The following is a 72,089-nucleotide window of genomic DNA, read 5'->3' as shown; positions in this document are numbered from 1 at the left end:
AATGAGTTTCACTCAGTTTCATAGTAGTGTGTGTGTGCATTTGTATATACTTGCACATATGTATGTATGTATGTTTGCATATGTGCATGGCAAATGGGTGTTGGAGCTTAAATAGCTATGTTTTTTCTTTCCTTATATAATCATATTAAAAAAAATCAAAAGGATAATTTAGAGAGTGGGTATCAGTTGTACATGGGCTTCCCTGGTAGCTCAGCTGGCAAAGAATCCGCCTGCAGTGCAGGAGAGGCCACTTCTATATTCCTGAGTTGGGAAGAAGGGCTAGTCTACCCACTCTAGTATTCTTGGGCTTTCCGGGTGGCTCAACTGGTAAAGAATCCTCCTGCAATGTGGGAGACCTGGGCTTGATCCCTGGGTTGGAAAGATCCCCTGGAGAAAGAAATGGCTACCCACCCCAGTATTCTGACCTGGAGAATCCCATGGCCACAAAAAGTTGGACACAACTGAGTGACTTTCACTTTATCATTATACATTTCTTTTTAAAATTAATTTTCATGGAGTGTAGTTGATTTACAATGTTGTGTTAGTTTCAGCTATACAGCAGGGTCAATTACACACACATACACATATCTACTCTTTTTTTAGATTCTATTCCCATATAGGTCATCACACTGTATTGAAAAGAGTTCCCTGTGCTATTCAGTAGGTTCTTATTAGCTATGTGTGTGTGTTAGTCAGACACATATGTCCAATTCTTTGTGACCGCATGGACTGTAACCTGCCAGGTTCCTCTCCCATGGAATTCTCCAGATAAGAGTACTAGAGTGGGCTGCCATTTCCTTCTCCAGGGCATCTTCCCAGCCCAGGGATTGAACCCAGATCTCCTGCATTGTGGGCAGATTCTTTACTATCTGATCCGCCAGGGAAGCAGTGTGTATATGTCAATGTCCATCACACAATTTATCCCCCTCTTTCCTCCAAATAACCACGAGTTTCTTTTCTACATCTGTGACTCAACTTCTGTTTTGTAAATAGGTTCATTTGTGCCATTTCTTTAGATTCCACATGTAAGCAATGTTGTATGATATTTGTCTTTTTCTGACTTACTTCACTCAGTATGACAATCACTAGGCCCATTCATGTCACTAAAAATGGCATTATTTTGTTCTTTTGTATGACTGAGTATACATATCTATTTTAAGATGCACTTGTAGCTTTTTGTGATAATCTGAAAATCCTATCAGTTATTTTCTATTTTATAATACTTTAAAATAATTCTTACTAATATGATACTATCTCTAAAATATCCATATTTTTCCCTCTATAACACATAGTGTAAAATGTCTTATACTCTGTGCTAATACAGCTTGTTGCCTGCACTGATTTTTCATATTGAAAATCCAGTCATTGGATTATAAGAAAAACTAAAGTCAATGCAGAAAATTACTAATATAATTTAAAAGTTTCAGATGCATTATCATTTATAATAAGTATTCCAAAACGTTAGCAAAAAATATCATAAATGTATGCATGTAGTTATCTTACTTGTCAGTGAAATCATAATAAATCAAAGTATGTGGAACTAGTTAAATGTTTTTTTGGTTTATCTAAAATTGTAAAGTGTTTATTAGTTATGAACTGCATTTTACATACTTATTCCCAGTAGCAGCAAGGTGAAGTATCAATTTTACTGCCATAAACAGGAACAATGTCTTTGTTATCTCCAAGTTCTTCAAAGTTCTTAGAATAGTGTCTTACACATTGTAGGCTCTTAATGACTATTTGTCGTATTTGAAGCATAGTTTGCAAAAGAGTTATAATGAAAACTTTACTATTTTTTTTCCATTTATTTTTATTAGTTGGAGGCTAATTACTTTACAGTATTGTAGTGGTTTTTGCCATACATTGACATGAATCAGCCATGGAGTTACATGTATTCCCCATCCCGATCCCTGCTCCCACCTCCTTCTCCATCCCATCCCTCTGGGTCTTCCCAGTGCACCAGGCCTGAGCACTTGTCTCAGGCATCCAACCTGGGCTAGTGATCTGTTTCACCCTTGATAGTATACTTGTTTCAATGCTATTCTCTCAGAACATCCCACCCTCACCTTCTCAAACAGAGTCTAAAAGTCTGTTCAAGACAAATGAGATCTTCACTTCCTATAAGTTACTGACGCCCCATGATAATAACCATATTACTAACCTCTTTATAATGCTGATGTCTGAAGATATGTAATTATCCATGTAGAAATTATAATCACATGATAAAATTGTTTTATACTATACCATGAACAACTTAATAAAACTTTGGTAATTCTGGTAAAAAAAAAAAGTCAAAGTATGCAAAAACTTAGTCAATTTTACTTTAGTATTTAGAATCACCACATACATATGCTAGCTAGTGGTACATTAAAATTAGAATCACAAGATGAATGTGACTTGTATTGTTTTTATTTTACTTTGTTAACCACCAGTCATTTCATATCACCCTGATGTTTTCAGACTCATTCTCTCTTCTGGTCCCTTTAAAGCTAAAATTTTAATTTGTTAGGTTTTTGACTTGCTGATGTCTGTCCCATCATTGTTTCTCCGGATAGTTGTCTTCCAAAATATTTTGAAACATAATGCATCTTAAAGAGAAGAATCCCACATCTATCTACCATGTTCTATTACCCTTAACTTCTATTAATCTACCATGAACATAAATATTTCTTCTAGAAACTCTGGAGGCAAACAGCTATTCTTTTCATGCTCCCTTTCCTACATAAGATGATATGAAATAACATGAAACCAAATAATTTCCTGGGCTTTGGTTCTCATTCAAATCATAATGCTTTAATTGCTGGACTTTTGTAACATTTTGGCACTACTTTAATAGTCACCATGTTCTTCTACTTTAAAAAGTATACAAAATGAGTAAGACAAATAAAAGAAAAATAAAAGATAGTTTTTGCATGAATATACACATATCTTGATAAATTTTTTCCCTAAAGGGCTTTACTCGCAGAATAGGGAGTTTAATGAAATTAAACCTAAGTTTCTTCTCTATTTGAGCTTAAGAATATGTTCTTTGAATACAGAAATGAGATAATGCGTGTTTCTGTATAGAAAACTCATGGGTATCCATTACTGTATTTTATAAAGTGAGTGATACAAGTATGACCATTTCCCTGAGAAACTGAAATAAAGAAAGAATTAACACATAAAACAAAAATTCCTAAATAATCATATATGATTAATTTCTAGTATGGCCATGAAGATGAGTACTACAAACTCATAGAACAGGAAAAAAAATACAAAATGAAATGTGTCGGGAAGAGATAATTGAAGTTTTTCTCTTCTGTCCCTAAAGGAGAAAGGATGCTTCTACAGGATAGGCTGATAACATTGATGGTAAGAACATTCAGTTAAATATGTTTGGGAATCACATATCCTGGCAGATTTTTACAGTGTGAAGAGACATATCGGTTCTCCATTTTATAATATAATTATTACACAAAAATTTATTTTCCCTTTAAGATCAGAATTTCTAAAATGTGCTTCTATTTGATGGTGAGCTCATATTTCTCTGTATGAAAGTTTGTGCGAACGCCTATCTCCATTCTATACCATTGTATGGGGCTGTACTTGCTAAGCAACCTCTATAATCAAGTGGCTCCAGAACTCATTTCCATTAAAATAATTTGCTTATCTTTATATATTTTTCTAGTTTGATTAAGATGGAAGTATAGAATGTCATAATGGCTCTTACATTTCTATGTGCAATATATTTTTCTACAATGCATTTTATTGTTAGTCTCTGATAGAATATTATTAATCAGATACATATATATCAAGTTTTTAATTCTTTGTTATTAGGTGCTATCTTGCTTAAATTTAAAATAAAATATCCTGTTTTATTTTTGCTTTCTTATTTTCCCCAAACTTTATTATGGACTTCATTTTTAAAAGTCATGGCACATTTTGACATAGTATATTAAAATCATAATTCTATATATTGTATAAAAAATAGTATGCATATTCAATTGAATATGATTATGTTAATTAATATGGGATTAAGTACTGAACAAAGTTTCATGAATAAAAGTAAATGAATTATTGATATTTGAAGAATATATTGAGCAAGAAATAATACTTTACTTCATTTAAACATCATAGTACTTCTCTGTAAAATTAAAATAAAAGGAGAATTCTTACTTATAGATCCTCAGAGTACAATTCTTTAAAATTTCATACTCTGTAACCAGCATAAAGCCACCACCATGAGACAGTATTATATTTTGTTGGTTGTGTTTGAGTGGAATTGTGAACAAAATAAACTATTTTCTTTTAAATAAAGCACTCTAAGCAGTCAATCAGTATAAAAAACCTAATTCATTCCCTTTATATAATATTATGATTCCTTAGATGTACAGGAATTATAACAGTGAAGCAGTTGTTCTTGTCAACATTATGAAACCATATGGTATTCAAGTGCTCACTAAAGTGGTCTACCTCGCTGAAAGCTCAACAAAACAAAAATCAACAGCTGCCTGTATCCAACAGATAAATACTTTGGTAAATTGGTCACAATTGTATAGGCAGGCAGTAGGATATTGCCTCTGTTCACTTTCTCAATAACTGAAGAAATATATCCATTACTGAACTCATCGAGGGTTAGATTAGCATCACCTTATGTACTTCAAAACTCAGGATATATTATGGAACACGAGTCTTTAATTTTCCCTAAACTATAAAATAAAAAGCCGCCCATATTTTGACTTAAGCAATATATGTAGACATTTTTCTCAAGTTTCATACTAATCTGGTTTTTAATTATTAGCTAATTCTCTTCCTTCTGCCTATAAATCAACTAAGCTTCATCAGTTTTTAACAAACAAAAATCCATTCTCTTTACACACACAAAGACACACACCATATCATCCTTTAGCTACAAAGATGTCCTTGACTTTTCCTTCAGAGGCATTCTCCTAAATGTTCTTGCCATGTCTCCTCTTCAATGCAACATTCAGTCCTCGAATCATACCAATATTCCATCTAAGAACCCAAAACAATTTCTCTGCTACAGATCTCTAAGAACTGCCTTGATCAACTGAGTAAATGCATTGCTATTAATTTATTTGAATTTGCTATAATATTTAACCTATTGGCATTTACTTCCTTATGACATTTTCCATTCCTTATTTCAAAAAATGTTTTTGTTTCTCCTGTATTAATGACAAATCCCATTAAATCCCATAAAATCCTGAGTATAAATTGCCTTGGGTTTTTAGTTTTCTCACATTTTTCTTCATTTTATTACTCATGTGGTAGTAATTCCTTAGTTTCTATCTCTTCATTAGTTCAAATTGATACCTGTAGAATTGGTCTTAAGTCAACTACTCATTCCCTCTTTTAGCTAATTAGTTTCTCAAATTCTGTTAGTTCTGTATTTACTCTCTTAGTGTGTCCGTGCCTTTTCTTGGCAGTGGCAAAAAAGTGACAGGCTGGTCCAATTTGGAAAAAGTAGAGTTGGGGACATAGAGAATTTTATATTTCTGCAAGGCCAGAACTTCCTGAGACAAGATGTGGCTTATGAAATGACAAGTCTAAAATGTTACCAGATTATTACATTTTGAGAGACCTGAGAGTTTTGCCTCACCTTAGGTAGTAGCTATTTTTTTGTATTTTAAAGGGGATAAAACCCTGGTTAGTAAATTCTGTTGATGGAGACATTTATTTATATTCCAATGAACAGGAATGCAGGGTTCTTCTGTTTTCTACCCCAGGAGAGTGTGATAATGTTAAGATTAGGTCTCCCTTTCTCAGGAGGGAGGGGACAATGCATATGCAAACTCCTTTTCTATATTATAGACAGAGTACATATAGGATAACTCTCTGTGATTCTATGGACTGATAGTCCACCATGGATGTTTCTCTATCTGTGGAATTCTCCAGGCAAGAATACTGGAGTGAGTAGCCATTCCCTTCTCCAGGGGATCTTCCCATCCCAGGGAGTGAACACAAGTCTCCTGCATTGCAGGTAGATTCTTTATCATCTGAACCACCAGGGAAACTCCATATAGGATGATGTCTGGTGTCTTTGTATCACCAAATGGGGGAATAACTAGGATAAAAAGGAACCAATGTATTATTGTTGTAAACTCTGATATTTGCTCCAGAAAATGCTTACTGGCATTCAAGATTAAAAGTACAGATTTTAAAATATATCTCATAGGAAAGAGAGGGCTAGAATCTCTTCAAATTATATATTATTGAAATACAATGTTCATATTCATGTAGCTTTCCAAATCATCTATCCCAAGTCATTTGGATAGAAGTTGATGCATAGATTTGGGGAAAAGATTTCACCTCATAATATACATGGCACTGAAAAAGATGAGTTTCAAGGATGGAACTATAAAAAAAGAAAGTAACTTGAGCAAAGGGCGTAGTTAGTGATACCCCTTCACTTCTAGAAAGATGCTACAACTAAATCCACTTTATCTTAAGATTGAAAAATTATGGTAAAGGAGATAGATATATCTTAGTGATTATCATGTGCTAAGTGCTTCAGTTCAGTGCAGTCACTTGGTCGTGTCCGACTCTTTGCGACCCCATGAACCGCAGCGCTCCAGGCCTCCCTGTCCATCACAAACTCCTGGAGTCCACCCAAACCCATGTCCATTGAGTCGGTGATGCCATCCAACCATCTCATCCTGTCGTCCCCTTCTCCTCCTGCCCTCAATCTTTCCCAGCATCAGGGTCTTTTCCAGTGAGTCCGCTCTTCAAATCAGGTGGCCAAAGTATTGAAGTTTCAGCTCCAGCATCAGTCCTTCCAATGAACACCCAGGACTGATCTCCTTCAGGATGGACTGGTTGGATCTCCTTGCAGTCAAAGAGACTCTCAAGAGTCTTCTCCAACACCACAGTTCAAAAGCATCAAATCTTTGGCATTCAGCTTTCTTTATAGTACAATTCTCACATCCACACATGACCACTGGAAAAACCATAGCCTTGACTAGACAAAGTAATGTCTCTGCTTTGTAATATGCTGTCTAGGTTGGTCATAACTTTCCTTCCAAGGAGTAAGTGTCTCTTAATTTCATGGCAGCAATCACCATCTGCAGTGATTTTGGAGCCCCCAAAATAAAGTCTCTCACTTTTTCCACTGTTCCCCCATCTATTTGCCATGAAGTGGTAGGACTGGATGCCATGATCTCAGTTTTCTGAATGTTGAGCTTTAAGCCAACTTTTTCACTCTCCTCTTTCACTTTCATCAAGAGGCTCTTTAGTTCTTCACTTTCTGCCGTAAAGGTGGTATCATCTGCATATCTGAGGTTATTGATATTTCTGCTGGCAATCTTGATTTCAACTTGTGCTAAGTGCTTACATTGTCTTAATTATCACACTAAAAGTAAAATGTAAGTAAAATGTAGTTACTATATTGTAGGTATAAAAGGAAACAGCATAAAAGAAATCAATAAATCCACTTCACCAGTGTGATCTAAGTAGTAATTGTATTCTGTTTCACATTTGAATTTGACTTTAAAAGAAAACATTTTATAAATGAGCGTTGCATATCTTTTGAACACTACTTTTTCTCCTTTATGAAAATATATCATTTGGGAAATTATATTGTTGTAATTACAAGAATCTCTTGAAGCATCTGTACAGCATCTACTAATTGTTGACTTCATCTAAGTTTGTAGAATTAGAAGGGAAAGGACAATATGACAATTTATTTACAAAGAGTTCATTGTTTTTAATTTTCTCATTCCAGTTTGAAAATATGAATGCTTTATTAGAGTTACCTCTATTTGCAATGCAGCAGCATATAGCATCACATGGCATTTTTGATGCCAAACAAAATGTTCTTGTAAAACCAATTGTTAATTGCATTAAAATAATGATAGTAACAAAAATTCCTTCAAAGCATACAACAATAATGAAAAATAGGCAATTCCCTAATGTGACCATCTAGTAAAATAGATTCTATGGTGCCATGGACTGAAAATGCTATTGCTTCTATAATCCACTTATATCTATGTTGACACTTCATTCCTAAAATTTAGGATATTCTTGCCATTTCCCTGGATTCCTACCCTTTTTATCTCACTGGGTACAATTTATAACCTATGATATCAAGAAGCAAACAGTAGATGCTGTAATTTTATGCATTAACCATCTAAGTTAAAAGAATTAGCTCAATAATCTAATAAAACTTCAAAATTCCTAACATGGTTAATAAACACACACACACACACACAATAAAAGTGAGATGGTCACTCCTTATGTCCAGCCCCAGAGTGATTGTTCTCTTTCTTTGATGCAATTAGGACTGAGATTTTATTGAGGTATTCTGAAGAGTCCCTTTGGTCTCAGAAATTTCAGACCTTATAAAAGGAATCTGACTTTGATCCAGGTTTTGCCAATAATATATAAAGTAGATATCTATTAGGAGCTTTTGAGAAATCTTTTACTTTCTGAAAAGCATACAGGATGTCACACAGAGTTCTTCCACTTTTGCTGAGACCCCTCTCTCTGTGTTAAAAATGAAGTAAATACATAACATTTAAAGATGTTATGACCATGAGGGAGAAGCCAAGAGACCCACATCACAGTCCATGGAGTCTTCACTTGCCTGACTTTCTAGAATAGTGATAACAAAGGTCTACTGTTATCTTCTTGCCATCTAACATAAGTAAAACCTGTTGGATAAAATCTGTTAAAATTTCTGTTACCTGCAAATCATGCTCTTCTTACATATTTAGATATCCACTAAGCAATGTCTCTCTCTGTGTTAATAATAACAGTGGTTCTCAATTGGCCAGTAATTTTGCTTCCCTAACATTAATAGTTAGTTCTCTGTGGAAAATACCAATAAATAATTTTGTTAAGGAATTTTGCATGTATACCTTAATCAGTAAGTCTGAAACAATTAAGGTCAAGAGTGGTAAATAAATGTTATGTAATGTTTAATGGCAACTGTTAGAAAAAACAAATTAATGTAGAGTTGTTGTTGTTCAGTCACTCAGTTGTGTCTTACTCTTTACAACCCATGGGCTGTAGATGCCAGGCTTCCCTGTCCACTATCTCCCCGGATTTGCTCAGATTCACGTCCACTGAGTCGATGGTGTCATCCAAGCATCTCATCCTCTGTCTCCCCCTTTTCCTCCTGCCCTCAATCTTTCCCAGCATCAGGATCTTTTCAAGTAGTCAGCTCTTAAAATCATGTAGCTAAAGTATTGGAGCTTCAGCTTCAGCATCATTACTTCCAGTGGTTATTAAGGGTCGATTTCTTTTTGGATTGACTGGTTTGATCTCCTTGCTGTTTAAGGGACTCTCAAAGGTCTTCTCCATCAACGTAATTTGAAAGCTTCAATTCTGGGGTACTCAGCCTTTTTTATGGTCCAACTCTCACATCCATACTTGACTGTTGGAAGAATCATAGTTTTAACTATATGGACCTTGGCTGACAAAGTGATATATCTGCTTTTTAATACACTGTCTAGGTTTGTTATGCTTTTTCCCACAGAGCAAGCATCTTTTAATTTCATGGCTGCAATCACCATCCACAGTGCTTTTGGAGCCCAAGAAAAAAAATCTGTTGCTAATTCCAATTTTTCCCTAGTATTTGCCATGAAGTGATGGTTCTAGATGCCATGATCTTAGTTTCCTGAATGTTGAATTTTAAGCCAGCTTTTTTACACTCTTTCACTTTCATCAAGAGTTTCTTTCATTCATTTTCACTTTTTGCCATTAGGGTGATGTCATCTGCATATCTGAGGTTATTGACATTTCTCCTGCTTATTTTGATTCTAGCTTGAGCTTCATCCAGCCCCACATTTCACATGATGTACTCTGCATATAAGCTAAAAAAGCAGGGTGACAATATACAGCTGGGATGCACTCCTTTCCCAATTTGGAACCAGTCCATTGTTCCATGTCTGATTCTAACTCCTGCTTCTTGACAAGCATACAAGTTTCTTAGGAGGCAGGTAAGGTGGTCCGGTATTCCCATCTTTCTAAGAATTTTCCACAGTTAGTTGTGGTCCATACAGTCAGAGGCTTTAGCATAGTAACTGAAGTAGAAATAAATGTTTTTTTTCTGGAATTCCTTTGCTTTTTCAAGGAGTCAGCAGATGTTAGCAATTTGATGTCTGGTTCCTCTGCCTTTTTTTAAATCCAACTTGTACAACTGAAAGTTCTATGTTCGTGTACTATTGAAGCATAGATTGAAGGATTGTGAGCATTACCTTGCAAGCATGTGAAATGAGTGCAATTGTTGTGTAGTTTGAACATTTTTTGGAGAAGGCAATGGCACCCCACTCCAGTACTCTTGCCTGGAAAATCCCATGGATGGAGGAGCCTGGTAGGCTGCAGTCCATGGGGTAGCGAAGAGTTGGACATGACTGAGCGACTTCACTTTCACTTTTCACTTTTATGCATTGGAGAAGGAAATGGCAACCCACTCCAGTGTTCTGCCTGGAGAATCCCAGGGATGGGGTCGCACAGAGTCAGACATGACTGAAGTGACTTAGCAGTAGCAGTTGAACTTTTTTTGGCATTGCCCTTCTTTGAGTTTGAGATGAAAATTGACCTTTTCAAGTCCTGTACTAGCCTGAGTTTTCCAAATTTGCTGGTACATTGAGTGTAGCACTTTCACAGCATCATCTTTCAGGATTTGAAATAGCTCAGCTGGAATTCCATCACCTCCACTAGCTTTGTTCTTAGTGATGCTTCCAAAGGCCCACCTGACTTCACACTCCAGGATGTTTGGCTCTAGGTGAGTGACCACACCATCCTGGTTATCCAGGTCATTAAGACCTTTTTTGTACAGTTCTGTGTATTCTTACCGCCTCTTCTTAATATATTCTGCTTTTGTTAGGTCCTTACTGTTTCTGTACTTTACTGTGCCAATCTTGGCATGAAATGTTGTCTTATTGTCTCTAATTTTCTTGAAGAGATCTCTAGTCTTTCCCATTCTAGATTTCCCCTCCATTTCTTTGCATTGTTCACTTAAGAAGGCTTTTTTATCTCTCCTTGCTATTCTTTGGAACTGCGCATTCAGATGGGTTTATCTTTCTTTTTCTTCTTTGCTTATTGCTTTTCTTCTTTTCTCAGCTATTTGTTAGGCTTCCTCAGACAAGCATTTTCCTTGTTGCATTTCTTTTTCTTGGGAATGGCTTTGATCACCACCTCCTGTACAATGTTACGAGCCTCCATCCATCATTCTTCAGGTACTCAATCAGATCTAATCCCTTGAATCTATTTGTCACTTCCACTGTATAATGATAAGGGATTTGATTTAGGTTGTACCTGAATTGCCTAGTGGTTTTCCCTACTTGCTTCAATTTAAGTTTGAATTTTGCAATAAAGAGTTCATGATCTGAGCCACAGTCAGCTCCTGGTCTTGTGTTCAGTGACTGTATAGAGCTTCTCCATCTTTGGCTGCAAAGAATATAATCCATCTGATGTTGGTATTGACCATCTGGTGATGTCCTTTTACAAAGTCATCTCTGGTGTTGTTGGAAGAGGGTGTTTGCTGTGACCAATGCACTCTCTTGTTAAAACTCTGTTAATCTTTACCTCACTTTATTTTGTACTACAAGGTCAAACTTGCCGATTTCTCTAGGTGTCTTGACTTCCTACTTTTGCATTCCAGTCCCCTATGATGGAAAGGACATCTTTTTTTGATGTTATTTCTGAAAGGTCTTTAGGTCTTCATGAAAGAAAGAAAGTGAAGTCGCTCAGCCATGTCCAACTCTTTGCGACCCCATGGACTGTAACTTACCAGGTTCCTCCACCCATGGGATTTTCCAGGCAAGAATACTTCATAGAACTGTTCAAATTCATTTTCTTCAGCTTTAGTGATTGGAGCATGGACTTGGATTACTGTGGTATTGAATGGCTTGCCTTGGAAATGAACCAAAATCATTGTCACTTTTGAGACTGCACCCAAGTACTGCATTTTGGACTCTTCAGTTGACTATTTGGCCTACTCCATTTCTTCTAAGGAATTCTTGCCCACAGTAGTAGATATAAAGGTCCTCTGAATTAAAGTTTCCCCTTCCAGTACATTTTGGTTCAATGATTCTTAAAATGTCAGTGTTCACTCTTGCTATCTCCTGTTTGACCACGTCCGACTTACGCTGATTCATGGCCCTAACATTCCCGGTTCCTATGCAATATTGCTCTTTACAGCATCAGACTTTACTTTCACCACCAGATACATTCACAGCCGGTGTCATTTCTGCTTTGGCTCAGCCTTTTCTTTCCTTCTGGAGCTATTTCTCTGTCTTTCTGCAGTAACATGTTGGACAGTTACTGATCTGAGGGGTTCATCTTTCAGCTTCATATCTTTTTAACTTTTCATACTGTTCATGGGGTTCCCAAGAATGTTGAACTGGTTTGCAGTTTACAATTTTATCCACAACTGATATTCACAGAGCATGACAAGAGCATGTCCTTTCAGTGGTGTTTCACCTGTTAGCTAAACTGAGGTGGGAAAGACTAGATCCATTTAACAGGAGATACAATGAGTCAAAGTATTAATAAGCATTTTTTTTTTTTACATAAAGGACACAGCCCTGAAAATGATGGTCTCTTAATTGGTCTTAAAGCCATTGGAATTAATTATATATATATATATATATATATATATATATATATATTTTTTTTTTTACCTATTATAAAAGCTGCACTTAGGTAGAGATAGCCATACCAAAAATAAATAAATAAGACACCAATATCCTAGTATCTTAAATAATGATATCACTATTTTTTAAATTAATTGAATCAGTTGCTTTGCTAAGTTTGGCCACATTCCTAGGTTAATAACTAATTTCATTTTCCCAAATAAATTCATTATTCTCTTAGGATACTAACATTTTACAGTCTTTAACTTATATGAATATATTTTAATGTCTTCTTGATACATAACACCACAAAGAGGGTTTGTTGCTAGACATTTCATGTGTTGAGAAAAAAAATTAACAAACTACAGCTAATATCCTTTCATAAAGAGAACACGCACCATAAAAGTCCCATTGCCTGAAGTGAGATCTCATAGTCATATCATACATGTCTTCTATCAACAAGGAATAGAGAGGAAGTTTCAGTAGCACCCAGAATACTGTGCTCAATTGGAAATGATTATAATATTATACAGCAATTTAAACCTTCTCTTAGTAGATGTGAAGGCAAAAATTATATATATTTGCCAAATGTTCTGTATTTAAGAGAATTCTGTTTGCTCTGAGAGAAATTGCATATAGAAAATGAAAGCACCAAATATATAGACTTTTTTCTTTTAGATTTATATCAAAAATTATCAAAATGCACACAGGAATTTTAGATATAGAAGATGTATAGATCCTTTCTCATTTGTATTTTATAGAAGACATTAAATCATGATTTAAAAGCATTTTTATTGTTGTTTTTGTCACTTTTTACTTATTATTTGAAAAGCAGTGTACACTATGGAGAGGAAACTATTGAGTTCAGTCAATACTTCTTTTTTAATTCAGTGTGATTCTGGGAAGATAGCAAATCTTCTTGGGATGATTGTGCAGCCCTGTGTGACCAACACCCAAGAAACAGAGCCAGTTTTCCTATGCTTATTATTCTGGGCAGAATTCCTAGCACACAGAGAAAAGCTGTGGAGATCAAGGTTAGTGGGCAATTCCTATCTACTAATTAAATTTTTTAAAGAAAAGGAGATAGATCTTGATAAATTAATCATACATTAGAGTTAAATATTGCCAGTGGAATTTCCCCTGGCGTATAAATCTAAAAATAAAAACCCTTTTATCATCAAGCTACTTTATGAAAATAATAAAATATTGGAGCAATTTTTCTTGACATCTCTGCAATAAGAACTTGAAAGTGTTCAGAAACATAATACTGCAGTACTGTCAGAATTGATTTGTACACTCAAACCCAGCATAGAACTTGATTCTTCCAAGGAAAGTATTCCATGGTAATAATTGAAAACCTGTGTTTGCTGACTTATTTGACTCAGGGTCATGAAAGATTTTTGATAGAACATTCCTATAAATTCACATTCGAGGACAGTCCTCCTGCAATTCTGTTTTGACATGATGAGAGCAAAACATTTGTCCTACCCTCCTCAGCCAAAATACTGTGAACAAAGTAAAACAATGCTTATGGTAGAACTTTGCCTCTAAAACCTTCATGCAATACTGCTCTAGGTGTGGGGCTACATTAATGGGAAACTCAAATTGATTTTCAGAACTATCAAGAATGGCACTCATGGAAAAATTCAGTTCATATTTTAGTGTCAAGGGAATACTAAAAATATGTATCCCCTTTTTGATTCTAAAAATGTGTCACTGAAAATTCAAATTTTAAACTCCCAGCTATAATCTGAATTCTTAGTAACAAATGAAAAAATTTTTTTGCATCTGAAAGATTGGAATCCTTAAGTTCTTCTTTTGGAAGCTTTTATAATTCTTATTTTGCAATTCTTAATGGAAAATGATAAATAAACAAAATAATTCCACATGACAAGTGTAGCTATGCTATTTCTGTCCATTTTAAAATTTGCTGTAGAAATACCTATCAAAAGAAAATCTAACTGATTTCTTGAATCACACTTCTGAGGGTTTCACAAGGTCCCACTAGCTTCCCAATGGGACAAGCTTCTTCATTAACATTTTTTAATACATTGCCTAAAATAGGTCACTAGCAAAGCACACAGTTCTTAGCAATGCAGAGAAACATGTAGTGTGTTTGTAGAATCACATAACAAATGTATTATGACTTGATTTAATATAACGGATACTTGGTGCGTTCCAAAACAGACTAGACATTAAAAATGGTATCTAAATAATGAACAGATGAATAAGAAGTAAAAAGAGAAAAGTAAAGAGAATATTTTATGAGACAAATATGGCAAATATCTTTGTCTCTGTAGTAAAAATGTCCATTTTTATGTCATGCTTCTACAAAAATGGCTCCAACTATAAATGTATACTTAACATTATTGAAAGCTCCAATCAGAAGTTGTGAATTCATTTCTCTCATACTTTTTCAACCAATCTTTGAGGATCCATTTATCTCATAGTTTTTCAATTGGTTCTCTGATCCAGAACCAGCATTGAAATCAAAACTGACCATATGAAAATATCATATCACTGCCTTCAATTTTAGAATCTGTGTCCATACTCATTATGTTTTACTTTATTACATTCTTATATTCTTATATCATTGATATAGTTTGAATAATAAAAATGAAAGCCATTTTTATAGCACTGAGTATTCTCCTTATACAAAATCACATGCAGAAAATATAATAAAACACTTTTAAGTATTTTTAGCTGAGACATTGTGATAAAATTCAGCACAGTAAGTGCATACTTTTGTTATTTTTACAAAACTATCTTGGAAAATCATTGAAAGAGGGATGAATTTGAATTCTAATAATCATTGATGGCTTTTTACCATTCTCTGTCAATATTTTTGCAATAATTTATATTAATTTTATTTTTATGAAAATAAAGCTCTACAAAATTCAGTTAAAACCTTTAAATATAATCAGTCAGATAAAATAATTTGGGGACATATTGCTCCACCTTATCTAGAACAAAATTATTGGAATATTTTTTTCTCAAATGAAAAGAAATTTAAGTAAATATGATTAATGTTTTGACCTATTTCATCAGCTAACAGGCCAGTCCTTTAGGCATTATATTACACTACTTATAGCAGCGTGCAAATTTCAAGCAGTATTTGAAGTCTTATTTTGAGATGTTTGCAAGTGTCAAGAGTGCATACAAATGCTTTAATTAAAATGTTTTCTCTGCTATAAACTTTAGTGTGAAAAGAAAGTGAAGTCGTTCAGTCATGTCTAACTCATTGCGACCCCATGGACTGTAGCCTACCAGGCTCCTCCATCCATGGGACTTTCCAGGCAAGAATACTGGAATGGGTTGCATTTCCTTCTCCAGGAGATCTTCCTGACCCAGGGGATGAACCCAGGTCTCCCACATTGTAGGTAGATGCTTTAGTGTCTGAGCCACCAGGGAAATCCTGGTGAAAACCTTGTAAAATCTTTCAACTCCTTCATCTGGCCAATTATTCAGAATATATTGAGCAAAGTGTGTATGTAAATATTTTTTGAGAACAACTCTAATAATGACAGAAAACCATTCATTTTAATGGAAGTGCATCAGCCAAAATTGAAAATCATTAATATATGGTCTCAGATCTGTTTTCTTTCTTACATCTTCTTTAATCTTTTACTTCTTCAGAGTCATTCAGTAATATAATTTGTAAAAAAAACATTGTATATACATTATTTTAAGATTAAGGCATTATAAGATGAAAGACTTTGGCTATGAAAATGGATGAAATTAGCTCGTCTTTAAGACACAGTAAATATCATCTGAGTTAAATTCACCCATTCCTGTCCATTTTAGTTCACAGATACCTAAGATGCAGATAGTCAGTCTTGCCATCTCCTGCTTGACTGCATCCAATTTACCTTGATTCATGGGCCTAACATTCCAGGTTCCTATGCATCACTGTTCTTTACAGCATGAGATTTTACTTTCAACACCAGACACGTCCACAACTGAGAGTCATTTCCTCTTTGGCCGAGCTGTTTCATTCTTTCTGGAGCTATTAGTAGCTGTCCTCCGTACTTCTCCAGTAGCATATCGGACACCTCCCAACCTGGGGGCTTATCTTTCAGTGTCATATCTCTCTGCCTTTTTATACAGCTCATGGGGTCCTCACGGCAAGTGTATACGGGTGGTTTGTCCTTCCCTCCTCCAGTGGATTATGTTTTGTCAGAACTCTCCACTTTGACCTATCCATCTTGGGTGGCCCTGCGTGGCATGGCTCATAATAAGGCTGTGACCCATTGTTACATAAGCTAATGTAAAAGATCTGCTGTAATTTCCTCATATTTACAGTTCCTATATAAAATAAAATGTATAGGCTGTGTAGAATCCTATAAAACATGTATATGCAAAACAAGTATACTAATTTAAGTGAAAGTTTAAGGATTACTCCATGAAATAAAAGAGATTTATTTTATATGCAGTGTGTATTTTAAATTGTGACATTATCTCGATTGGGTCAATACTTTTTTCTTGTGATACAATCCAGTATAAGAGTTCTACAAGAATATATTTTATTTCTTCAATGTATCTTTTATATATTTCCCCCATTGTCTCTGTTGCTAAATGTATAAGAACAGTAATTCCTAGCCATTTTCCTCTTCTAAAGGTTATTTGTAATCCACTCAATTATTGACTGTACTATTTCTGCTTCATGGAAAAAACTCAAGATTTATACTGTGTTTTTCTCTCCTACACTAGGAAGTTTTGTAATATTATACAATATAAAGCTTTATTCCAGTGAGCCAAGAATGGAAGGTGTTGTTCTGGCTTTTGTTTGCTGGTATGCCCATCATAGCATATTCACAAATGCCATTTGATTTAGTATAAGCATTTCCCTGATTAGAGAAGAAACTGGTACAATTTTAATTCCAGGACTGAAAATATAAGGAAAACTTATCAAATGATGTGAGGGGACAAAAGAAGTTTAAATCATGCAAGATCTCAATGTCTTTTGTAAAACTTGGACGCTACCATTTGCATAATAACGAAACCAAATAAGGAACATGGAATTTTATGCACAGCTAACTTTATTATGATTTTTGTTACATTTTCCCACTACTTACACATCAGTGTTAAAACAATAGTGCCAGTGAGATTAAGGGAATAAGCCTTTCTTAACTAATATGACGGAACTCAAAAGGAACTACAAACTCCATGAAAATAAAGTAGGAAGTGTTAGTCTCTCATTCATGTATGATTCTTGGCAACCCCATGGACTGTAGCCCACCAGGCTCCTCTGTCCATGGAATTCTCCACTTAAGAATACTGGAGTGGATTGCCATTCCTGTCTCCAGGTAATCTTCTGAACCCAGGGATTGAAGACGGGTCCCCTGCCTTGCAGGCAGATTCTTTACCATCTGAACCACCAACTCTCAAAATAAGGAAACTATGATCAAGTTTTGCACTTAAGTAAAATTATTTCTGTTCTTGAAAGATCGATGTCTACACATGAATAAGTGCATGTGGTATGAATATAGGAGATGTGCTAATTACATAGAGATATATTAGGTGGCATGAACACAAAAGGGAATTACTCATGATTCATATTTTAAAAGTTTCACTGTTTTATGGAAGATGTACATAAATTAGTGTGCAATAACTTTGTTTTATTTTCTACTCTATTCCACAAAGAATTTACAGCAAGGAAAACCCACTAGTCTGCTTTGAAAAGGGGAAGGTTTAGTATGATTTTTTTTTTTTCTCCTGTGCAGGTACAGGTGTGGTGGATATATGCCAAGAAATAGGACATATACATCTTTAGATCAGAAAGCTTAAAAAAGGGTTAGAAGGATATAGTCAGAAGAGTTTGATGAGGATAATATGAGATAAAATTGTATTCATTTTAAAGTATAGGAAAAAATACCCCCCAAATAACCTGTGGCACATGATTCAGTTCAGTCACTCAGTTGTGTCCAACTTTTTGCAACACCAGACCTCCCTGTCCATCACCAACTCCCGGGGTTTACCCAAACTCATGTCCATTGAGTCAGTGATGCCATCCAACCATCTCATCGTCTGTTGTCCCCTTCTCCTCCCATCTTCAATCTTTCCCAGCATCAGGGTCTTTTCAAATGAGTCAGCTCTTCGCATCAGGTGGCCAAAGTATTGGAGTTTCAGCTTCAGCATCAGTCCTTCCAATGAATATCCAAGACTGATCTCCTTTTGGATGGACTGGTTGCATCTCCTTGCTGTCTAAGGGATTCTCAAGAGTCTTTTCCAACACGGCAGTTCAAAAGCATCAATTCTTCGGTGCTCAGCTTTCATTATAGATCAACTCTCACATCCATACATGACCACTGGAAAAACCATAGCCTTGACAAGATGGACCTTTGTTGACAAATAATGTCTCTGCTTTTTAATATGCTTGTCTAGGTTGGTCATAACTTTCCTTCCAAGGAGTAAGCATCTTTTAATTTCATGGCTGCTGTCACCATCTGCAGTGATTTTGGAGCCCAGAAAAATAAAGTCAGGCACTGTTTCCACTGTTAGTGGCATATATATATATATATATATATATATATACACACACACACACACACACACACACACACACATATGATGGTGGTTTAGTAGCTAAGTCATGTACAACTCTTGGCAATCCCATCCCATAGACTGTAGCTCACCAGGCTCCTCTGTCCATGGGATTCTCCAGCCAAGAATATTGGAGTGGGTTGCCATTTCCTTATCCAGGGGATCTTCCCAAACCAAGAATCGAACTTGGGTCTCCTGCAATGCAGGGAGATGATTTACCAACTGAGCTATGAGGGAAGCCCAGGTATATATATAATATCTAATCTGTATAATTGCTCAGGGATCTATTACTGAGAACTAGGTCAGAATGATTTTTGGGAAATGCAAATAAAGTATTTCTTACAACATTTAATGAGAAGTAAAGGGGAATAAAAGATAATTTGTCTTACTAGATATTAAAGTTTCTTGTGTTTTTCATAAGTTAAAATGTGCAGTATTTGTGTAAATATTAAGTGTGTAAAAGAGATTTACCTGGTGGTCTAGTGGCTAAGATTATTTGCTTTCATTGCAGGGGGCACAGGTTTGATCCCTGATGAGGAAAATAAGATCCAGCATGTTGCACAGCAAAAACGAAAAGAAAAAAAAAAAAAATAGATGAGTCAGTGGAAGAAGATGTCTTTGAAAGTCAATATTTTCTTTAAGGAGGAAAATCAGTAAGTTCTATCAGGCAATGAAAGTTTTTGCTTAGAGCTGAGTAGGTTATCTCAGCTCCACGGATAACAACTGTAAAGTCTTGACCAGATACTGAAGCAGTTATCTAACTACTTTAAATCTCAGGAAGTGAACAAAGAAAGATTTTGAAAGGAAGCTAAAATTTGGGAGAATGGACAAGCATGGAATAAATTTTCTGTGCTTGAAATACTGACATAAATGCAAGCTGTGGCACAGCAAGGATGACATGACCAAAATGTCAGTAGGAAATGTTCTGTGTTTCTGGCCTAAGATGCACAGAGCATTGGGGTGGCAGCAGATCCTGGGAATGAGGGGAACATCCCAGAAGAAGACTAGCCGAGAAGGGGAGGATTAGTACTCTTTATGAACTCTGCACATTGCTGGCTGATGTGCAGACAGCTCAGGAGAAACAGAAAAATAAAAAGAACTGAACTGCTATCTATGGTTCTGTCTTCTGCCAAAAAGACCCATTTGTTCTCAGCTATATCTGGATGTACCGACTGCTTAATGTGTTGTTGCTCAAATGGCAAATTGTGTCCAACTTGATGCAACCCCATGACTTAGTGTTAATACCACTCAATGGGGGCAAGTACGAGAATCCAGACTCCATTTCATAATATACTGGTGCAATGGTAAAGAATCTGCCTGCATTGCAGGAGATGTGAGAGACACAAATTCAGTCCCTGGCTTGGGAAGATCCCCTGGAGTAGGAAATGGCAACCCACTCCAGTATTCTTGCTTGGAAGATTCCATGGACAGAGGAACCTGGAGGGCTCCAGTCCATGGGATTGCAAAGAGTTGGACACAACTGAGCATGCACTAGATAAAATTTAAAAATTGCAAGAACAAAGACCTTAGAATAAAAAGAAAGCTAACTTGGGTGCAACCTCAAAACGGACAGATTGATCTTGGTTACTCTCAAGACAAACCATTCAGCATTACAGTAATCTAAATCCATGCCCCAGCCTCTGATGCTGAAACTGAAATAGATGGGTTCTATGAAGACCTACAACCCTTTCTAGAATTTGACGTCAAAAAAAGGTGTCCTTTTCATCATGGGGATTGGAATACAAAAGTAGGAAATTGAGAAATACCTGGAGTAAGAGGCAAGTTTGGCCTTTGAGTACAAAATGATGCAGGGCAAAGGCTAACAGAGTTTTGTAAAGAGAACACAATGATCATAGCAAAACCCTTTTCCAACAACCCACGAGACACCTCTACACATGGGCATGACCAGAATGTCATTACAAAAATCAGATTGATTTTGTTCTTTGCAGCCAAAGATGGAGAAGCTCTATACAGTCAGCAGAAAAAAAAACTGAGAGCTGACTATGGCTCAGATCATGAGTTCCTTATTGCAAAATCGATCCTTCCTTTGACGAAAGTAGGGCAAAACACTAGGCAGTTCAGGTAAGACCTAAGTCAAATCCTTTACAATTATATGGTGAAAATAAATAGATTCAAGGGATTAGATCTGGAAGACAGAGTGCCTGAAGAACTGTGGACAGAGGTCCCTAACATTGTGCAGGAGATGGTGACCAAAACAATCTCCAAGAAAAAGAAATGCAAGAAGGTAAAGTGTTTATCTGAAGAGGCGTTACTAATTGCTGAGGAGAGAAGAAAAGCAAAAAGCAAGAGTAAAAGGGAAAGATACACCCAACTGAATGCAAAGTTCCAGAGAATAGCAAGGAGATATAAGAAGACCTTCTTAAGTGAACAGTGGGGAACAGAGGAAAACAATAGAATGGGAAAGACTAGAAATCTCTTCAAGAAAATTGGAGAGATCTAGGGAACATTTCATGCAAGGATGGACACAATAAAGGACAGAAACGGTAAGGACCTAACAGAAGCAGAAGAGATTAAGGAAAGGTGGCAAGAATCCACCGAAGAACTATAGAAAAAAGGTCCTGATGACCTGGATAACCACAGTGGCATGATCAGCCACCTAGTGCTGGACATCCTGGAGTGTGAAGTCAAGTAGGCCTTAGGAAGCATTAAAAAGTAAAATAAAAGTGAAATTGCTCAGTCGTGTCTGACTCTTTGCATCCCCATGGACTGTAGCCTACCAGACTCCTCCGTCCATGGGATTTTCCAGGCAAGAGTACTGGAGTGGGTTGCCATTTCCTCCTCCAGAGGATCTTCCCAACCCAGGGATCGAACCCAGGTCTCCCACATTGTAGGCAGAAACTTTACCATCTGAGCCACCAGGGAAGTCCTTTAGGAAGTATTACTAAAAACAAAACTAGTGGAAGTGATAGAATTCCAGCTCAACAATTTCAAATTCTGAAAGATGATGCTGTTAAAGTGCTGCATTCAATATGCTAACAATTTTGGAAAGCTCAGACCTGGCCACATGACTGGAAAAGGTCATTTTTCATTCCAGTCTCAAAGTACAATGCCAAAGAATGTTCAAACTACCCTATAGCTGTGCTCATTTCACATGCTACTAAGGTTTTACTCAAAATTCTTCAAGCTAGTCTTTAGCAGTACATGAAATGAAAAATTCCAGATGTGCAAGCTGGGTTTTAAAGAGGCAGAGGAATCAGATCAAATTTCCAACATTTGTTGGATCACACAGAAGGCAAGGGAATTCCAGAAAAAACATCTCCATTGGCTTCATTGACTATGCTAAAGCCTTTGACTATGCATGTCACAACAAACTGGAAAGCTCTTAAATAGATTCCAGTACCAGAATACCTTGCCTGTCTCCTGAGAAGCCTCTATGTGAGTCAAGACACAACAGTTAGAACCAGACAGGGAACAATGGACTGGTTCCACTTTGGGAAAGGACTAATGAGCCTCTTGATGAGGGTGAAAGAAGAGAGTAAACAAGTTGGCTTGAAAGTCAACATGAAAAAACAAAAAACAAAAAACTTAAGATCATGGCATCTGGTTCCATCACTTCATGGCAAATGGAAGTGGAAAAATTGGAAACAGAGACAGATTTTATTTTCTTAGGCAGCAAAATCACTGCTGACAGTGACTGCAGCCATGGAAATAAAAGACACTTGCTCCTTTGAAGGAAACTTATGACAAACCTAGACACATAGTAAAATACAGAAACATCAGTTTGTTGACAAAGGTCCATATAGTCAAAGGCATGGTTTTTGCCAGTGGTCATGTATGGATGTGAGAGTTGGACCACAAAGAAGGCTGAACTCAGAAGAATTGATTGATGCTTTAGAACTGCGGTGTTGAAGAAGACTCTTGAGAGTCCCTTGGACAGCAAGGAAATCAAACCAATCAATCCTAATCAACCCTGAATATTCATTAGAAGGGCTGACGCTGAAGCTGATGCTCTAGGACTTTGGCCACCTGCTGTGAAGAGCCAACTCATTGAAAAGGCCCTAAATGCTGGCAATCATTGAAGGCAAAAGAAGAAGAGGGTGACAGAGGATTTGATGGTTCAGAAACATCACTGAATCGATGGACATGAATCTGAGTGAATTCACTGAGCCTTCAGTGATTCACAATAGTAACATCAAAGATTACTGATCAGAGATCACTGTAACATAAATAAAAACAATGAAAAACTTTGAAATACTGTGAGAATTACTAAAATGTGACATAGAGCTGTGAAGTGAGAAAATGTTATTGGGAAAATTGTGCCAATATACTGGATGCAAAGTTGCCACAAACCTTCAAAACACAGTATCAGTGAAGTGCAATTATTCTTAATAATACAAGTGTGCATGCATGCTCAGTCGCTTCATAATTTTCAGCTCTTTGGGATCCCGTGACTATAGCTTTCCAGGCTTCTCTGTCCATGAGATTCTCCAGGCAAAAATACTGGAGTTGGTTTCCATGCCCTTCTCCAGGGGATATTCCAGATTAGGGTTTTTCCTGAGTCTCCTGCATTGCCGGCATATTCCTTACCACTGAGCTTCCAGAGAAGTCCAATAAAATGACATATTCCTGTGTTCTACAAGGTCCTGTAGTCTACATTCTGGGCTCTTCTACCTTTTTAATAATCATTTTCTTTGTTATGAAATAGTGTCTGTCTGAAGCTAGGAAATTTTATCAGGCTTCTTTCTAAAAGTAAATTCCAGAACTCAATGTCCTTTTAAAATTTTGTACTGCCTCGATCACTTTCACTCTAAGTAATCAATCTATTTAGTGATACCAGTCTTTCATAAACCTTATAGTCCATCAGTGAATATCACTGAAGTTGACTTTATAAAAGGGAAGAGACAGACCCACCAGTATCTGAGATCGGCCCTCCTCTACCTTGGGCTGCTACTGAAATGGCTGAAGGACAAACCATTAAGCATATTAGAGGCTCTGTTATTTGATTAAGAGGATCTTGGAGGCACACTCTTAATCTTTTTAAATGTCTCTTTAAACTGAATGTTAGACAGAAGTAAAGTCTTTGATGTTTCTGAGAAATGAACAAAAAGTTATATGGAAACACTCATGGCTTATATTTAAAACTCTTTCTCCTGAGAGTACCCTAGCTTTGAACTTTACTAAGAAGCAATCTGTTAATATTAGCATCTTTTGCCTATTGGAAAATCTGAAATATTTCAAACCCACAAAGTCCAAGTTCTCTTTTTAAAGTTGTTTCCTCAATTTATCTACCTATTCCCAAATTTTACTGTAAGCAATAAGAAGAAATCAAATGACGCCTTCAACACTTAACCTACAGCTCTCCTTAGGTAGATAAATCAGTTCATTAAGCACATATATTTCTTTCGCTGCTATCAAAAATAAAAGCAATAGTATTGCTAAACTCTCTGTCACTCCATAACATAATCTCTTCCTCCATTTTTCAATAACATTCCTTTTCAACTGTCACTGCCAGGGTCTTCAAAATCTCCATTTTAACTAGTAGTATTTATTAGCAATTTAGGATTTACCCTCATTGTCTCTGTCCCAATGCCACTCACAAATTTTAAGTTATTATTTGAAATTGCAAAGGCAATTAAAAGAAAGGAAGAAACATTTGCAATATATATCTGTTTCAAGACTCTTATCCTAAATTAATAAAAACTCTTTCAAATCAATAATAAAACAAATGCCTGATTAAAAATTGGCTAAAAGCTTGACTGGATATGTCACCAAAAAAGAATTAAATGGCCTACCAGCACATGATTATGTATTCTAGACCATTAGACATACTTATATCTTCACATTAAATAACTATATAAAATCACTAGTTAAAATGTTAATTAGTTTTAAATTGAGATAATCTGCCTAAACACAGTAAAAAAAAAAAAAAGGAATAAAATAATAAAGGAAACATAACCACGTATGTGGAAAAAGCAGACAAAAGTTATGCCCCCCAAAAAACAAAAGTAGACTATTGAACCAGTAATCATGAAAACACACATTTCAAAAATAATTAAAATTAAACTTTGCCTTCTTAACAATTATGTACTCTTTATATCAAAAAGACAGATTTCTGATAATCTTAAATATTAATTTGATATCTGACTACTCAGTTGCACAAAAATTTATCTTAAACTTACTTTTTAAGACTTAAAATAATGAATGTTTACTTAGCATAGAAAAAATAAATATATATTTCTTATTCCTCATGTTAAAGTGATTTGCAGATAATTGCTTATTTGTAGCACTTTATTCTTAAAATTCGGAGAAGGCAATGGCATCCCACTCTAGTACTCTTGCCTGGAAAATCCCATGGACAGAGGAGCCTGGTGGGCTGTAGTCCATGATGTCACTAAGAGTCGGACACGACTGAGCGACTTCATTTTCACTTTTCACTTTCATGCATTGGAGAAGGAAATGGCAACCCACTCCAGTGTTCTTGCCTGGAGAATCCCAGGGACGGCAGAGCCTGGTGGGCTGCCGTCTATGGGGTCGCACAGAGTCTGACACGACTGAGGCAACTTAGCAGCAGGAGCAGCAGCATTCTTAAAATTGATTGTAAATAAATTAGGAAAACAACCTTTTAGCTAAACGACTTATATTTTTAATTTTTTAATTGATCATAATTTTAAAGTTAAAAATTTTGCATTGCGGTTCAAAATTCTGAAGCCTCAGAGACCACTAGGATAAAAAGTCGTTGAATACACAAATGTATAACTACACTAATTGTTTGTAGCCTGCATTATTAGCTCAGATGGGTCAATTATGATGCTCATAAAATCCTAATTTATCATTTTTATCACCCTAGAGACTATTTCTGGGCTTCCTTACTGGCTCAGACAGTGAAGGATTTCCCTGCAATGCAGAAGACCCAGGTTCAATCCCTGGGTCAGGAAGATCTCTTGAAGAAGGGAATGGATACCCATTCCAGTATTCTTGCCTGGGGAATTCCATGGACAGAAGAGCCTGGTGGGCTGCAGTCTATGGGGTCCCAGAATTGGACACGGCTGAGCAACTAACACTTTCACTGTATCTACAGAGTATACTTATAGTGACTGTTACAGATGACTATAATAGCATCTCTACTGCTGCTGCTGCTAAGTCACTTCAGTTGTGTCCGACTCTGCGCGATCCCATAGACAGCAGCCCACCAGGCTCCGCCATCCCTGGGATTCTCCAGGCAAGAACACTGGAGTGGGTTGCCATTCCCTTCTCCAATGTGAGAAAGTGAAGTCGCTCAGTCGTGTCCGACTCTCAACAACCCCATGGACTGCAGCCTACCAGGCTCCTCTGTCCATGGGATTTTCCAGGCAAGAGTACTGGAGTGGGTTGCCATTGGCTTCTCCAATAGCATCTCTACCTCCCCCCAAATTATTTATTCTCTGATCTGACAGTGGGATTCCAAAATATAAATATGTTATTAAATATTACAACACTATTAAATTCTCCAAGCCAGGCTTCAACAGTATATGAACTGTGTACTTCCAGATGTTCAAGCTGCATTTAGAAAAGGGAGAGGAACCAGAGATCAAATTGCCAAAATCCATTGGATCATCAAAAAAGCAAGAAAGTTCCCAAAAAACCACATCTACTTCTGCTTTATTGACTGTGCCAAAGCCTTTGACTCTGTGGATCACAAAAAACTGTGGAAAATTCTTAAAGAGATGGGAATGCCAGACCACCTGACCTGCCTCCTGAGAAATCTGTATGTATGTCAAGAAGCAACAGTTAGAACCAGACATAGAACAACAGATTAGTTCCAAATTGGGAAAGGAAAACGTTAAGGCTGGATATTGTCACCCTGCTTAATTAACATATATGCAGAGTACAACACTAGAACACTGGGCTGAATGAAGCACAAGCAGGAAACAAGATTGCCGGGAGAAATACCAGTAACCTCAGACATGCAGATGACACCACCCTTATGGCAGAAAGCGAAGAAGGACTAAGGAGCTTCTTGTTGAAAGTGAAAGAAGAGAGTGAAAAAGTTGGCTTAAAACTCAACATTCAGCAAACTAAGATCCTTGCATCTGGTCCCATCACTTCATGGCAAATAGATGGGGAAACAATGGACACAGTGACAGACTTTATTTTGGGGGCCTCCAAAATCACTGCAGATGGTGACTGCAGCCATGAAATTAAAAGATGCTTGCTCCTTGGAAGGAAAGTTATGACCAGCCTAGACAGCATATTAAAAAGCAGAGATGTTATTTTGCCAACAAAAGTCCATCTAGTCAGAGCTATGGTTTTTCCCAGCAGTCATATATGGATGTGAGAGTTGAACTATATAGAAAGCTGAGCACTGAAGAATTGATGCTTTTGAACTGTGGTGTTAGAGAAGACTCTTGGAGTCCCTTGGACTGCAAGGAGATCCAACCAGTCCATCCTAAAGGAAATCAGTCCTGAATATTCATTGGACTGATGCTGAAGCTGAAGCTCCAACACTTTGGCCACCTGATGTAAAGAAGTGACTCATTGGAAAAACCCCTGATGCTGGGAAAGATTGAAGGTGGGAGAAAAAGGGGACGACAGAGAATGAGAAGGTTGGATGGCATCACCGACTCTATGGACGTGAGTTTGAGTAAGCTCTGGGAGTTGGTGGTAGATGTGGAAGCCTGGCGTGCTGCAGTCCATGAGGTCACAAGGAGTCGAACACGACTGAGTGACTGAACTGAACTGATTGACTTTCTCTCTGTATCTCAATGTGTTAGAGAGGAGAGACAGAAGCATGTTCTCGCTTGTCTCTTCTAAGGTTGTTAATTTCATTCCCAGGCGCTCCACCCTCATGTCTTAACCATCTCCCAACAGTTTCGTCTTCAAATACTATTATATTGGGAATTAAGCTTCAACATTTGGATCTGAGGGGATACAGTCAATCTAGTCCTAACCTATCTGAAAGAAATAGTAAAGACTATATTGAATTCATTCATACAACCTCTGTACATTAAGTACCTCAGTGTTATAAGTATTCAGGTAGGTTCTGTGGATTCACAAGCATCCTGCTGTTATGGAAGAGTTTCTTGAGGAAGTCTGTGTCTTTATAATATTATTTTTAAAAAAAAGGTCTTTATTTATTTATTTGACTGTGTTGGGTCTTAATTGTGGCACATTGTATCTAGTATCCTGACCAGGGATTGAACCCAGGCCCCCTGTGGAATCATGGAGTCTTAGCCACTGGGCCATCGGGGAAGTCACTTTTTATATTTCTGTGACTCAATTCTAGAACAAAACAATAAGATAAATATTTCATTTAATATATTCAGAAGAATTTCTGTATGTTTATATTCACAGTACATACATATATATCAGTTCAGTTCAGTTCAGTCACTCAGTCGTGTCCGACTCTTTGCCACATTGCTAAATTCAGTCATAAATGTAGGTTTCTAAGATAATCATATTGGAAGTAATGAATTAAGATACCCGGGAAAAATTAGATATACATTTATAAAAATTCACTGTATGAAAATAGCATTTGAAAAATGTTGGGAATAAATTCTACTTAATGATTCTTAAATTGACAAGTAAAAATATGTCTTAAAATGCTCGAAAAATTGATGTAGTTTGTCTCTTACAATTGGCATCAGCTTCTACTTTATTTCAGTAATCTGGCAGTCAGAGTAACTTTAATATATATAATGTTAAACACTTAAAAGCTAAAGGTCAATCAGTTATGTTAGTTTTGAAGTAAATATTCAAATAAATGTTTGAATATTTTATATATTCTTAAAAAGTTAAAAAGAAAACAAGTAGATATTTTTATACTTTTAAACTTAAGAAATAAAATAGGCCAGGCTATCTTCCCCTATGAATGTATATCTCTCTTATTTTTCACTTCCCCTTTACTTTTAAGTAAAATATCTGTAACTAAACTTCTAATTTCTAGCTTCAATGTATAAAACAGTTATCAAGAATAACCACCTTTATTTTTTAAAACTATATAATAGAAAAATATATTTTATTTACATAGACATTTTCACATAATTAAGATATAAATAAGCATTTAGAGACAATGAATAACTGCTTTCTCAATGTGGGTCAATATTAAGTCAGGATTTAACACTCGCCTGACATTGTATAGGTTTGCAAATCTGGTGTTATCTGACTTTATAGATCAAACCAGGACTTGTTGTAACTGACAAAGCTTTAATTAGGTTTAGTTTCATGGCCATGTGCCTATTACTCAAATATGTTAACTTTTAAAAATTATACCAGTAAGATACTGGCACAACTTCATTTCCCTGCAGTCATTGGAGAGACATAACCCAGAAACAACCAGAGTGCTGTCTCCAGTAAAAGTGCATAATACTGTGGATTGAATATCTACATGAAAATAATAATTTAAGTTTTATTTTGCATGGTAAATGTAAATCAGGAAAATTGCACATTCAGCAAATGCCAAAGAGCTTTGACTTCAGCAAATATTAAAAGAAACAATAAAAATCTATGAAGTTACTAAAAGTTATAAGTACTGGTAAGGAAATATCTAGTTATTTGAATGCAAGCTACTATATTAACATTTATTTCTCAATGTGATAGTCATTATTATTGTCATGCTATAACATTTAAAATTAGTAAAAGAGAGAACCTGAATATCTAGAAATATATGATTGAATCAAATATATATTTGGTCTTCATAGACCAAAGCACTGAAGTAGTTCTGTCTGTGATAAATGCTCCAAAGCAGAGTAAAAAAGGCAGTTAGTTAAAAATAGGTCTACAAAAGGCAAGTTACTTGTCTTTTGTTTTGTTTTGTTTTATTACTTCTTGGTGTCAGCAGACATTTTAGAGATTAACTGATGTTAACTTACTTTTGAGGTAAAACCATGCTCTGAAATATCTGTGAAAGGTATCTTTCCAGCCTACTTGAGTTTTCCTTCCCTGTTTCATTATCACACCCATCATTACTCCTCTGGGGGATGTTTAACTTTACATATGTCATCAAGTCTCATACTACTCTTTGACATCAATACCATGTGGCATTTCCCTACACAGCTTTATGAGAAACAATGACTAACATTCATTTACTGGTGTGTACTACTAAACACCTTATTTGGTGGCTTTCTATATCATTACTTTAATTCTTATAACAGTTGCTTGGGAATGTAATATTATAATTCCCATTTTGATAGGAAAAGAAATCTAGGCACAGAGGTGAGACTTGACCAAGGCACAGAACTAGTAAATAGTTGACCTGACTCCAAGCCCAGGCAGACCGTCTCCAATATTTGTGTTCTCATAATTTAGATACAGTGTATTTTTATTTAGGTATAACTTACTATGACCTTAATAAATACTGAATTTTATGAATAATGAGCTATAATAATATTGATTCTGATACAGAAATACAAAATAAAAGGCTTATTATTAATTTTATTATTATATGATATTTCTTAAAACAGTGACTATAAAAAAGATTAATTCTATAGATATAAGTAATCTCTTTTTTCCTGATATTAGATCATTTAAACTCAATATCCCTAGGTTATATAAAGTTAAAAAATTATGAAATTCACAACATAAAAAATACATTTGCATATAGAATATAGTTTATTTGGTCTATGAGTCTTTCAACCTCCACTATGTTAGGGTCAATGGAATATATATATATATATATGAATATATATGTGTATATTTTTAAAAATTTTGATGAATCATTTTTCAAATAAGCTAAATGCAAAAATATAAGCAGATTTGTATGAGAAAATATCAGCAAATATCCTAATCAATATAAAAATTGGATGAACCACATGCTGAAAAAAAAAAATACTGAGGAGTGAATCTATAGAAGGATAGTAATATGCACAGATGGCAGGGGTGGACCTGATTGCTTTCCAGCCAGTACCTGTTCTGGAATGTATGAAGCCACATCTCCAGAATACCTGTACTATATTAAGTGCTTGCTGCTGTCTGAAAAAATCTATGGATTTCTCTTTTAAAAGAAAGTATTACCAGGTACCACTAGGTTAGAGGTTATAGTTGAACAATACAAAGAAAAGTACAGAGACCTTATTTTTGTAAGCTAAACTGTATTAATATCTGTTAAAAAAAAAAAAGCTAGAAGCTCTGAATTTAGAATAAGCTGAAGAGGAAGACGGTCCTTTAGGTTGATGGCCAATAGCCGAGATAGGGAGCAGTGTGGGAACACGAACTTCTCTCCTGACTGTTAATTATAATCTATGAACTGGTCCCCTTTGGTTCAAGGTACAAAAACTCAGTCAGGACTGTGCTGGGCACAGATGGTTGAATGATTGACTGGCTACCATTTTTCTGCCAGTTTGGTGCATCATCCTACTTTTTTGTCCAGGTCCCTCTGAACTGAAAGATTGTATATGAGGGAAAAAACTGTATCACAACATGAAAAATAAAATATTTTTAATACATAGAGTCACACTGAAAAAAATTGGAAACAGTTTTTAAACTAAATAATGTAATATATTTTCTTTCTCACATTCTTTGTTTTCAATCATTAGAGATTATGAAAAAAAACAAAATGTTTATATTCCAAGCTAAATTTTAATGATTAATCTGTATAGTAACAAACTGCATCTACTTCTGTAATTTTAAAGTTCTGTATTTAAACAAATTCAGGGACATGTAATACCTTTTTTAAAATATATAGTATCCCTTACCAGAAGCAACAGAAATTATGTTTAAAAAGTTAAATATTTTATAAATGGTTAAATGTATATGTATTTGAATTGATTAAATTTATTCTAGTATATTCCTTAATGATAGTTTTCCACATAACATCATAAACCTGAACACAGTATTCTAAGAATATTACTATGAAATTATTATTCTAATAGTGATTTATTATTTAGAGTAGAATATTGTAATGCTTTATAACAAATTAACTTCTATTTATTCAGATGATCAATCAGAATTGAAATTCACTGGCATAGTCTGAATCCTGTGATAAATAGACCATTTAAATACAAGTCAAAATCTTGGTTTTGACTGATTTAATTCATCCATGTGGTTGAGAAGAAACTATTGTTAAAAAAGATAATGCTTATAAAAGCATGTTGAATTTCATGAATGGACAGTGGAATATTATTTTCCAATAAGGATACTGTAGCAGTGAGTTGGTATCCAAAGGTATTTCTCTTTCTTGACTGAAATTTATTAGAAAAACATTGAGTGTTGTGAAGTTATTTCACATGTGTGAGCTTTGGCTTACTTTAAATATTTAAATGCAGCTAACAAGTTGGTTTTTATTTTATCTATATGTTATTTTATAGGGTATCATAGTTATGCATTATCTATATTTAATTTCACCCCCTTTTTATTTATAGACACATTGCAGACTACGAGTTGGCCTTTTAACTCATTGATCTATGTATCCAGCCTTTATTTATTGTACATGGAGTTTTCTCAAACGCACATTGAATTAGGGCTGAGTGAATATCATAAGTTTTGTAAAATTTGTATTAAAATTATCTTTTGTTGTTTTGATGATTTTCCTTACTTTGATGGTACTGCATATTTGTGTCCTTTTAGCTTGCATTTCTTGGAGTTTGCTAGTTTATCCTCTGCTGTGGGGATCTTAAAGTACTCCTTAGAGCAGTTGAAACATAGATTGCAAGTCCTGTTCATCTGGAAAGCAGTCTCATTTTCCTCATTTATATGTCAGCCTGCATAGTTAAAAAAACAAAAACAAAAAATAGCCTTCCATATCTTTAGTAAACACTTGTTCAGTATATGCTAAAAAGAACTTCAACACATTAAAATAATTCATAGATTAAAAAAAAAGGACCCATTAAATTATACTTAAAACAATTTATTTAACTCCAGTATTGGAGTTCTTCAATATTAGGTTGAAGTTCTAATATATTTCTCAATGAAAGTTTTTTTATACTACTTTTGACTTGAATAGAATACTTAAAATATAGTATTTTGGCTTTTATATCACTTACTAAGTTTTAATTGATTGACACCACATCTCTTTAAAAAAGAAAAGCAAAATATGTAAGAAAGTTGCAATGACCTCAGATTCCAGTACTTGCATTTTATCCTCAATCTTGATGACCTAGTTCTTTTTTTATTAACCTTTCAGAATGTCTTTTTAATGCATAAATTAAGAAGATTACATTCAATAATGAATAAAGTTTCATTGAGCTAAAAAAAATTCAATTAAGCACTCTAACCCTTGATGTTTTAAAATGATCACTGGCATTAAAGTGGTAATATGCTTCTCAGAAATATCATTATGCCCCACTTCAAGCATGCAGTGTTTTTTATAAATTCCAAACTTAGAAGAGTTATACACTGTAATAAATATGCACTATAAATGAATATTCACTGTGAAGTACTAAATAGTACTAAAGTATTGTACATTATTTGTGAATAGAAAAAATAATTTCTGAAATAGCATTGTCTTCATAATAAAAAATAATTATGTTAAAAATAATCAGCCTTTCCAAATGTGATACAGGTTATTTTACATGTTTCTATTCTGTTCAGATAGACAAGTATTAATAACTTGAAATATTCAGCTCAATTCCAATATTTTGCTAATTACTAATATAAATCAAGCAGTGTTATTTGATTTTCCCTGGATGTAGTCTAAATTTATTTTCTTAAAACACAAATTGAATTATTTGACATGTTGACTATCAATATCATTATGAACATTTGCAATTTTCCTTTTAAATGACCAGTATTGAAACATGTATATTACCATATGTGAAATAGATCACCAGTCCAGGTCGGATGCACGAGACAGGGCGCTCAGGGCTGGTGCACTGGGATGATCCTGAGGGATGGGATGGGGAGGGAAAAGGGAGAGGGTTCAGGATCGGGGACATGTATACACCCAATGGCTGATTCATGTCAGTGTATGGCAAAAACCACTACAATATTGTAAAGTAATTAGCCTCCAATTAAAATAAGTTAATTTTTAGAAAGTATTATGAAAGATAATAGTGGCATTGAAACACAAAATAGTCTATGTTTACAATAAACTCACATAGTATATTTAAATCATATAGAATATTCAAAGTAACTATGCAGCTTATATATTTCAGAAAAGTATAATTCATATTCTACAGAAATATCTCAAATATGTAATGAATGTTTTATTAGAAATTATGTATTGATCAGATGATCAGGTGAATTATCATGATAGATTTTTTTAAGTTGAAACACTTTATAAATAATGTTTGTTCTCAGGGAAGGACAGTTAATTGCATTATTATAAATGTTTTCACTGTGTTATATAAGGGTATATCAAGAATTTCAAAGCACCCTCTATTTTTCTTAAAGCTCTTAAAACTTTGTTTATTGAACACTTGCATGAAAGTAACCAGATAGTTGTTAAACTCTCATGAGTCAATCTCACTAAAGACCAACTGTAATAGAGCTATTGTGATTTAAAGAACCAGTACACTAACATCATTTCCTAGTCATTGACATATCAGTTATTTGGCTTTATCTTACATATAAAAATATGATGAATCAAGTCAATTTTGGTTTTACAATGGTTGTATTGTAAACATTAGAAACTGAGCTTAAAGATTTTGTTGAAAAACTTATCTGAATTGGCAGTTGTTACCCTTACTAAAACATTAAAACATATTTTGATTTAAAAATCTCAGTAACATGTCTCAGCAATATGTATCAACTTAGAAGCATTATGCTAATATCTACATCTATTTTCAAACAGTTAGTTATTTGGCTTTCTCTTCACCTGTCTCCCTTAACTGTTTTTCTAAAACAAAAAATTAAATAATTAAAATAAATCCCAATGAAAGCAGTTATTTTTTCAGGAACCACTTATTATGATCTTTAGAAATAACAAGAACCTTTGAAATCTGATCTAATAAAAGGGTTTCATGCAATATTTGATGTCATCTTTCGAACCACAATTCATCTCATGAACATTATATCATTTCCAATTAAGAACTACATGTTGCAAAAATGATTTGGTTCTCTGCAGCTCTGACTTCCATTAAATATTCAGTTATTAAAATGTGTTGAAGCTTAATTAAATAAATTTAATTAAAATTAAATTAACCCTTTTCAAGAAAGTATTATCTAAGTTACATTAAGTGAAGGGCAAAAGGAACTTTAACATCATCCTAAGGAAGGATTTACTTGAATGCTGCATTTAAGGAGATTGCATTATTAAAATTTAAAAGCATACGGTTACAATTAAAAGGTAATCAAGTTCTTAATGTATCTCTCTTCAGAAATTCAGAGCTTCAGGTGGCATTATTATAGAGAGTGCCAAAATGTTTAATTTATTTCTCAGTTAACTTGCTGCCAAAAGTTTCAGTGGTGACCTTTGAATACAATATTGGACAGACTTGCATATTATTTAACACAATATTTAATTGTATAATTTTATGCTCAGAAAGTATTTATTTCAGACTCTTGATCACTATTTAGAAGGAATCATTTCTAACTTTTAAGATTACTGTGATAAAGGGTTATTTTTATGCTAAAGCAAATAATTTTGTTGTTACTATATTATTCAGATAATGTTGTATTGCCTAAGTATAATAAACTGCAAAGGAACTTTCTATTTTATCATATAGTTATATCCACAATCATATACAATTTGATAGAAAAGGTAAAAAATGTAGTTGATAGAAAAACTTGTTAAATAGAAAATACCTGTTAGAAAAAATAGGTCAAACCTATTTGATCTACATACATATTAATTACATCTTTTTCTAACATGTATTATATAGACATACTTAGGCCTCTATGCATTCATTTCTTTAAGAAAACCAACATAAACATCAGGATAAAAAGAATGCACATAAAATGTTATTTATTTTATTGTTATTTACTTTAAAAAGATTTGGACATAACTGAAGTGACATAGCATGTACACATAATGCATACTCATAGTTAAATAGTTCAAATATTGAATGCAAATTGGGATTAATTGAAAAATAAATATACCTGTCTTTTATTTACAGACATTAACCAGGGGCAAAAACTGTACCATGTATGTATACCTATGAGGAAAATACTCAAAACTATGAAGACCTAGTGTCTGTCATGTACTGTAAATGTGTAAAAAGGTCAGTTTCAAGGCGTTAGGACTATTTGGGGACTGTAGGGACCTAGAAAATACATGCTTAATCTAGAGAAATAGTGACCGTGATGGACAGATTGCAAGACTCACATAGCTCATGAGGACTTACCTTCTTCTGGTTTTGCAGTTTTCTTTTTCCTTTTCATGAAAAATCACACAATTTCCTATTGAAAAAACTCACCAGATTCTTACTGAATATTCATCTCTGTGCAAAAGCATCACTTTGCCGACCAAGGTCTATATAGTCAAAGCTACAGTTTTTCCAGTAGTCATGCACAGATGTGAGAGCTGGATCATAAAGAAGGCTGAGCACCAAACAATTGATCCTTTTGAACTGTGGTGCTGGAGAAGACTCTTGAGAGTCCCTAGGACTGCAAGGAGATCAAACCAGTCAATCCTAGAAGAAATCAACCCTGAATATTCATTGGAAGGACTGATGCTGAACTTGAAGCTCCAGTACTTTGGCCACCTGATGCAAAGAGCCGACTCACTGGGAAAGACCCTGAGTCTGGGAAAGATTGAGGGCAGGAGGAGAAGGGGGCAACAGAGGATGAAATGGTTTGATGACATCATTGACTCAATGGATATGAATTTGAGCAAACTCTGGGAGATAGTGAAGCACAGGGAAACCTCGCATACTGCAGTTCATGGATTCACAAAGAGTTGAACATGACTTAGCAATTAAGCAACACAACAATTTTTGTGCAAGTTTTACTTTAAGAGCTGAAGGTATAGCAGTTTAAAAGAATCTGACCAAGTCTCTTTCCCTCTGGATCTTGAATCTAGTGAGAGAAACACATAATAAATACAGGAACAATACCGGTTATATAACATAATTGGACACATGCCTAACTATTGATAAAAATACATTAGGAATGTAACTACTGTATAACAAAATGGTAGGCTTGTTTTAATTAAGGTGGTTTATCATGTAAGAATGCATTGGACACTCAGTAATACAATATTCATTTCAAATTGAGTTTGGTAAAAGGGATTTTTTTTTTTTTGGCACAAAAAGAGAAATGCAGAATTAAACATTCTGGGTCTGGTGCAAGAATGTGTTGCCAACCAAAAGCCATTCTCCATCTCACTTTCTTTCCTCCTTAAATTTCTTGATTTAGTCATATACTAAATTAAGTTCCCCAAGGCTGAAATCATGAGGAACATTAAGCAATCAAAGAAAACTTTATTCTGGACATTGATTTCATGTGGTTGAGACTGTGACTTTTCTTCAGGGGGAATAATTTCAGTGCAAAAGGAGTTGCTCCAAAATGAAACTAGAGCAAAATCTATCTGTTGACAGATCCACAAACTTAAAGCCTTTTTCCTCAAAAATGAATATAAACTAAAAGCCAAAATATACCAGATATTTAGGAAAAGCACTCAGTATGAAAGACAACAGTATTTTTAAAGGAACAAATGGGAAACAGAAACAATCACTGAAAGAAAAAAGAAAAATTCCTATGAAGTCAGCCACAAGTAGTGTAGGTCAATAAAATAAGAAAAAAAAAAATGTTACAGATAGTATCAACTAGAGAACATAAAGGAGCTTTTGGAAATTGTAAAGCAAATATATAAATAATGGACCCAAAACAGGAAAAGATATGAATAACCAAGGCTTACTGAAGGGTGTGTAATACCAAGAGGTAGCATGGGAAAGAGAGGCATCAAAATGATCAAAGGAGTGAGGCAAGATAATTCTATAGAAAGGATGTCTCCCATATTAAATTATATATACAATGAAATGAATGAAAATATATTTGCAGAAAGGTATAATATCAGGGCATTTTAGAACAGAGACAAAATAGATATCCTTAAATTTTCCAAAGGAAAATAATAGATAACAAAATCCATCAATACTCAGATGACATTGCAGTCTTAAATAACAGTACTGGAATTTAGAAGACTATATAGATCAGTACCTTCAAAATCTGAGAAAAAATCATTTCCACCTTTGAACTTTAGACACAAATGATCAAATATAAGTATACAGTAATTTTCAGTTTGCAAAGTTTTAAAAATTGATTTGTCCTGAATGTTACTCAGGAAACTACTAGAAAATATGCTCCAAAAAATAATGATGTACTTAAAGAATATGGGGTATTTTGCTGAGGTATTCTAGCTATGAAAGTGAAAGCAAAAGCAAAAGTTGCTCAGTCGTGCCTGACTCTTTGCGATCCCATGGACTATACAGTCCATGGAATTCTCCAGGCCAGAATACTGGAGTCGGTAGCCTTTCTCTTCTCCAGGGGATCTTCCCAACCCAGGGATCCAATCCAGTCTCCCGCATTGCAGGCAGATTCTTTACCAGCTGAGTCACAAGGGAAGCCCATTCTAGCTATAGTGGAGTTGATTTTTTTTTTTTATGATTCATTTATTATCAGGGTGGTTTAAGTTAAATTTAACTGAATTTCTTCTGATGCATATTTAGATAGAAGAAAAGGAAATTTGGGAAGTACTGGATATACGTTACAATTTCTTGTCCTGTCCAACCCTGTGTGATGACATGGACTGTGGCAAACCAGGCTCCTCTGTCCTCCACTGTCTCCCGGGTTTGCTGCAACTCACGTTCATTCCGTGAGTGATGCTCTCTAACCATCTCTTCCCCTGTCTCTTCCTTCTCCTTTTGCCGTCACTCTTTCCCAGCGTCAGGGTCCATTCCAATGAGTCAGATCGTCACATCAGGTGGCCAAATTATTGGAGCTTCAGCTCAACATCGGCTCTTCCAATGAATATTCAGGATTTATTTCCTGTAGGATTGACTGGATTGATCTTGCAGTCCAGGGGATTCTCAAGAGTCTTCTCCAACACCACAATTGGAAAGCATCAGTTCTTCGCCACTCAGCTTTCTTTATAGTCCAACTTTCATATCTGTACATGACTATTGGAGAAACCATAGCTGTGATTATACACTTTCTCGGCAAAGTGATATCTCTGCTTTTAATATGCTGTCTAGGTTGGTCATAGCTTTTCTTCCAAGGAACAAGCATCTTTACATTTCATGGCTGTAGTCACCATCCACAGTGATTTTGGAGCCCAAGAAAATAAAATATGTTCCTGCTTCCACTTTCTGCCATGACATGATGGGACCATGTGACATGATCTTAGTTTTTTTTTAATGTTGTTTCAAGCCAAATTTCTTACTCTCCTATTCTCACCCTCATCAAGAGGCTCTTTAGTTCTCTTCATTCATGCCTGCTAAGTTGGCTTAGTTCGGTCTGACTCTTTACAATCCTGTGGACTGCAGCCTGCAGTCTCCTCTGTCCATGGACTCTCCAGTCAAGAATACTGGAGTGGGTTGCATGCTCTCCTCCAGGGGATCTCCCTGACCCAGACATCAAACCCATATTTCTTAGGTCTCCTACATTAGCAGGTGGGTTCTTTACCATTAGCGCCACCTGGAAAGCCCTTAGTTCTCTTCATTTTCTGCCATTAGAGTGGCATCATCTACATATCTGAGGTTGTTGATGTTTCTCTGGGCAATCTTAATTTCAGTTTATGATTCATTCAACCTGGCATTTCACATGATATATAAGTTCACATGCATATGTGTTAAATAAGCAGAGTGACAGCATACAGCCTTGTCATAGTTCTTTAACAATTTTAAACAAGTCAGTTGTTCCATGTCCAGTTCTAACTGTTGCTACTTGACCTGCATACAGATTTCTCAGAATACAGGTAATTTGGACTGGTATTCCCATCCACTTAAGAATTTTCCACCGTTTGTTGTGATCCACACAGCCAAAGGTTTTAGCATAGTTAATGAAACAGAAGTAGATGTTTTTCTGGAACTGTCTTGCTTTCACTATGACCCAGTGAATGTTGGCAATTTGATCTCTGGTTTCTCTGCTTCTTTGAAACCCAGCTTTTATATCTGGAAGTTCTTGGTTCACATACTGCTGAAGCCTAGCTTGAAAGATCTTGAATATAACCTTGCTAGCATGTGAAATGAGCCCAATTGCAATTTGAACATTCTTCTGTATTGCCATTCTTTGAGGTTGAAATGATAGCTGACCTTTTGAAGTCCTGTGTCCACTCTTTGTTTTCCAAATTTGGTGATATATTGAGTGCAACACTTTAACAACACAATTTTTAGGATTTGAAATAACTTGGCTAGAATTCCTTCACCTCCACTAGCTTTTTTCTTAGTAATGCTTCCTAAGACCCACTTGACTTCACACTCCAGGATGTCCAGCTCTAGGTGAATGACCAGATCACTTTGGTTTTTGGTCACTACAATCTTTTCTTGTGTAATTCTTCTGTGTATTCACCTCTACTTTAATCTCTTCTGCTTCTGTTAGGTCCTACTGTTTCTATGCTTTATCGTGTTCATCCTTGCATAAAATGCTCACTTGATCTCTCCAATTTATTAAGAGACCTCTAGTTTTTCCCATTCTATTGTTTCCTCTATTTCTTTGCATTGTTAATTTAAAAAGGACTTATCCCTCTTTGCTATTCTCTGGAACATTGCATTTGGTTTGATATCTCTCTCTCTCTCTCTCTCTCTCTCTCTCTCTCTTTCACTTCTGTATTTATCAGCTATTTGTAAGTACTTTTCCTTCTTGCATTTTTTCCCTTTAGAATGGTTTGTTCACTCCCCCTTGTCCAGTGTCATGAACCTTCGCCCATAGTTCTTCAGGCACTGTGTCTACCAGATCTAATCCCTTGGACCTCTTCATCACCTCCACTGTGTAACTGTAAGGGATTTCACTTAGGTCATAACTGAATGGCCTAGTGGTTTTTCCTGCTTTCTTCAATTTAAGCCTGAATTTTGCATTGGTGGTGGTTTAGTCACTCGGTCATGTCAGACACTTTGTGAAGCCATGTACTGTAGCCCACCAGGCTTCTCTGTCTATGGGATTCTCCAGACAAGAACACTGGAGTAGGCTGCCATTTCCTTCTCCAGAATTTTGCATTAAAGTTCTCATTGTCCCAACCACAGTAAACTGCAGGTCTTGTTCTTGCTGACCGTATAGAGCTTCTCCATCTTTGGCCACAAAGAGTATTAATCTGATCTGGATATTGACCATCTGGTGATGTCCACATATACAGTCCTCTCTTGGGTTGTTGGAAAAGGGTGTTTGTTTTGGCTGTGTGTTTTGTTTACAAAATTCTGTTAACCTTTGTCCTGCTTTATTTTGTACTCCAAGGCCAAACTTGCCTTTTACTCCAGGTATCTCTTGACTTCCCACTTTTGCATTGCAGTTTCCTATGATGAAAAGGACATCTTTTTTGGTGTCAGTTCTAGAAAGTCTTGTAGGTCTTCATAGAACCAGTCAACTTTAGCTTCTTCAGTATCAGTGGTATCAGTGGTTGGGCATAGACTTGGATCACTGTGATGTGAATGGTTTCCCTTGGAAATGGATCGAGATCATCCTGTCATTTTGAAACTGCACACAAGATTGCATTTCAGATTCTTATGTTGACTGTGAGGGCTACTCCATTTCTTCTAAGGGATTCTTGCCCACAGTATTAGATATAATGGTCATCTGCATTAAATTTGTACATTTCTGTCCATTTTTGTTCATTCATTCCTACGCTATTGATGTTTACTCTTGCCGTCTCCTGCTTGATTATGTCCAGTTTATCTTGATTCATAGACCTAATATTCCAGGTTCCTATTGCTCTTCACAGCATTGGACTTTACTTTCACCACGAGACACATCCACAGCAGAGGGCCATTTCTGCTTTGGGCCCTCCAATTCAGTTATCTTTGAAGCTATTAGTAATTGTTCTCTGCTCTTCCCCAGTAGCATACTGGACACATTCTGACCTGGGAGTGGAGGTGGGGCTTGGCTTCAAGCCTTTTGCCTTCTTTTTGCCTTTTCATACTGTACACAGGGTTCTCCAGACACAGATACTGGAGTGAGTTGCCATTCCCTCCTCCAGTGGACTACATTTTATCAGAACTCTTCACCAGGCCCCATCCATCTTGTGTGGCCCTGCACTGCATGGATCATAGCTTCATTGAGTTATGCAAGCCCTTTTGCCATGACAAGGCTATGATTCATGAAGGGCAGGTTACAGTTAGCACTTACTAAATTGAAGGTTCAGTTTGTTTCAGGTGAGCAGATACTTATTAAACAAATCATAAATATAATATCCATTCTTGGTAGTTAGAAATGAGAAGACATAAGGTAGCATTGCTTATATATATGGAGGTCTCCCCCTATGGCTCAGGAGGTAAAGAATCTGCCTGCACTACAGAAGACATAGGAGACATGGGTCAGATACCTGTGACGGGAAGATCCACTGGAGGAAGAAAATGGCAACCCACTCCAGTGTTCTTGCCTGAGAGATTGCATGGACAGAAGGTCCTGGTGGGCTACAGTCCATGGGGTCGCAAAGAGTCAGACACAACTGAATAACTAAGCATGTATATGTACATAGAGCTTATTATGATTTGGAGGGATATAAGATATATACATAAAGATATTCAAAACTAAGTGGTAATTTTGTAAACCTTATGTTTCCTAGTTTTACGTAGGAATGAGGATATTTGGGGTTGTTTGTTTAAATAGCAGTTTCCAAGCCCCACAGTCAAAGATTCTGATTGAGCAAATTTAGGAAAGAGCTCAGCTCTCTACTTGGTTATTCTAATTCATATGATTTGTAGAGGAAGTTTGAGGAAAACTGTTTTAAACCTTCTAATGACATAATTGGAGAAGGAAATGGCAACCCACTCCAGTATTCTTGCCTGGGAAATCCCATGGACAGAGGAGCCCGGCGGGCTACAGTCCGTGTGGTCACCAAAGAGTTGGAAGTGACCTAGTGACTGAACAACAAAGTAAGGCTTTAAAATAAATGAGATCATACTTTATGTACCATTCTGTCATTTGCTTTTTTTATTATTTGGCTTCAATACCCTTCCACATTAGCTTATTTATAGACCTATTTCATTCCTCTTAATGAAGACAGAGGATTCCACTGAGTGGTTTCTCACTGTTACAAGTAATGCTGCAGTAATAGTCTTCTGCATAATCTTTAAACACATTTGCAAGTATTAGTATAGGAATAATACCTCACAGTAGAACTGCAAGGTCATATAGCATATATGTCTAACATGTTTTAACTTTTGATAAATTGTACTTCCCATTCCACAGATTCCTCCTCAAAGGCTGTACCACAATTTGGGGGTATATTATGGATATATTTCTATGTAAATTTATGGGATCATTTTTAATGGCTGTATGATAGTACATTGTATGTGTGTGCCATAATTAACTTTTAAAATTTCCTATGATGAGTTTGGGTAAACTCTGGGAGTTGGTGATGGACAGGGAGGCCTGGCGTGCTGCAGTCCATGGGGTCACAAAGAGTCCGACATGACTGAGCAATTGAACTGAACTGAATTGAGCTGAATGAAATAATATATTCATTAGAAAGGGATATTATAATTTAGGAAAACAAGGAAAGCTACAAAGAGGAACAGATACAGGCTGGTCCAAGTACTGTGGCTATTGGGTTTTCAATTCACTTGGCACACATTTTTCTTGTTTTAATAAATGTGTCATCTTTTCATTTTAAGAAACTGCTACTACTGGATCATTCAAATAATACAACTTATTTTACTTTGATTACATGCTGACTAAACATTCTTCAAGAGATGGGAATACCAGGCCACGTAACCTGCTTCTTGAGAAATCTGTATGCAGGTCAAGAAGCAACAGTTAGAACTGGACATGGAACAACAGACTGGTTCCAAATCAGGTAAGGGGTACATCAAGGCTGTATATTGTCACCCTGCTTATTTAACTTATATTTCCAATATATCATTGGAAATGCTGGGCTGGATGAAGCACAAGCTGGAATCAAGATTGCTGGGAGAAATATCAGTAACTTCAGATATGCAGATGGCACCACCATTATGGCAGAAAGCCAAGAGGACTAGCCTCTTGATGAAAATGAAAGAGGAGAGTGAAAAGATGGCTTAAAACTTAACATTCAGAAAACTAAATCATGGCATCTGGTCCCATCACTTCATGGCAAATACATGGGGAAATAATGGAAACAGTGGGAGACCTTATTTTTGGGGGCTCCAAAATTACTGCAGATGGTGACTGCAGCCATGAAATTAAAAGATGCTTTCTCCTTGGAACAATGGCTATGACCAACCTAGACAGCATATTATAAAGCAGAGATATTGCTTTGCCAACAAAGGTCTGTCTAGTTAAAGCTGTGGTTTTTCCAGTAGTCATGTATGGATGTGAGATTTGGACTATAGCTGTGGTGTTGGAGAAGACTCCTGAGAGTCCCTTGGACTGCAAGGAAATCTAACCAGTCAATCCTAAAGGAGATCAGTCCTGAATACGCATTGGAAGGACTGATATTGAAGCTGAAATTCCAATACTTTGGCCACTTGCTGTGAAGAACTAATTCCTTTGAAAAGACCCTGATGCTGGGAAAGATTGAAGGCCGGAAGAGAAGGGGACAACAGAGGATGAGATGGTTGGATGTCATTACCAACTTGATTGACATGAGTTTGAATAAGCTCTGGTAGTTAATGATAGACAAGGAAGTCTGGCGTGTTGCAGTCCATGGGGTCACAAAGAATCAGACACAACTAAGCAACTGAACTGAACTGAAGAATCATTCAGGTCATTTGCCTTCACTTGCCATGGCCTACAGGAAAAGAGTATGCATAAATCCACACTAGTGTTCAGACTACTCTACACCTGTGTTGCACACAGTAAATTAAACTATAACAGCAATTTTTATATCCATTTTTTGTGCTTTATTAATATGAGATTATATGCTTGAATCTAATTAACACTGAAATACTGCAAGACTGTGTTTCTGAACCTCTGAGGTCAAATCCTAGACTTCAGTGAACTCAATGAATTAAATGTTATGTTTTGAGGCTTCTTGTCATTAAACCAGTTGGGCTGAACTAATGACATCCTTATTGTATCTTTGACCTTTTCTTTCCTACATATCTTAGTGCGGGAGAAAATATACTCACCAGGAAAAGTTAAAGGAGGTCAGAGAGGGCATATGATTATGCTTTAGAAAACTGTATAAAAGTCATTAAGAATACAAGTAACGTGGCAAATAAGCATATAATTATTAAGAAAATAAGTTGAGCAAGGCAGAAAAGAAGAATACGGTAGTGAACCATAAATAAAGTAAATTTGTTCAGAGCGTTGGGTTCATTGAAGGAGAAGGAAAAAGAAAAGGGAAAATTGGATTTTGTGTTGTGGTTAGTTTATGGAGTCACTCTAGCACAACAGTAAGAAAATTGTGTTCGTTATAGGTATACTTAATATTGTCAAATATAATAGTGTAGAGTTGACCAAAATAACCAGCTAGGTCTACCAAATATGTGTTTTGATTTAAAAAAAAAAGACCATTAAAATTGTTTATAAATACATAGAAAGGGATTTCAGTATAGGGAAATGATTTTATATTATGCATATTTAAAATGTTATTTGAAGTTATACTTATGTCATCTCTTTGGTATCATAGAAATGAGCTCCAGTGAATAACAATGATAATTTAGGAGTTATTCTACCTTATTAGGTAGGCTGAACATAAATAATACCATACTCAAGCCCCTTCTTTATGCCATGGGCATTTGTTTCACCTAAACCTATAGGGTCTATAACTTCTACTCCAGTTCTCATCATCAAGGATATGTTAAGATGATAATTAAATTACATGTTTTTATTTGTTGCAATAAATATCCCCAACCCAAATTTTTCTTCTGTTTGTCTGAGGCCAAAATAAATGTAAATTGTAATTAACAGAAAGCCTTTTTCCCATAATATATTTTACACTTTAATAATGAAAATTGTATTTGCCCTTGATTAGAACATCTTTATCATGGAACACTAAATCAGTGGGCCTCTAGTAACCACATAACTTCTGTTAGAGACTTCATAAAAGCAGGCCTTTGCCTTATGTTTAAATAATAATGGAATTTGTATCTTAGTACTATGGTATCTTGAGTCCAAAGGAGATAGGAATAATCATTCATTAACCATTTTCCTATTAACAAATAAGTGCAAAGATATTATTCTTTTTATTTTTCCCCCCACATGGCTTTGAAAATTAAAGTCATAAATAAAGTGAGGGGGAGAAAAAAATCCTATTTTCTACAAAATCCCAAAACAGCTCATGTAGAATTTGTGATTGAACTTTGTGCTCACTGTAATGGAGAGATTAATAAAATCATTCCTCATTACTAAGACATGTCAATCCTTTAATACATTTAACTTTTCCGTAATATGCTTCTCTTTGACTCAACTGACCTTGTGGTAAACGTCCTCTGTGTGCCTTTTCCTGCATACCAATTATGGATTTGATAATGTAAATGAAATCGTCTCTCATTTTTAATAATAAAATGAAGACTAATAGTACATGGATTCTGAAACAAATATTCATACACTTATCTGTAAATGTTTAGATATAATTATATTTTCTTAACAGGCTTGTGAATTATTTCCCAACTGAAATTAAGTTCTTAATAATGCTGCCCTTGTAAAGCATATAATGCCACCAAAGACGTCTCTAGTCAGAACTGGGTTATGCCCCATTTAGAAAGACAAGAAAAGAACTGAAATTAATATAATTGGATTTGTGAAGTTTTTGTTTTTAATTCCGCTAATAATTACTTTCTAATATTTTAACAGACTAGATCTCAATTTTCTAACTGAACCTTTATATTTCACTGTTATTTTACACTTTATACTTGTTATTCTTAAATAGAACAAGGTTAGAAAAAATAATACAAAATACTAATGTATTGTAGTAAAATAACTATTGAAATATTTGCATATTTTCTTACCTTGAGTGGGCTATATGCATAGGTATAGGTATTATAGATTCTACTCTGCATCATTTTATATAAGCAGCAATGAATTCCAATCACTCTACGGTATCATCTGGGGATTCGTTCCAGGACCACATAGCTAAATCTGTGGATGCTCAGGTCCGTTATAAAATTCAGTTCAGTTCAGTTCAGTCAGTTGTTCAGTTGGGTCCCCCTCATTGCAACCCCATGGACTGCAGCACATGAGGCTTCTCTGTCTATCGCCAATTCCACAGCTCGTTCAAACTCATGTCCATCGAGTCAGTAATGACATCCAACCATCTCATCCTCTGTCAACCCCTTCTCCTCCTGCCTTTAATCTTTCCCAGCACCAGGGTCTATTCTAATGAGTCAGTTCTTAGTATCAGATGGAAAAATACTGGAGCTTTAGCTGCAGCATCAGTCCTTCCAATGAATATTTAGGACTGATTTCCTTTATTTTGACTGGTTTGATTTCCTTGTAGTCAAAGGGACTCTTCAACACCACAGTTAAAAAGCATCATTTCTTCGGTGCTCAGCTTTCTTTATAGTCCAACTCTCACATCCATACATGACCACTGGAAAAACCATAGCCTTGACTAGATAGACCTTTGTTGGCAAGGTAATGTCTCTGCTTTTTAATATGCTGCCTAAGTTGGTCATAACTTTCCTTCCAAGGAGGAAGTGTCTTTTAATTTCATCGCTGCAGTCACTATCCACAGTGATTTTGGAGCCCAGAAAAATAAAGTCAGCCACTCCTTCCACTGTTTCCCCATCTATTTGCCATGACATGATGGGACCGGATGCCATGATCTTAGTTTTCTGAATGTTGAGCTTTAAGCCAAATTTTTCACTCTGCTCTTTCAATTTCTTCAAGAGGCTCTTTAGTTCGTATTCACTTTCTGCCATAAGGGTGGTGTCCTATGCATATCTGAGGTTATTGATATTTCTCCCAGCAATCTTGATTCCAGCTTGTGCTTCATCCAGCCCAACGTTTCTCATGATATAATCTGCATATAAGTTAAATAAGCAGGGTGACAATATACAGCTTTGACATACTCCTTTTCCTATTTGGAACCAGTCTGTTGTTCCATGTCCAGTTCTAACTGTTCCTTCCTCAAGAGACAGGTCAGGTTGTCTGGTATGCCCATCTCTTGAAGAATTTTCCACAGTTTATTGTGATCCACACAGTCAAAGACTTTGGCATAGTCAATGAAGCAGAAATCGATGTTTTCCTGGAACTCTCTTGCTTTTTCGATGATCCAGCGAATGCTGGCAATTTGATCTCTGGTTCCTCTGCCTTTTCTAATGCCAGCTTGTACATCTGGAAGTTCACGGTTCATGTATTGCTGAAGCCTGGCTTGGAGAATTTTTAGCATTACTTTACTAGCGTGAGATAAGTGCAATTGTGTGGTAGTTTGAAAGAGTCAGACAAGACTGAGCGGCTTCACTTTCACTTTCACTTTGAGCATTCTTTTGCATTACCTTTCTTTGGGATTGGAATGAAAACTGACCTTTACAGTCCTGTGGCCACTGCTGAGTTTTCCAGATTTGCTGGCATATTGAGTGCAGCACTTTCACAGCATCATCTTCTAGGATTTGAAATAGCTCAACTGGAATTTCATCACCTCCACTAGCTTTGTTCATAGTGATGCTTCCTCAGGCCCACTTGACTTCACATTCCAGGATGTCTGGCTCTAGGTTAATGTGAGTGATCATACCATCATGATTATCTGGGTCATGAAGATCTTTTTTGTACTTCTGTGTATTCTTGCCACCTCTTCTTAATGTCTTCTGTTTCTGTTAGGTCCCTACCATTTCTGTCCTTTATTGAGCCAGTTTGCATGAAATGTTCCCTTGGTATCTCTAACTATCTTGAAGAGATCTCTAGCCTTTCCCATTCTATTGTTTCCCTCTATTTCTTTGAATGATCACTGAGGAAGGCTTTCTTATCTCTCCTTGCTATTCTTTGGAACTCTGCATTCAAATGTGTATATGTTTCCTTTTCTCCTTTGCTTTTTGCTTCCCTTCTTTTCACAGCTCTTTGTAAGGCCTCCTCAGAAAGCCATTTTGCTTTTTTGCATTGCTTTTTCTTGGGTATGGTTTTGATCCCCGCCTCCTATACAATGTCACTTCTCTTCATTTCTCAGCTATTTGTAAGTCCTCCTCAGGCAACCAGTTTGCTTTTTTGCATTGCTTCTTCTTGGGTATGGTTTTGATGGCCTCCTATACAATGTCATGATACTCTGTCCATAGCTGTTCAGGCACTCTTTCTATCAGATCTTATCCCTTGAATCTATTTATCACTTCCACTCTATAATCATAGGGATTTGATTTACTTTATACCTGAGTGGTCTAGTGGTTTTCCCTACTTTATTCAATTTAAGTCTGAATTTGGCAATAAGGAGTTCATGATCTGAGCCACAGTCAGCTCCCGGTCTTGTTTTTGCTGACTGTATAGAGCTTCTCCATCTTTGGCTACAAATAACATAATCAATCTGATTTTGATATTGACCATCTGGTGATGTCCATGTGTAGACTCTTCTCTTGGCTGTTGGAAGAGGGTGTTTGTTGTGATCAGTGCATTCTCTTGGCAGAACTCTGTTAGCCTTTGCTCTCCTTCATTTTGTACTCCAAGGCCAAACTTGCCTGTTACTTCATGTATCTCTTGACTTCCTAGTTTTGCATTCTAGTCCCCAGTAATGAAAAGCACATCTTTTTTGGGTGTCAGTTCTAGAAAGTCTTGTAGGTCTTCATAGAAGCATTCAACTTTACTTCTTTAGCATTAGTGATTGGAGCATAGACTTGGATAACTATAATAGTGAATGTTTTGCCTTGAAAATAAACAGAGATCATTCTGTTTTTGAGATTACACCCAAGTATTGCATTTCGGACTCTTGTTGACTATGAGGGCTATTCCATTTCTTCTAAGCAATTCTTGACCACAGTAGTAGATATAATGCTCATCTGAATTAAATTTGCCCATTCTGGTCCATTTTAGTTCTCTGATTCCTAAAGTGTCTATGTCACCCTTGCCATCTTCTATTTGATCACTTCCAATTTACCTTGATTCATTGCCCTAACGTTCCAGGTCCCTATGCAAAATTGTTCTTTACAGCATCAGACTTCACTTCCATCACTAGTCACATCCACAGCTGGGTGTTGTTTTCGTTTTGGCTCTGTCTCTTCATTCTTTCTGTAGTTATTTCTCCAGTAGCATATGGGCACCTACCAGTCTCGGGAGTTCATCTCTCAGTGTCCTATGTTTTTGCCTTTTCATAATGTTCATGGGGTTCTTTAAGGCAAGGATACTGAAGTGGTTTGCGCTTCCCTTCTCCAGTGGCCCACGGTTAGTCTGAACTCTCTGCCATGGCCTGTCTGCCTTAGGTAACCTTAATTCAATTTTCTGTTGATGAGTGGGACTGTGTTCCCTCCTTGTTGTTTAGCCTTAAACCAAACTATGGTTGGGGTAATGGCAGTAATGATGACCTCCTTCAAAGGGCCTTAGGCTAGGACTGCTGTATTCGGTATCCCTGACCCCGAGGCAGGCCACTGTGGCCCCACACCTCTGCAGGAGGCTCCTGGACACTCACAGTCAAGTCTAGCTCAGTCTTGTGGGTTCACCGCTTCTTTCTTCTGGGTCCTGGTGTGCACAAGTTGTGGTCTGTGCCCCCCAAGAGTCTGTTTCCCCAGTCCTGTGGAAGTTCTGTAAATCTCACTGGCCTCCAAAATCAAATCCATGGGGGTTCTCAGTTCCTTTTCTGGATCCCCAGGTTGGGAAATCTGTGGTGGGTTCTAGAACTTTTGTACCAGTGTGAGAACTTCTTGGTATAATTGCTCTCCAGTTAGTGGGTCGTCCTCTCAGTGGCTCGATGGCGGGGCTCACACGTTGGGCCTCTCGGGTCTGCTGCAGCCAGAGCCCCTGTCCTTGCAGCAGATAACTGCTGGCTTGGCCTCTCCAGGAGACACTCAAACCCTCAGTTTCTGTGGGGTCTCTGGGTCCTGGTGTGCCCTCTGAGCAACTCTGGCAGGTATGGGGTTTGATTCTAAACGCAATTTCACCCCTCCTACCATCTTGTTGGGATTTCTCTTTTGCCCTTGGATATAGGGTTTCTTTTTTTGGTGGGATCCAACATTCTCTTGTTGAAGGTTATTGACGCATGAGTCGCAGTTGTGGAGTTCTTGAAGTAGAAAATGAGCGCATGTCGTTCTACTCCGCCATCTTCATTACCTTGTAATTATATAAATTGACTACATACAAAGATATAGTTATATACCTTTCCAAGTTCAATTTCTTTCCAAGTGGGTCTTAATTTCATAACTCTTTGACTATGTTTTGATTCATCACCTTGAAGTCCTAATCTTCTACTTAGTGAATCTGTTTTTGTGTTTGTTTTTTTTTCATATTCATTGTTTCTTCTGTATATGCCATTTGCCATCAAAATATTGAAAGCTTTCTTACTCCATTTTCTTGGGTAGTTGCAGCATAGCTTATATACTCTCAGAATAAAGCTCATCACTGAAAAATACCCTCTATAGTTTCTACTCCATTGAAGGATTGGAAAAAAGAAAAAAGAAAAAAAGCAATTCTGCAGGTTTGCTAGTTACATGTCAAATTATTTTCCAAACATCTTAATTTCAACATGTTGACAAAGTTGACTTAAAGAAATGTGACTTTAAAACTTATATATATGTGGAATTTTTATTTTTATGAGATCTTCCTTATAGATCCAGTTTCTATTTAAACAAGTCCATGTACCTCTAAGGATATGGTTCAAAGGTATATTTCAGTTTTTATCTCTCTTATCAAACTCTGTCTTTTCTTATAAAAGAGAAAATAAAGTCCTGAAAGGGGTATTAAGAAATCATTTGATCCCTGCCTGCTTGCCTTGGGAAAATGAAATCCTCTCAGATAAATGTCTGCCTTATTCTTAAAGCTCTCCAGGGAAGAAGTCCTCTATCAGCAACCTATTTCTGATAAAAAAAAAATCCCCAGTGTCAAAATGATGGCTTCTATTTCCATTTAGATGCTCTTAGGATTTTGTAGTTTAGTCACTAAGTCGCATGCAGCATGCCTATCCTTCACTATCTCCCAGAGTTTGCTCAAACTCACATCCATTGAGTCAGTGATGCTATCCAATGATCTCATCCTCTGTCATTCCTTTCTCCTCCTGCCTTCAATCTTTCCCAGACTTGGGGTCTTTTCCAATAAGTCAGTTCTTCACATTAGATGGCTAAAGTATTAAAGCTTCAACTTCAGCCTCAGTCCTTCTGATGAATATTCAGGGTTGATTTCCTTAGGATTGGCTAGTTTGATCTCATTACAGTCCAATGGACTCTCAAGAGTCTTCTCCAGGATTTAGCTATTAAAAAATTACTCTGGATGAGTTCATAAGATCATGACACCAATGCTAATTTCTAATAACATTTTCACTAGTGCTTTCTTAATTCTTTTTAAAGTTTTGAAATTTGGAAGATTACAATCAACTCTGCTTCTTTTGTATACAGATTACCTGATTGTTCTGAAAAAAAGAAATTCAGTGGATATATAAACTAGATGGCAAGTGAATTTAGTCAACTTAAAAAGTAACAGGTTACATTCTTTTCGTTATTATAGTGCTTTGGTTGTCTTCTCTGGTCATTATGCTTTCTCAGATAAGCTATTGTAAACATTTTGGTTGCATTCTTTATACTTATGTTGATTACATATCACTGGTAATATTTTTCTTAAACCACACTAATTGTGTGAACCAATAAAACTAATAATGTGTGTTTTCCCTAAGATAGGAGCATCCTAGACTATAAATATAAATTCTCTGGAGATGTTTATTGAATAAGCCTGACATTCATATAAAGAAAAGAAGGAATAATCATTTCATGAGACAGGATTTTGAATAAGGCATAGATACATACATAAGCATACCAACATGCACACATACACATTCACACACAAACACACAATAAAAACAGACAATTATGAAATATTTCAAAACCTGTAGCCACAGCTATCAACCTAAGAATAGTCCTGAAAAACAGCATATCAAGGTCACTACCCTGGGCTCAAACGAATACATTAGAATATATAGCCACCATCCATTTTTGAAAGATATATTCTATTTTCAATAACACCATAAGGCAATCTGATTTTATGTGCTTGATGCAGTTCATCAATGATATACATATTAAACACTGTAGAACTTAATAGTCCTCATTACATTTCCTAATATTCTGTCTATAGGTAGCTCAAGAATTTACCTCATTAGTACTTTGAATATAGAGTCTAAGAAAAATAAAATTTAAGCTGTCTCTAAATTTTAATTCATAAAATTGATCATAAGGTGGGAAAATTTTTATGTAAGAGTGTTCAGTTGCTCAGAGGTGGCTTGAACAAAAATCTGTGTGTAATTCTGACTTTAATTTATGTTTTATTCCAATCTTATGGCCATCTTTGGTTGAGCTACCCAGGTAGCTTTGTGGTAAGAATATGCCTGCCAATGCAGGAGCTGCAGGAGACCTGTTTGCTCCCTGGGTCAAAAAGGCACCCTGGAATAGGAAATGGCAACCCACTCCAGTGTTCTTGTCTGGAAAAGTTACATGGACAGAGAAGCCTGGAGGGCTACAGTTGATAGGGTCACAACATGTCAGACATGACTGAGCATGCACACAGTATGGCCATATTTAGATACAATCCCTAGACATAGACTCAGCAAAAATGCCTGAAAGAAATTATATGCTTTTCCTGTTTGTTTACGTTTTGTTTCTGATGTACAGCAAAGTGATTAAGTTATATATATATATATATATTATATAAAAATTAATTATACAATTATATAATTATATATTTACATCAATTTATGTGTACAATTATTTTTATATATTTAATATGTTATTAAAATATATATAGTATATATAAATATATAATATTATATATAATTATATAATAAAGTATATAAAGTATATATTAATATATTAAATATATTAATATATAATATATATATTCTCTTTCCTATTCTTTTCTGTTATGTTTTAATACAGGAAATTAAATATAGTTCTCTGCTGAGAACTATGTTCCTAAATACAGGAACTTGTTTATCCTTTCCATATGTAATCCTTTGCATCTTCTGGCCCCAAACTCCCAGTTCAGTCTGCCACCTTCCCTCCTACTTGGCAACCAGAATTGTGTTCTCCATGTTCATGACTGGTTCTGTTTCACAGATAAGTTTTATTTGTGTCATATTTTAGATTCCACATAAGTAATATCATATGGTATTTGTCCTTCTCTTTCTGACTTAGTTTAGTACAATAACCTCTAAATCCATCCATGTTGCTGCAAATGGCATTATTGTATTCTTTTTTATGATTGATTAGTATTGCATTTTATGTATGTACATATATATATCTTCTATATCCATTCATCTGCATATATATGTACATACACACATCTCCATACAGTCATCTGTTGATATGTACACACACACATTTATATATCTTCTCTATCCTTTCATCTGTCAATAGGTATTTAGGTATTTTCTGTGCCTTGGCTATCATAAATAGTGCTATAAACATAAGGGTGCATGTATCTTTTCAAATTATAGTTTTGTCCAGATATATGCCCAGGAGTGGGACTGTGGGATCACATGGCAACTCTGTTTTTATGAACTCCTCTTTTAAAATATATTCAACAAATATTTGTTAAATGTCTCTTATGCAACATTTCGTATTATTTTTGTGATAGAAAAATAGAATACTTGGACAACAGGATAATATGAAGATGTTTAAGCTATAAAGTAAAAGTAAAACATCATTTATTTATTATTAATAATCTCTAATGGAATGAAAGGTTTTGACTTATTTTTAAACATTAGGACTTGATAAAAACTGTATTTATAGGCAAATAGAGCAACAAAGGCATGAGAAATGGATGGTGCATTGGTTTGTCACATGAAAAAAGAGTGAGATGTTTATTCTTGAGCACAGAATTTTTCTGGTAATGAGGCCATAAAAAAATTCTGGAAAATAAATTGATGTCTTAAATGCTACATTAATAATTTTCAACTTGTATATTGATTTGTTAAGAAGTTCTCAATGATTTTTCATGAAATCAACTTTTGGAGATTTTACTGATAGCAAAGTTCAGGCTGCTTAAGAAAGGAGAGTCTCAAGAAAAGGCAGCATTTTCTTCAGTGATAAAAATTCATTGGTGCCTCAGATTTTCACTCAGAAAGGGTCATGTATCATGTGTAACTTCTCATTTTATGATATGTACCTTTCATTTTCAAACCAAGATGCATTTAAGCATTTATAGAAATGCAATTATGAGACTCCCAAAACCTCCAATTACATTGATGTTCTTTATAGCTGATGGGCCTTTCATAGTGTCTTAAATTTGCAAAGTATATCAATTGAAAAGGCATTGGATTTTCATAAAAATCTAACATTTTCCTAGTAATAAGAGTCAATGAAGTACCAATTTATTGCTTTTATTCACTAAAGAAGGAAGAAATCTTTAAAGTGTTAATCACAGCAAGTACAGTATTCAAAATTGGGGGAAAATGGAAAGATGGGGGTTCCTCTCTTCCTAGGAAGAAATACGATTAAGATATGAAACTTTCATTTTGATATATTATTTTCCTTTCAACTATGTAAATTCAGAAAATAAATGAAGAATTGGTGTATTGTTAGATAAGCCCATTTCCCCATTCTTTATACATCTGATTACAAAGTAAATGTTGCTTTTCAGTTGTTGACCCCTTTTGTTCATCTACTTGCCTTCTTCCTGAAAAAATTTTTTCATGTATATCAAATTTTTCTATCTGACTATTCAGAATACACAACCAAGCCCAAGTCAGTCTTACACTCAATTATAAAAAGAAATAATATAAAGTTTAAATAGTTTTCAATAATTCAATTTTTCAACCACAGCTTCTGTAAATATGAACAAATATTAATTAAAGTATAAAATCTATAGAAGCTTAAAAAGTATTAAACAAAGATTAGCAAAATGTCATCTGTGCTCCCTGAAGCAAGCATATTTTTAAGGACTAATTCCCAAATATTTATCAGTTGTAAAAATAATTTTTTAAATTTACAATGTGTGTTTACCCTTTGCAATATCACAGTAAAGCAAAGTACTTCAGTTCAATTACAGAAATAATCCAATTTTTCACATAAAATAGTTATATATTAGATCTATTATGAAAAGAGGAAACATCAAATGTGTCTATTTGTATAAATCTAAGCAGCAATATATTAGGAGTTTTTTATTTTAAAAAAAGATTATGATTTATAACTTATTATGTACCTGAATTTCAACTCAGAACTTTGAAGAGCTAGTTGCATATGGTTAGATGGAGAATTCTCTGTAATTAGTGTAGTACCTAGGTACTAAGAATCTCATCATAGAGCATTCTTGCTAAAGTGTTTAATGTACAGATTTAATGTATGGAACTTTGCTTAAGGCTTATGAATATGAGCAAAACCCACTAAGTAGATGATATAGCCTCATTTTTTTACTCAGATGTCATTGTACATTTTGTTATTATCCTATCATCTTTTTGTTTACTTATTTCATATCTTGTGTTTTTTTGATTTCACACTATATTTGCCTTTGACTTGATGAATCTGATCCCACAGCTTCCAGTTTTGTGATTATATTACTGATTTCAATATATATATCTTCCCAACATCAATCTCTCCACTTGTATTTTTAACCAGTTGATTATCTCCACCTGGTGACCCATCAGAGGGATGAAACTTAGCATCTCTATTATTTGCCTATTTATTATTCCCACTCTCCCTTCTCTAGTTAATAGGGAAAGTGTATAGATTCCAGTATCTCTGAATTCTGAATACTTATCAAGAGAAACAAAATGTCTGTTAAAATACTCCAGAACATCTTCTCAGTCTTCCAACGTGGACTCAGTAATTCCCATCTGTCCTACCGGTTCTTTGTTCTAAGTACTAAGCTCAATGAAAGTTCTTCCTTTCTCACACTGTCTATGGCAATGAAGTTTCATTTCAATATGTATGGCTTGCAGCAGTCTGGATTTGGACTTCCCAGGGGACACTAATGGTAAAGAATCTGCATGCCAATATAGAAGATGTAAAAGATGCATGTTGGACCCTGGGTTGAAAGATCTCCTGGAGGAGGGCAAGGCAACCCACTCCAATATTCTTGCCTGGAGAATCCCGTGGACAGAGGAGCCGGGTGAGCCACAGTCCCTGTGGTCACAAAGAGACAGACACGACTGACACGACTAAGCACACATGCCTGCAATGTATTTTTAACTAGTTATTTACCCTATACTTCTTTCTGTCTCCTCTTTAGTATATTCTTCACATTGCCGATAGACACCACTCTAGTCTTTTTGCTTATATGATTAAATGTTTTCAAGTCCAAATGCCATTGCATGAGATGCAAGTTCTTTCACAATTTTATCCTAACTACTGACCTCTTTTGATTATTTCTTATAAACTTAACCCTCAATACACACACAACATGCACATATGCAGGCATATACATATACATCCTCATATGCAGATGCATAAATGCATTTCCTTTACTTCATTCATTTTGGTGTGCTCATCATTCATGAATATATTATACCTCACTGTGATCTCTTTGGCTTTGCACATGCTTCGTTAGGGATATACCCTGTTCTGATTTCCTCCTCTTGCCTTTTTTATCAAGTAAGGTTAATACCTAATGTTGTCTTTGCTTTAAAAACTCTTCTTATCTCTGAGGCAGGTTTAACCATACTTTCTTCTATGATCTTTGAGTGCTTTACAGTATCATTTATTGCATTCTTTTTTCATTATACCTGCCTTTTTTCTCTAAATGTAGACTTCTTGCAAGGAAGGCAGAGACCACATCTTATGACTGTATCATCATAACCAAGGAAATGGTACATTTCCAATGAATGTCAGTCTCAGAAATAAAAGAATTAATGAGAATAAACTAATGAGAAACATTTTATATAGTTTTGTAGGCAAAAAGATGTCCACTGTCTGCCTCTTTAAAAAGAAACATTGTTGTGTTTTCTCTTTTATAAACTATAGAGAATTTTCCTACATGAGACTATGCTTGCCTGAATCCCCACATGTGAATGAAAGAATAAGCCGCTTGAATTTAAAACACCAGGCTAATTAGCATTTCATTTGCCCAGAGAGGAAATAAAGGTCCTAGTTCATTCACTGCAACACTGATTTGGCACTCTCCTCATCTCAGGAGTTAATAACAGAAGGGCACAGATTATTAAACAAAGTGATCTCTACCCTGTTTCTCCAGTTCTTTCGCATTTATTTTCACATTAATCCTAAAATATGGTTTCTTTCTCAAAAATTCAATGAAGCTTCTGCCTTGATAAATTGTGTATGTCAGAAATCTTAATTGGAATAAAAGTACACCAGCTAGTTCAAAAAATGATTTTTAAAGGATATTAAGTCAGGAAATCTCTAGAGGAAATAGCAAGTTAGGCATGAGGGCCCTTAAAAGAGGCTCTACAACCAGACTCAAAGCCCAGACCTCACCAGAAGACTCTTCCATGAAGATCACATTGACCCGCAATTGGAAATAGACACTTGGCCTTCTGGTGCCAGGGCTGAACTCAGCACCGTGGCTTTCACCACTTCTGTTTCTGTAGGACAAAGCCTCCTCTTCTAACCTCGCCAGAAAATGACTTCTGAGTACCACCCATTCATCCTGTCACCTTCAAATCACAGTAGTGAGGAAGCTGGGCTACATGCTGGAATCTACACCATGTGCCTGACTCCCCACTTCAAGGCTAGGCTGTATGTACTAATTTCCTATGGCAGCTGTTAAAATGTGACCACAGGTTTAGTAACTTAAATTAGTATAAATTTATTACATTAAAGTTCTGAAGGTAAAGATGTTCAAAATGGGTCATATTTGGCTAAAATCGAGATGTCTGTAGAGTTCCATTCCTTTTGCATGCTCTAAGAGAGAATCTATTTTCTTACCTTTTCTGGCTTCCAGAAACGACCCTAGTTTCTTGATCCTGGGCCCTCTTTCTCCATCTTCAGAATCAGCAGGTTGGGCCTGAGTCCTTCTTACACTTGCATCTCTCACCAGTTCTTTTTCCAATCCCTCTTCCCTTTCAAACGACCCTTCTTGATTATATCACGTCCACCTGGATAATTCTGGCTAATGTCTCTACTTTGAGATCAACTGATTAGCAACTTGAATCCCATCTGCAACTCTAATTACCTTTTGTCATCTAATCTAGCATATTACAGGTTCTGGAGAGTAGTATATTAAGGTCTTTGGGAAATCATTGCTCTGCTTTCTGGAGTCCACCTCTGGCCACCAAAGATTCATTCCCTTTCCACATAATAAATGCATTCATCTCATCCCAATATCCTCTAAAGTCTCAGAATCCACAGAATCTGCTTAACATTCAAAATGTCATCAGTCTAAATCTCATCACATACAACATCTTAGTTGGGGAAGATGAGGCTCTGGGTATAAACCATAGTGAAGACAATTTCTTTACATCTGTTTACCTGTGAACACAAGGAATTATACTTGGTAGCAAAGTGACATGGTGGGATAGGCATAGGGCAACAGTTACAGACGTTCCTGTTCAAAGTGGAAGAAAATGAAAGCCAATGGAATCACCAGTCTAGAACAGTTTCAAATCCAGTTGGGTGAATTTTATTTAGTTTAAAGGCCTGGAAATAATCCTCTTTGATTCTTAGGTCTATTCTCTGAATCATTCTTCTTTTTTGATCAATGCTAACATGTACTTGCTGCTGAGGAGTTTTATTCATCTGAATTCTTGCATGGCAGAATTCTTATATGGCAGCATTGAAGCTTCATTTCAAGGCTGGTATCCAGCAACCTTCTTTCATTGTGTCCTCTTTCAGCTTCCTTTAATGCCAGCTGACAGTGTTCTGCTGACAGCATTCTCAAGGATTTTCCCTCTAGTATGTTTCATTGTTACATAGTGCTTTGTAAGTATGTGTGTATGTGTGTATGCATGAATGTATGTATGATATTATTTAGGAGGTTCCTGAGCTTAGGGTGACTGGCTAGACAAGTTCAAAATTTGAAGAACAGGTAGACTTCAGAGCACAGGCTGAAGCTGCTGTCCACAGATAGAATGTCTTCTTCCAGTAAGCCTTAGATCTACTTTTAGACCTTACAACTGATTGAATCAGGCCACACAGATTATCTAGGATAATCCCCCTTACTTAAAGTCAACTGATTATGGAATTGAATGACATCTGCAAAATATCTTCACAGAGACACCTAGATTAGTGTTTGGATAACTAGGGACTGATAGCCTTCCTGAGTTGACAAAACAAAGAGACAGACATACTGGGTGGGTATGTTTTCTGGTTTCTGACCTGAGTATCCAGAATCATGAGAGAAGAAAATTCTCTAGAAAGATGTGCAAAAGTTGCTGAGTGGTTAGAAGACATGACATATGACCAAATATGAAAATTAATAATTCATGTGATTTTCCCCCCAGATTTCCTTTGAAGCTATCAATGACACATTCTTCCCTTACTTGTGTTAATTTTTATACCAATATTAACATTATAATCCCATTTATTTTTCAATTTTACTTTCTTTTCACTTTGTTACATTTTAGTCTTAATCAGTTCCTTTCTTCTCTCCCTACCAGCATATATTCAAAATGCTATTTCTCTATCAAAATTTATTTCCTAGGATTGCACATTTCTTCTTCTTTTTTTTTTAACTGCCCTCTGCCACACATCAGGAGTCCCAAATTCCATTTTTATTGTGTCCATGTGGTATTGAGTTTTATAACTTTAAAATCAATAGAGTCAAATATCATACAAATGACCTCTGCATATCATGATGAAAATGGTCACAGTAGACGAGACACTAATAGCTTGGATCCTGCCAACTAAAATTAGGTTTAATTTGAGAAGAAAAAAGCATGAATCAAAGCAGAACAAAACATATTTGATCTTGTCTTATTCTTCAATCCAAGCATATTCATCATTGAAAAAGTGCTTCGGATCAATGTAACACTTTATAAAATAATTACACTTTTCTTCAAAGACTAAATACTGTTATTTTGAACATTGTCAAATTTCACATATCTATACTAGATACCTTCATAAGTTTCTTTATAGAGCATAAGTGAAACCACATTGAATATTTTGAGTTAAGTGGCTTATATGTGTTCAGCTTTGTTATTCACAAGGTCAAAGGTGACATAGTCTCCTTTATGCTTTCTTGAAACTAGGGTATATATAATTTTTAATATCTGTTCTACTGGTGAACTTTGAAAGAGAAATAGATTAAAAATTACTATTCTCTAGAAAGAAAGAATGTAAAATGAATAAAAATTATTTAGGTGAAATTGCTTCTATGATTGAATCTTATGAGAGTCTACTAGTGAATCTTAAATTGTATTTTATGAAGCTTGAACTTCCTAATTTCAGAGGTAAGAAGTTATATTCAGGAATATAAAAATATCTTTCTAAATCCCTCAGCAGAATTCTAGTTCTAGTGGGTACATTCAGCTATTCATGGATAGTGTTAAGGAGAACAATAACCACACTAAGAGCAACAAATATACAACTTACATTTTCAAGAAAACTAGGATCAGAAAGAACAATCTAGAGGCAGCAAATGTATTCCAGTGTTGCCCAAAGCAGAGGTCTTGAACAACCCATGAAATGCGTATATGAGAATGTACACAAAGAGAGCAGCAATCTATAAAAGAGGACTAGACATTCTAAGTCCAGAAATTGCTGGAGATACAGAAACATCCAACTCATGGTATGCACAATATTAAATCACACACAATATTGGGTTCCATTACTGTGAGATTAATGAGATAACTGAATTGAGACTACACAGTGGCTGTTTGGGCTCTCCAGTGTCTGGGCTAGGCAGTTCAAATCCAACCTGGTGCAGTTGGTTTTAGCATCATGTGCTGACAATTCTCTACCTTGGTTTAAATATCAATGGGAAAATTTCCAGAGTACTGCTTATTCCAGAAATATTTCCAGTTGCATGTGTGCTCAGTCACTAAGTCATGTCCTACTCTTTGCAACTCCATGGACTGTAGCCCACAAGGCTCCTCTGTCCATGGGATTGCCCAGACAAGAATACTGGAGTGGGTTGCCATTTCCTCCTCCAGGGGATCTTCCTGGCCCAGGAATTGAACCTGTACCTCATGTGTCTCCTGCATTGGCAGATGGATTCTTTACCCCTGAATCACGTGGGAAGCCTATATTTCCAGTTAGTTGATGCCTATTCTGCATACTCAAAATGTAGAAAAACTGAGGAAGGGGAATAATGTGATTATGGCTACACACCCTCCATGTCCCACTTGGAGATGGGAATGACTCCCATGGCCCCAGGGATTATTAGTATGTCCACCATTCTATCTTCTTTCCCACATAGGATAATATCAAATGTCAGTTACATCCAATTTAGAATAAATATGCATAGCGAGTAGATGCTAATATCCAATCATAATTTGCATTATTAGAACATATAATTACAAGATTTTACTATATAAATTTCCAGAAAGAGAGGGACCTACCAGAAGATGGTCATTAGAATTAGGATAAATATCAAATAGGGAGAATTTCTATATAAACAGAATATTTAGAAGTTGGGATGAGGGTTTATTTCCCAGAGGCAACAGAAATGACGAATTCCAGCAAATAGAACTTCCTTAAATGAGGGCATATACTGCAACACCAAGGCTTTGAGATGTAGGAATATCAGAACTATTAGTGCAAAATTCCTTTTAGTAGGTCTTTGAGAGCCAAAAGTGCTATAATTTTAAACCCTTTACAGAAATAAAAAAGAAAATATTTAACTATGAAAGCTTGGAAAACCACTCCAGATCAGTCCTATGGCTGCTGCCCAGAACTGTACCAGTAATAGTTCATGAAAATTCATTGATTGAAAATTCACTGGCTACAGTGACTAACAGCACAAAGAACAAATTCCACTTTTAAACAGAATACAGTAAGAAAGCTGAAAATGGTAAAGATCATCCCACATAGTTGATAAAAATCTTGATCTAATATTCTAACATGAACTAAAAATGCATTTATTAAGTATTTTCTGTTTTAAAGAAAGTAAATAAGAACAAAAAATGCAGAAATGCAGAAACACAGAGAAAAGATGGCATAAAAGACTAGATTGTGAAATTGGAGCTGTCAAAACCCTAGAAAGATATGAAAGGGAAAAGACTTGACTGTATCATAAATAAAGAAAGAAGTACATCAAGATTGATACAAACTATAACTGGATCGAAAATTTTATGCCAAAATTCTATTTTCTGTATATTAGAAGAAAACACAGATGAATACCTTTGTAACCTCAGAGTAGCAAGGTCTTTCCAGCTGTGACTTACAATTCAGAAGCTATAAAAGAACAAATTAATTAACCAAAACATCTGCAGAAATACCTGAGGCAAAAGCAAAACACAAGAAACATTAATGGCACAGGTTCAAGGTGAGAGGATGGCCCCTCCTGCTGGTACATGTGCTTTCTGGAAAACACAAGGGCCCGTGTTTTCTTGCACTTTGACCTGTTTGTGATCTCTGAAACATGAGCATAACAGAATTCCAGATGTCAGTACAGGATGAAAAAGAAGTCTTTCCCTGTTTATTAATACAAAACTCTAAGTCACATGGCATTCTTCAGAAGCCATAAGGGTCAAAACAGGCGTGAAACTGTATTGTCAACTGCTCACTGTGCTTGGCTTGGAATCTGCCTGCAATGCAGGAGACACGGAAGACACAGGGTTTGATCCCTGGGTTAGGAAGATCCCCTGGGGTGGGAAATGGCAATTCACCAGTGAGGTGCTCAGGATGCCCCCTAGGACTTGTAAGCCCTGTAGTATGGGAGAGGGGCGTCCTCACACAACCATCAGAAATTCAGTATGTGAGGACTGTAAGATGGAAGCAGTTTAATCGCTGTGCTCCTGTGGAAGAAAACACTGGTGCCTAATAGCCGTCAGTTCAGACCACAAGGCTCCTCGCTGTCCACGTCTTGTCTATTGATGAATCTCAAAAGGAGATGCCAGGATGCAGCAGAAGTGAAATCAGAGATTATGCTATTAATCAAAAGCTCTCCAACATAGACTTTCAAGTTGAAAGACAACAGGTATTTTCCAACATTGAACTAAAGGGTCAAATGTTGCCCACTTCTATCTCATGATGTTTATCTCACCTATAAAGTGTGTTTTAGTCACAGAGAAAGGCAAGGTTACTATGACCTGAGCTTTCTTTCTCTACTTCCACTCTTGGGGCATTGGAGAGCTTTCAAAATGAAACCTCTCTCAGTTTAGTTTGAAAGAGTCAGAGAGCAGCAAACCTTCTCTTTTCACCATTGAAAATTCAGCCTACAGATTTCAGTTTCTGTACCCGTAATGTGAATAGGATTAAAATCTAAATCTGCTGAGCCCACACACTGCCTATAGTTTGAGATGGCATCTCAAAAATGCTACAGTTGGTAGCTGTTAATATCACTTATTCCTCAGTGCCCCCTCCATCTGGGCACATAAACCAATATTCATTCTGGATAAAAGTGAGAGGCGGAAAGTTCCTCCTTTCTGAGACTTAGCATTGGAAATCATATAGTATAACTTCTGAGATATCTGTTAGTCAAAGCCCAGCTTCTAAGAAGAGAACATAAACCCCATTGAGAGACCTGTCAGTCATCTTACAAGAAAAGTGTATGTGTGAGATTGAGTGAACCTATTAATGCATCCATCTGTACAGCATATAATCTTCAATTTGTCACACCATCCTTCCATGCAAGGAGGGCCCAGTCCTTAGAAATATAATGGCTTTTCTCTCCTGTTCAAGGGTAGGGAAAATTATTTTATTCAGTCTCTTACAAGAATGAACAAAATTTTTCCTCTTAAGTGAAAATTGTATATTCATATCCAGTTGGAGGTATATAAACTTATTTCTGCCAGATTTGTCAATGGGAATATTTTAACAAGGTTCTTACCAGGAATTCAAATTGTGAACTTAGCATTTCTGATAGGTTTACTGTGATATATAGTAAGTATATATTTGGCGTTTAGCCTGTTTCTGGCAGAGAGCCAGTACTGTTGGAATTTCCTAAGTGATGAGAAGTATGAAGGTGTTTTTTGTTAAAAAAATAAATAAGTAAAAGAAAAAGAAGGGGAATGGCTGTGTACTTCAGAGATACTGCCACTATTCTCAGAAAGAAAGAAGCAGCATAGGCCTGAGTGTGCTCTGGGGAGGACGTGGAAGACGAGAGTTGCTGACAGGAAAGTGGGAAGCTGGAAGATCTAGAAATTCACATGGCTTTGGAGGAGGCACATGATGACAAAGGCGCCAACAAGATATATTAATGGTTAATCATATATCACAGTTCCAGTGGCAAAATGGTATTAGCTGAATTCAGAATTGCATCTACATGAAAGGACTAAACCAAATTTCAGTCCTGCAAACTGTATCTCAGATCCAACACAGATTCAGATTCTATAACAAAGTATGTCCAAAATATTATATTACAAAAGGTATTGATATGTAAAGGGCTTCTAAACAATGGAATACAAAAAGTCCAACAGCCCTGTTAAAAGTGTGTGTGTGTGTGCGTGTGTGTGTGTGTGTGAGTGCGTGCATGCTCAGTTGTGTCTGACTCTGCAACCCCATGGACTATAGCCCACCAGGCTCCTCCATCCATGGGATTCTCCAGGCAAGAGTACTGGAGTGGGTTGCCATTTCCTCAGCCAGGGGATCTTCCTGACCCAGGGATCAGACACATGTCTCCTGAGTCTCCTACATTGTAGGCAGATTCTTTACTGAGCAACCAGGGAGGCCCATTAAAAAGAGACTAAAGGTAGTGGGGAGGGAGGTCGTTGGGGGAGTCAGGATGGGGAATACATGTACACCCATGGCTGATTCATGTCAACATATGGCAAAAACCACAACAATATTGTAAAGTCATTAGCCTCCAATTAAATAAATTTAAAAAAAAGAGAGAGAGACTAAAGATATACACCAAAACTTAAGAGAAAATATCATGGAAGTAATTCTTAACTTCATGAAGAGATATTCAGACTTTCTTCTAATCAGGAAATTTAAAAAAATTGGGACATTATTTTTTATTTATAGTCATAAAAATCTAAACATAGTATGTCCTGAGAGGAACTTGATGCAATAATTTCTTTAATTTACTGCTAGTAAGGATGCAAAACACATAATAGAGGGACAATTTGTCAAATCTTGCACATTTACCACCTGACCTAGAAACTCCAACTGTAAAATTCCTTACCAAATGCACTGTACAAAATGAAGGCACATGGCTATTCACTGCAGTGATACAGTGAATAGCAATGGATGTGACAGTGTTCAGATTTCCATCAATAGAGGTCTGAGATGGTTGGATGGCATTGCTGGATCAATGGACATGAGTTTGAGCAAATTACGGGAGATGGTGAAGGACAGGGAAGACTGGCATGATGCAGTCCATGGGGTTACAAAGATTGGGACATGATTGAGTGACTAAACAACAAGAGGTCTGTTGGGTTAAATCGTAGTACAAAATGAGTCACTATTTTTGGTCTAAGAAGTGAAATTCTCAAAGATAAACTTCGTGAGGCAAGAAGAGCTTTGACCCACATGATGATTATTTATGAATGCAAATGAAAAATCCCTATCTAAGCATCCAGTTTTTTTCTTTTCTTTACATATAAATCTATTTGTGTTTATAGTTAGACACTGATATCTTACTCCCTAAACCAAAAATAGATGTTAAAGTAGAGATAGATTTTTTGATTTCTGGAAGTTACTTTTGTATTTTAGTACACAGATGTATTTCTAAGTTAATAATAGTCACATAATTTAAGAATTATACAGCATAGCAATGAGGATACTGTCAACTGAGTATTCACATTAGAACAGAAAGATAAAAAAATCAGGACCGTTCTTCACTCCTCCCAATATGTAGATGTCTGACTCAATCCTACAGTTTTAACTCCTGGGAACTACCTTTCCATTGACATTTTTTAAAAAGATACTTGGTTTTTTAACAAAATATTAGCCATAAATAAAGCAAAATTATTTTTCTAAGCAATTGGATAAAATGGATATTTTTATGGATATATTTTATCCAAATATTCAAATGAATATTTGGATAAATTATTTATCCAAAATAATTGCATACAACTTACATTTATACAAAACTGGGAGCAATAACAGAGAATCACTAACAAAGAAACACATTACTAATTCAGTTCAGTTCAGTTCAGTCACTCAGTTGTGTCCGACTAAACCTCCATAAATCTTATCATGGATATAAATTCAGTCACTTGCTATGGTTTCAGTTTAGAATGTTCTAATGTGTGTATCATCATGTATCCATGGTAATATATTACTGACTCAAACTCTCTTCCCTGTAAGAGATCTGAGAGGATGCACCCTTTCTGTGACAGACAATTTGCAATGCCTTCCAGGAGGTAAGGTAATCCACTATTCCAAGGACTTCACATTGACCATGTGACTAGTTTTGGCCAATGTGAGCAAAGGTAGTTATGCAATGGCCACACCGGATGTGGATATTATATGCTTATACCAGCTCTGACTCTTCTATTTGCCTACAGAATATTCATGTACCATACAGATATTGCTCCTTTTCTTATGTTCCGAAATAAAGAGACATGTCAGTCATACCCAAAATAGAGCAGCCCTGCAGCCTGAAACAGCCTTAGCCCTGAAGGCCAGGAATTGCCTGGAGCAAAGCTGTAGCCAACCCACAGCTACATACTGTGCATGTGATAATTAAATACTCATTTCACGCTACTGTGATTGGAGGATTCTTCTCCATTATAGTGAAGTTTCAGGTTTCCTTGGTGGATCAGATATAAAGAATCTGCCTGTAATGCAGGAGACCCAGATATCCTAGGGTTGGGAAGATCCCCTGGAGATGGGAATGGCAACCCACTCCAGTGTTCTTGCCTAGAGAATTCCATGGACAGAGGAGATTAGTGGGCTACAGTCCACGTGGTTGCAAAGAGTCAGACATGACTGAGCAATGAATACTTTCACTTTTTCACTTTCAACATAGAGAAATTTAGTAAATACAATGCTGCATTCCATTAGAAAAATTAAATACTATTTTTAAAACTATTTTCTTTGAGTTTTACTTCATCATAATAGTTATGCATGTTTGCTGCATATTTTAATGTAATTTTGTCCATTTCTCTTAAATTTAATATGTACCACATACATTCAATAACAGTTAATTTCTGGTGTGTGATCACTGCATTCTGTTTGAAGTTTTTCATTCTTTTCAATTCTATTATTTGGAAAATAAAATAACGATCATAATAATAGTTTGTATACTGGAACAATAAGGGGGTTGTATTAAATAATGAAAAAAAATTTAACTGCTTAACAAATTCAATTAAATATACTTTACCACCATGCAATACTTGAGCTGACAAAATTTATAAACTTTTCTAAAAACTACATTGACTCAATTACAAAAGAATGTTGGTCTGATGTGGATTTATATAGGAGCAGAATCATGAAAGAAAATATATTTTAAAACATTGACTAGAGAGAAAGAACACTGTAGTTGATGGATGTTCAATATTTCATTCAATAATTTAGTCCATGTATTTCATGTAATTGAGTATATTATGCCATTTTGGCTCAAAACCATTAAATAATTAATTGATATAACTTATCTGCCCATGATTCTGATTACTGTACACAGAAAGTCACCTTTACAAAAGTACTGGGATCTAGTGTAGGACCATCTAGAAGGACAGATTTCACTGTATATGCAGACATATTTTCTGGACCCTGGGTCACTTACAATTTTTTTTGTTTTTTAAAAATCAAATAAAATTGAACTTGGTTAATGTGATTTTTTTTCTCTCAAAGATAGAACTGTTTTCAGTGGTTAATTCTGAATCCAGTAAATTCAGTAATGCAGTTATTCTAGGTGCTATTTAAGGAACGTGGAATAGATAACGTGAGGAAAGCACAAAAATTTCTGCCCATGTTGAATTTGTAAATTCACCATGGTAATGCCATACTGTGGGTTTTCTTGGATATAGCCTATTGGCCTTCTCTTTTTGGCATGTCTCTACACTTTCCATCAGCTCTAATTCCCATCTGTGTTGTTAGTGGAAAGATGGTTTTAATCATCCAACTCATCTCATGCCGGGAAGCCTGCTGGAAAGTATCAATGGATACGCATTTTCCTATAATCCTAAATTTTGTCTTGTACTAGCCAAACACTTCAAAGTTTGAAATTAGATGGTACCAAATCAGTCAGGGATTATCTCTAAAATATGTTCTGTATCTAGACAAGCTTGTTCAGTTATTTTTTTATAGTATTTACTCCCAGATTTAGTATTCTTTCTATTTGAACTTGTCATAGAAAAAGAATAGTGTAAGCATCCACATATCCCTGATAATCTGCAGTTTGGATATTAGTTGGATTTCTTTTTAATTGTCTTCAGGATCCTTACAAAAAAACAATATGTAAACAGGCATCACTCTGCAAGTATTTACTGAGATTCCATTGTAAGTATGTATAGCCTACCAAGAATCAAAATCATGCAGAAACCATTGAGGGCACTGATGATAAAAAATTGAGTTGAGAAAATGGGCCAGACAGCAATGAAGTTTATAAGAAATGTGTTTTGGAATTAAATGGATCTATCTCGAATCCTGGTTCTGATGTTGAAATATCTTTGCAAATTTGCAAGTCACATCAGTTTTCCAAGTTTTGATTTCTTTAGTCAAACAATGAAATGCCATTACCTATAATCCTGAGAATTAGGATTTTAAAATGCATCCAGAATTTTGGTACACAATAGCAGTCTGATAGCTTTAGAAAGCACTTATTATTAGAATAAAAATATCCCCTGCTCCTTCACTACAGATTCACAAAAGCACTCTGGGTGTGTTTCAATATGTGTGTGTGTTTTATATGTCTATATGAAAGACATTTAAATAGCAAAACAAGAAAACAAGAGACTTAAGTACCATAAAAGTTCAGGACAGAAAACGAAAATAAAATAGGCTGAGCTAGTGTCGACTTAAAAAATAGTCACAACCTTAAAGTTGAGAGTTATGTTTGATTTGTTTAGAATTTTTAGGACATCAAGCCTGGGAGATAACACCTCAAGGAACCCAGACAGAACTGCTCTGAGGAGGCATGGTGAGAAGTCAGATTATATAGAAGCTTTGTAACAAAAGGCAGGTAGTCTGAATATCAAAAGATCATTGCTAACTAAAGAAAACCAGATATCCCAAGTTAAGGAATTTAGTGCTTTTCTATGTGTGGAAGATGCAAGTCTGGGCTCACTGAAATCATTCCTTTCCTATATATCTCAACTATCCTGGGCCAGTATCTTGTGTTTTACACAACCTGAGCCCCTTGGGGCTCATCATGGGGAGTGGCTACAGTATTCTTCTCTTGATGGCTGGTATTCTTCTCCTTCCTAACTGCCCTTAGGGCTCACCACCTCACACTGAATTGCTGATTGTGACATTCTTGTTTATTGATATGGCAGGAAATATTTCATTTCTCAGTAGTTAGTGGAAACTTCCCAGAAGTAGTACAGATTTTGAACATGGGAAGACATGTCTTTCAGATGAAATTATATACATGAATAACTGTTGATTCCAGTTTTAGTAATAGGGTCACATTATGGTGCTATACATTAGAAGAGAATGTTGAAAGACAGGGATTCCTTTTTTGAATTTTCTTAATAAAGATTCTCTATCATTCCCCTTCCCCAGCTGAGTTGGGATAAAATTGACACAGTTTTCTATAAGGCTAAGGTGTACACTGTTATGCTGTGACTTAAATACATTATGAAATGATGACCACAATAGGCTTAGTAAACAACCATCATTTCATATATATACAACATTTAAGAAATAGAAGGAATATATGTCATTTCCTTGTGACGAGACAGATTCCCTATTCTGATGTAACTGAGGAAAAACTACTGATTTCTAAGTTTGGAAGGACATGATTGAACAATGCCGAAAGTTCAGCTTCTCTGCACACCAGTGCCAAATGGAATTTCAGAGACAGAATTTTGGGTGACACAGAAAAGGGTAGCTTTATCACTTTGCCAAGAAAAGGCGGGGCAGAGTGGGCTCTTGCCTCAAAAAAACTATGTGTCCTTACTTGGAGAGGGTATGGAAAGCTTTATAGTAATGGTTCAGAGAAGGCATGGTCAGCCTGTGGAGAGTCTTCTGATTGATTGGTGGTGAGGTAAGTAGGAGTCAGAATCATCGACTCTCAGGTGGACAACATACTCATACCCTTGTTAATTATTAATTTCTCCCACCTAGAGGGGATTTCAGTATCTGCAAAACAGTGCAAAGATATTGTTGCATGTGTCTGTTGATGGGGAACAAGGACCTTATCCCAAGGCTGCTCTTGATTATTTATTTCCCCCTCATCTCTTATCCTCTCCCTTTCCTAATTAACAACTGATTGAATCTCTCCACTGGAATTCAGGGAAGGTCATGAAGACTGACTGAAGGCTGTTTCCTATAATCATAGGAATGAGGGACACAGAAGAGCTTTGTGCCTGGAGCCTCATGGGGCCCTGCTATGTATCATGATGACTTCAGAACAAAATATACATCTATGTCTTCGCCCAGATTTTCTACAAGTGGAATGATTTACCTTGTCACTTGTGGATGTCTGTTAGCTTTGTTTGAGATCTTGTCTGCAGGCCCTTATAACTCATCTGATAAACATTTGAAGCAAAAATATGAGGTAGGGAGTGATAAAAGACATCTGTAACACTTAAATTCCTCACTAATATTTTGTACTTTAAAGTGTTAAAATGCACATGTCAAGTACACTTCTTTCTCCTTGAAACAGCCCTGTGAGTCTAGTAAGACAGGTGTCCCTTTGCATTTTTATGGTTTAGGGCAACCAACACACATGATTAAGTAGGGGGCCCAGCTTTACACATTTTATACTGGGAAGAATATGGGTGAGAATTTAGATTTCCTGCTGCAGAAAGTGAAAGGCCTCTCTCTGCAGGTAGAAATTAATTGTACTGCTCCTAAAGAAGAGGCATCTCAGAGAGTGCCTGAAATTCTGGAAACAAAACCCAATTCCCACATCCCATTTTCACTT

Source organism: Odocoileus virginianus, chromosome 8 (genome assembly GCF_023699985.2).
Source record: "Odocoileus virginianus isolate 20LAN1187 ecotype Illinois chromosome 8, Ovbor_1.2, whole genome shotgun sequence".
Lineage (NCBI taxonomy): Eukaryota > Metazoa > Chordata > Mammalia > Artiodactyla > Cervidae > Odocoileus > Odocoileus virginianus.
This window is presented reverse-complemented; position numbering follows the sequence as displayed.